General features: G+C 42.7%; 1 protein-coding gene and 1 pseudogene across 1 annotated transcript; one reads left to right on the top strand and one right to left on the bottom strand.

The window, feature by feature from the left end:
• Positions 1-26,283: 26,283 nt before the first annotated feature.
• On the bottom strand, positions 26,284-26,694 carry LOC139572517 (E3 ubiquitin-protein ligase RBX1-like; annotated as a pseudogene).
• A 1,189-nt stretch (positions 26,695-27,883) lies between these two features.
• gask1b (golgi associated kinase 1B) lies at positions 27,884-38,482 on the top strand. Its single transcript, XM_071399036.1, has 4 exons — positions 27,884-28,954; positions 34,507-34,724; positions 34,886-35,112; positions 37,600-38,482. The coding sequence occupies exons 1-4, from the start codon at positions 28,018-28,020 to the stop codon at positions 37,805-37,807; spliced, it is 1,590 nt and encodes a 529-aa protein (XP_071255137.1). The 5' UTR covers positions 27,884-28,017; the 3' UTR covers positions 37,808-38,482.
• The last annotated feature ends 33,607 nt before the right edge of the window (positions 38,483-72,089 follow it).

Raw genomic sequence — 72,089 nt, 5'->3', positions numbered from 1 at the left:
GTTGACACTCTATATGACATGAGTTTTATGATATGGAAATGTGTAGTGCACGTTTCGATTCACGGATGTTTGGCTTGCTTGTATGGCACCAAAGCGGTATTTATTATAATCCTCAACGTCTCATCTTTCAAAATACAGAGTCCTCTTAATTCACAGCATTTCCCTCACTCAGACAACAAAACAAATGCAAAAGTTGACAAATAGTGGGAGGGATGAGGACAACTTCTTGTCGCGCGCACTGCTCGAGTTTAGAATGTCTGTCAATCAAAACCCATACAGAACTGTGAAGCACAAAGCCCGAGCTCTGACATTTATATCATGTTACTGTACAGCCACTGTATTCCAGTTTAAACATTTATCATTGCCCAAATCTGCCATTTTCAACCTGTATACGGTTACGAGTGTAAAGGGTTACCATTTTGGATAGTAGTACAATAGCAGTATGTTATAATGTAATTGTTGTGTAGTAGTACAGTCCTACCATGTCTTGACAACGAAAATATATATTGTAACATCCTTTAAAGTGTAAAGCTTTTTGTTTATTGTCAGAACCAGCCTTCTGTATATGTCTAGTATGTAAAACATCAGTGTCTCCCTGTTTCAGCACGGGGTCTTTTTTTCAACAGTTTGATTATAAACAACATCTATTTTGAGTATAAACATGTGAAATGGGGATGCTAAGATAACCAATGTATTGTCATGTCATACCCATCAAAAACCAAGGGTGGGTCAAAATGATTGCCAAGATATGGTATGGAAAACCTTTAGTATTAAGACACTGGGGGGGGGGTATGTTTGAATGTTTATATAAAACAACTTGGCCATTATGAAGTTTCAGTAGATTAGGAACTGCTTCAATTGTTAAGTAATGCCACACAATTAAATTACTTCTTATTGAAATTCAAATCAAATTCAAATCAAATCACATGTATTTATATAGCCCTTCTTACATCAGCTGATATATCAAAGTGCTGTACAGAAACCCAGCCTAAAACCCCAAACAGCAAGCAATGCAGGTGTAGAAGCATGGTGGCTAGGAAAAACTCCCTAGAAAGGTCAAAACCTAGGAAGAAACCTAGAGAGGAACCAGGCTATGACGGGTGGCCAGTCCTCTTCTGGCTGTGCCAGGTGGAGATTATAACAGAACATGGCCAAGATGTTCAAATGTTTATAAATGACCAGCATGGTCAAATAATAATAATCACAGTAGTTGTCGAGGGTGCAACAAGTCAGCACCTCAGGAGTAAATGTCAGTTGGCTTTTCATAGCCGATCATTGAGAGTATCTCTACTGCTCCTGCTGTCTCTAGAGAGTTGAAAACAGCAGGTCTGGGACAGGTAGCACGTCCGGTAAACAGGTCAGGGTTCCATAGCCGCAGGCAGAACAGTTGAAACTGGAGCAGCAGCACGGCCAGGTGGACTGGGGACAGCAAGGAGTCATCATGCCAGGTAGTCCTGAGGCATGGTCCTAGGGCTCAGGTCCTCTGAGAGAGAGAAAGAAAGAGAGAAAGAGAGAATTAGAGAGAGCATACTTAAATTCACACAGGACACCGGATAAGACAGGAGAAATACTACAGATAAAACAGACTGACCCCACTCAACACATAAACTACTGCAGCATAAATACTGGAGGCTGAGACAGGAGGGGTCAGGAGACACTGTGGCCCCATCCGATGATACACCCGGACAGGGCCAAACAGGCAGGATATAACCCCACCCACTTTGCCAAAGCACAGCCCCCACACCACTAGAGGGATATCTTCAACCACCAACTTACCATCCTGAGACAAGACCGAGTATAGCCCACAAAGATCTCCGCCACGGCACAACCCAAGGGGGGGGGGGGGGGGGGGGGGTGCCAACCCAGACAGGAAGACCACGTCAGTGACTCAACCCACTCAAGTGACGCACCCCTCCTAGGGACGGCATGGAAGAGCACCATTAAGCCAGTGACTCAGCCCCTGTAATAGGGTTAGTGTCAGGTTTTGGCCAGGACTGTTCTGTTTTTTTGTCACTAGATGTCCCCATTGCACCTTTTTTGTACCTTTTGTTTTTCCCTTGCTCTATTATTGTTTGCACCTGTATGTCGTTCCCTTGTTAGTATTTAATCCCTGTGTGTTCCTTAGTTCCTTGCTCAGTGTTTGTATGTTAGCACCCAGCCCCAGCCCAAGCCTTGTTGTGAACATATATTTTTCTCTTGTTGGATTTTCCAGAGGTTCTCTGGTTTTGTTCTTTTGTATTTTGGATTAGTCTTTTAGGTTTGTTTTTTCCCTTGCTGTTTTTACCACTTTGTGGATTTTCTTTGTATTTTGGAAGTTATCTATTTTTTATTAAACCACCATCTCTAGTACTGCTGTGTCTGCCTCATCTTCTGGGTTCTGCCGATTTAGTGACTGTTTCTCGCACCGGGTCCTGACAGAAACACTGAGCCCTTAAAATGAACCCAGAGGCAGCCAGTACCCAGGACTTTTTTCCCATGCTGTCCCACCACGAGGGGACTGTCCAACGTCACGAAGCTGCTCTGGTTCAGCAAGAGGCCTTAATGGCTGGACATTCTCAACTTCTGTCGGAGATGATGACTTCCATAAAGCAGATTTCTGATCAACTTTCTCCTGCAACCGCTTCTGCTCCAGTTCATCAGATTCAAGTGCCCGTGTCAGTTAACCCCCTGGCTGAACCTCGTCTGCCGCCTCCCCAACGGTTCTCAGGTGATCCGAGTGGTTGTAAGGGGTTTTTCACCCAATGTTCTCTCTCCTTCGAGCTGCAACCCTCGTCATTTCCCACCGACCGGTCCAAGATAGCATATATCATCACCCTGCTGTCGGAAAAAGCCCTAGCCTGGGCTACTGCTGTGTGGGATGCCCAAAGTCCCTGCTGTGCCAGCTACTCTACCTTTGCTGATGAATTCAAGCGAGTGTTTCAAGGTCCTACCAGCGGTCCTGACTCAGCCAAACAGCTCCTGACTCTCCGCCAAGGTCGGCGCAGCGTGACGGACTATGCCATCCAGTTCCGCACGGTGGCAGCAGCGAGTGGCTGGAATGACGAGGCGCTCACAGTGTGCTTTTTGAAGGGTCTTTCCGACACCATCCAAGATGAACTGGCCACTCGGGAACCACCGGACAACCTCGAGTCCCTGATCAAGTTGGCTTCACGCATAGACCAGCGTCTGAGAGAGAGAGAGCTCAACCGTAGATCTCTCACCCTAGCTCCTATCGGTCCCAGCTCCGAGTCTCCACCTTTATCCCCGCTGACTCCACCGGAACCCATGCAGGTTGGACGCATCTCCCAGGCTGAGAGAGACCGCCGGATGAGGGAGCGATGCTGTCTATATTGCGGCAAACCGGGCCATTTCCTCTCCACGTGTCCCGGGCTCCAGGGAAAACGCACTCTCCCGTGCAGGCCTGGGAGGACTGTAACGGGAAACATAACCTCCTCCCATCCATCCAAATCCCGCCTGCTCATTCCAGTTACCCTTTCCTGGGACAACCACGAGCTTCCCCTTCAAGCCTTGGTAGACTCTGGAGCCGCAGGTAACTTCATGGATGGTGTCTGGGCGAAGGAGAATGGCGTTCCCTCTGAACCTCTAAGTGACCCCATAAGGGTTACTACGTTGGATGGAAGCCCTTTGGGATCTGGACTTGTCACTCGTGTCACTACGCCCTTGCGTCTTTCAGTTTCCCAACACCAGGAAGTGATGAACTTTCATCTGACCTCGTGTTCCGAGTTCCCTCTCGTCCTTGGATACCCCTGGCTTCACAGCCATAACCCTCACATCGACTGGTCTGTGGGCACTATCAAGCAGTGGGGTCCTACGTGCCAAGCCACTTGTATCTTCCCAAGTTCCCCGAGTTCCCCTCCCGAGTCTCTAGAATCCATCGACCTGTCCCGAGTTCCCGAGTGTTACCATGACCTCAAACCGGTATTTAGCAAACAGAGGGCCACCAAACTACCACCCCATAGACCTTACGATTGCCCCATCGACCTGTTTCCGGGCACCTGCCCCCCCAGGGGTCGGATCTTTTCCCTATCTCCTCCCGAACGAGCTGCTATGGATACCTACATCAAGGACGCTCTGGCAGCAGGCCTCATGCGTCCATCCACCTCGCCGGCGGGAGCAGGGTTTTTCTTTGTGGCCAAAAAAGACGGGGGATTACGTCCTTGCATCGACTACCGGGGACTTAATGCCATAACCGTCCGTAACCGCTACCCGCTACCCCTTATGGCCACAGCCTTTGAGCTGCTCCAGGAAGCAGTGGTCTTCACTAAGCTTGACCTGCGGAACGCATACCATCTTGTGCGGATCAAACCCGGTGACGAGTGGAAGACCGCTTTCAACACGCCTACTGGTCACTACGAATACTTGGTGATGCCCTTCGGCCTGACCAACGCCCCGGCTGTGTTCCAAGCGCTCATAAACGATGTGCTTAGGGATATGCTTAACATTTTCGTGTTTGTTTACTTGGATGACATCCTCATCTTTTCGAGCTCCCTTCAAGAACACACTAAGCATGTCAGACAAGTGCTCAAACGCCTCCTAGACAGCCATTTGTACGTTAAGCCGGAAAAGTGTGAATTCCATTCCTCTCGAGTACAGTTCCTGGGATTTGTAGTGGAACCCGGTCGAGTCCAGATGGACCCCAAGAAGGTAGGGGCGGTAGCAGATTGGCCCACCCCCAAGTCCGTTAAGGAAGTTCAGCGTTTCCTGGGCTTCACTAACTTCTACCGCAAGTTCATCAAGAACTTCAGCTCGGTGGCAGCCCCTCTCTCAGCTGTAACCAAGGGTGGCAACACAAGGTTTCTGTGGGGAAGAGAAGCTGAGACGGCCTTCCAAGGACTCAAGCAGCGCATCCTCTCTGCTCCCATCCTGACACTACCGACGGCGGATGAACCTTTTGTGGTGGAGGTAGACGCATCAGAGGTTGGTGTTGGAGCTGTCCTGTCTCAGAGGGGTGAAGACAAGAGGCTTCATCCTTGCGCCTTCTTCTCTCACCGGCTTACCCCGGCCGAGAGGAATTACGATGTGGGGGATCGTGAACTCCTAGCGGTTAAGATGGCATTGAAGGAATGGAGACACTGGCTCGAGGGGGCTTCTCAACCATTTCAAGTGCTTACGGACCACAAAAATCTGGAGTATATCCAGCAGGCGAAGCGGTTGAACTCCAGACAAGCTCGATGGTCTCTTTTCTTCAGCCGATTCCAGTTTATTCTCACCTATAGACCCGGGTCGAAGAATCTCAAACCGGATGCCTTGTCACGAGTCTACTCTCCTGCCATTCGAGAAGATACTGACATGACTGTTCTTCCTGCCGCTAAGATCGTGGCTCCGATCTCGTGGCAAGTGGAGGATACCGTGAAACAAGCTCAAGCCATCGAACCGGGCCCTGGAGGAGGTCCTGCTAATCGGTTGTTTGTTCCCAAGGCAGCAAGGTCCCAAGTCCTTCTGTGGGGGCACTCCTCTCGCCTCACCTGTCACCCGGGCGTAGGTCGCACCTTGGAGTTCATCCAGCGTAAGTTCTGGTGGCCCACCATAAAAGAAGACGTTGCCACTTTCGTCAAGGCCTGTTCCGTGTGCTGCCAGGGCAAATCTTCTCACCTCCGCCCTCAAGGACTCCTTCACCCTTTATCTATTCCCCACCGACCCTGGTCCCATATCTCGCTGGACTTTATTACTGGCCTTCCTCCGTCCCATGGTAATACTACGATCCTAGTCATCATCGACAGGTTTTCTAAGGCGGCCAGGTTTGTTCCCTTGACCAAATTACCTTCTGCCAAGGAAACAGCTGAGTTGGTGATTAACCATGTGTTCCGAGTCTTTGGCATCCCGCAAGATATGGTTTCCGACAGAGTTCCCCAGTTCGCCTCAAGGTTTTGGAAGGCCTTCTGCCAACTCATAGGGGCCACGGCCAGTTTATCTTCAGGGTACCATCCGGAGTCCAACGGCCAAACTGAGAGGATGAATCAGGAGCTGGAAACCACCCTCAGATGTATGGTTTCCAACAACCCATCCACATGGTCATCCTTCATTGTTTGGGCTGAGTACGCGCACAACACCTTGTGCTCCTCCTCCACTGGTATATCCCCGCACGAGTGTCAGTTTGGCTATGCTCCTCTATTGTTCCCGGACCAGGAGGCAGAAGTCAGAGTGCCTTCAGCCTCGAGGTTCATCAGACGCTGTCGGCTTACGTGGAAGAAGGCCCGTCTTAATCTTCTGCGTTCCTCTCAGCAGTACCAACGACAAGCCAACAGACGTCGCCGTCCCGGTCCTACCCTGTACCCCGGCCAGAGAGTATGGCTCTCAACAAAAAACTTACCGCTACGGGTGGAGTCTCGCAAGCTGTCCCAGAGATTCATCGGACCCTTTAAGATTGCCAGGAGAGTCAATCCCGTTACTTTTCGCCTGCACTTACCCAGATCCCTTAAAATCAATCCCACATTTCACATTTCTTTATTAAAACCTGTTGTTTTTTCTCCCCTTATTCCGGCAGGCAGACCTCCCCCTCTGCCCCGTGTCATCGGAGGCCAGTCGGCTTATACCGTCCACCGGATACTGGACTCCCGCCGGGTGCAGCGGTCCTGGCAGTATCTGGTGGACTGGGAAGGCTACGGTCCCGAGGAGCGCTCCTGGGTTCCTGCCAAGGACATACTGGACCCTGACCTCATTCGTCAGTTCAGGGCCCTCCACCCTGAGAAGGCTGGTAGGAACGTCAGGAGCCGTTCCTAGGAGGGGGATTCTGTCAGGTTTTGGCCAGGACTGTTCTGGTTTTTTGTCACTAGATGTCCCCATTGCACCTTTTTTGTACCTTTTGTTTTTCCCTTGCTCTATTATTGTTTGCACCTGTATGTCGTTCCCTTGTTAGTATTTAATCCCTGTGTTCCTTAGTTCCTTGCTCAGTGTTTGTATGTTAGCACCCAGCCCCAGCCCAAGCCTTGTTGTGAACATATATTTTTCTCTTGTTGGATTTTCCAGAGGTTCTCTGGTTTTGTTCTTTTGTATTTTGTATTAGTCTTTTAGGTTTGTTTTTTCCCTTGCTGTTTTTACCACTTTGTGGATTTTCTTTGTATTTTGGAAGTTATCTATTTTTTATTAAACCACCATCTCTAGTACTGCTGTGTCTGCCTCATCTTCTGGGTTCTGCCGATTTAGTGACTGTTTCTCGCACCGGGTCCTGACAGTTAGAGGCAGGGAATCCCAGTGGAGAGAGGGGAACCGGCCAGGCAGAGACAGCAAGGGCGGTTCGTTGCTCCAGAGCCTTTCCGTTCACCTTCACACTCCTGGGCCAGACTACACTCAATCATATGACCTACTGAAGAGATGAGTCTTCAGTAAAGACTTAAAGGTTGAGACCGAGTCTGCGTCTCTCACATGGGTAGGCAGACCATTCCATAAAAATGGAGCTCTACCCTTTATTCGACCCTTGAATGAATAAGAAAAAGACATGAAAGCATGCTTTAAACAAATCTTTTAGGTTTATGGAACTGTAAAACAAAATCGATATATACACTGAGACTTAATGATTATGAAAAACACTAATAAATATAATCAAATCAGCAACAGCTAAATCTTTCAGAAAAGTGACCATGCCTGTTATCTGTATGGAGTAATGTTAATACAGATTGTATTATAATGTTTGTGTTTTGTCTGAATGATTGTTCAACAGTAAATAGGACATTCAGCAGTGTGGTAAAGTGTCTGAAAATACACCAACTAGATAGTTGTATCATATTTGTGCGGACCTTGAAATTTACTTGTGATGGGGATAGATATGGAAAATCCATCAAATACAGTATATAAGATAATGAATGATAGGCTCACCATTTAGTATTTTTAACTACCATTTCATTCAATAGTAATAACACAAGATACACATTTCAAAACTGTTCTTTCTGAAGTGCTGAATAGAAAGAATAATAGGTGGTAAATATAATTGTTCATACAGTATTTGACTATAACTTGACATGCACAAGTTCTTTTCAATAATTTGTATCCAATGGCAGGTTGTGAGCATGTTGAGAAATGTTTTAGTTGTATTATCCTTATATAGTATATATGTTGGACAAATCATCAGAAATAGTGGTATTGTAAAACAGTTGGCTACTTCCCCCCCATGCAACACTGTAAAAGATCACCTTTGTTTTTTTGTGACTTGTCAACTGATACAGTATCGCCTGTTTCTCTGCTTACAGTGTATCATTGAAATTCAGATCATTATTATATATAACCCAGGTATTTCAGCAGTGCATTGTACACTACACTATAATCCCAAACGGTAACACATAGAGTGACTTTTTACACTTTGTCCTACTGGAGCACTTTGTCCAACTGGAGCACTTTGTCCTACTGGAGCACCTTGTCCTACTGAAGCACTTTGTCCTACTGGAGCACTTTGTCCTACTGGAGCACTTTGTCCTACTGAAGCACTTTGTCCTACTGAAGCACTTTGTCCTACTGAAGCACCGATGGAGAATGATAATTCAGCCACAGGCACTTTAACCTAATTGCTTCTGTTAGTCGCTCTGGATAAGAGCGACTAAAATGTAATTGTAAAATGTAAACATATATTGGTGTTATTTTGATACATTTATGGATTATAAAATATAGAAATGTAGTGTTCTTCAGTTATCAAACTATGCACGTTAACTAGGCACTACATAATTATGGTTCAATTGTTATCAGTTTTGAGTAGTTTGATTAAGTGATAGTTAATTGTACTGTTAACATGACAAGTGTCACGCCCTGACCATAGTTTGCTTTGTATATTTATATGTTTTGTTTGGTCAGGGTGTGATCTGAGTGGGAATTCTATGTTGTATGTCTAGTTTGTCTGTTTCTGTGTTTGGCCTGATATGGTTCTCAATCAGAGGCAGGTGTTAGTCGTTGTCTCTGATTGGGAACCATATTTAGGTAGCCTGTTTTGTCATTGTGGGTTGTGGGTGATTGTCTATGTGTAGTGTTTTGTATCAGCACTTTTATTCGATAGCTTCACGTTCGTTGTTTGTTATTTTTGTATAGATCGTTCAGTGTTCTCTTTTGAAATAAATATCAAGATGAATACTTACCACACTTCCAACTACTCCTTCTCAGAAGAGGAGGAAGATGAGCGTGACAACAAGAAAATCAAAAGTAAAGTGAACATTGCATTTTGAAAAGCAGTTTTGAAACATGATCCATTTTGATGATCTCTTCTGAAAACGTACCACATACTTGTGAAAATTGCAACAAATTGATTGAAAAAGAAAACTAACTTGAAGACTTTGTGAAGTCCGGACAACTGCTTGTTGACTCCCTATTGGGACAGGTGTGAATTCTCTGGAGGTTTACCAGTGTGAATACAATGAAGAGCCCATCAACCATAAGTTGAGAGCCTTCATGAAGGTTTGTGAGAGAGATTTGTGCCTACAGGAACAGTTATGAAATATATATAGTGTCGTTTAAAAGAAATTATAAACTGATATCACAATAAGCCTTGCTCATATCGATATGAAAAAAATATCAACAACATATTTAAATAGCGAAATCGGTGCCTAAAATTTACATATTGAGAAGTAATTGTATTGATCGTAACATGCTTGTATGCTTAGCGTTGTTTTGCTTGAGTGCTATTTTTTTTTTAAAACAACAGTCTGAATGGGGAATTGTAGCAAATACATATAATTGTATGTTTGAATTACCGATGATATATAGAGGTCAGAGAAATTAAATATCACGATATGCCTCGCACGATATGCCTCACGATATCAAAAACATATTAAAATAGCGATATTAGTGCCCACTAATATCTAGGATGTAAAATATCATCCTTAATCCTAGAAAACTAATGTCTGTAGCATCAGTGAATATAATATTTGTGTGTGTGTGTGTGAGAGATCGTTCTTGATCTTAAGTATATAAGCTACCATTCAAAAGTTTGGGGTCACTTAGAAATGTCCTTGTTTTTGAAAGAAAAGCAACATTTTTGTCCATTAAAATAACATAGCATATATCAGAAATACAGTGTAGAAATTGTTAATGTTGTAAATGACTATTGTAGCTGGAAACGACAGATTTTTAATGGAATACCTACATAGGCGTACAGAGGCAAACTGGCTCTAACCAGAATAGAAAGAGGAGTGGGAGGCCCCAGTGCACAACTGAGCAAGAGAACAAGTACATTAGAGTGTCTACTTTGAGAAACAGACGCCTCACAAGTCCTCAACTGGCAGCTTCATTAAATAGTACCCGCAAAACACCAGTCTCAACGTCAACATTGAAGAGGCAACTCCAGGATGTTGGCCTTCTAGGCAGAGTTGCAAAGAAAAAGACGTATCTCAGACTGGCCAATAAAATGAAAAGATTAAGATGGGCAAAAGAACACAGACACTGAACAGAGGAACTCTGTCACCAGCACAAGTATTTATACTCTACTATTAGGCAGATGTCTCCTCCCTTCACATTTCGACAGCCAATACATCGTTGTTGCGAGTCAGGAAGTTAAGTGATGTGTGTAATATAACTGTTCCTTCTCTGTACCTGACCTACCTCAGCCCACATTCCCCACTAATCCACAGCTATCCAACCTGATCAGTGACCCCACAATATACATTCCTCATACATGTAATCATTAACTTCTAGTATAGCAAGTATTTCAAACTAGAACCCCAAAATAGAATGTATAAGCTGGAAGTAAAAGCCTAAGAGTTCTTGTCCATTAGTATACTCCAATTATGGGAAGATGGTAGGGTTAGGGGAAAATAATATAAATAGAAAGTACTCAGACCGCTTCACTTTTTCCACATTTTGTTACGTTACAGACTTATTTTAAAATGGATTAAATCGTTTCCCCCCCTCATTAATCTACAGACAGTACCCCATAATGACAAAGCAAAAACAGGTTCATAGAAATTCTAGCAATTTAAATAAATATTACATTTACATAAGTATTCAGACCCTTAGTACTTCGTTGAAGCACCTTTGGCAGCGATTACAGCCTTGAGTCTTCTTGGGTATGACGCTACAAGCTTGACACAACTGTATTTGGGGAGTTTCTCCTATTCTTCTCTGCAGATAATCTCAAGCTCTGTCAGGTTGGATGGGGAGCGTCGCTGCACAGCTATTTTCAGGTCTCTCCGGAGATGTTCGATTGGGTTCAAGTCCGGGCTCTGGCTGGGCCACTCAAGGACATTCAGAGACTTGTCCCAAAGCCACTCCTGCGTTGTCTTGGCTGTGTGCTTAGGGTCGTTGTCCTGCTGGAAGGTGAACCTTCACCCCAGTCTGAGCACTCTGGAGCAAGGTTTTCATTAAGGACCTCTCTGTACTTTGCTCCATTCATCTTTCCCTCAATCCTGACTAGTCTCCCAGTCCCTGCCGCTGAAAAACATCTCAAAGCTCTACGGACAATTCCTTCAACCTCATTTTTTACCTTTATTTAACTAGGCAAGTCAGTTAAGAACAAATTCTTATTTTCAATAACGGCCTAGGAACAGTGGGTTAACTGCCTTGTTCAGGGGCAGAATGACTGATTTTTACCTTGTCAGCTCGGTGATTCGATCTTGCAAACTTTCGGAAAACACATGGCTTGGTTTATGCTCTGACATGCACTTTCAACTGTGGGACCTTGTATAGACAGGTGTGTGCCTTTCCAAATCATGTCCATTCAATGTAATTTACCACAGATGGACTCCAATCAAGTTATAGAAATATCTCAAGGATGATCAATGAAAACAGATGTCTCATAGCAAAGGGTCTGAATACTTATGTAAATAAGGTATCTGTTTTTGCAAATTTCAAAAATGTCTAAAAATGTTGCTTTATCATTATGGGGTATTGTGTGTAGATTGATGAGGGAAAAAAGTATGCAATATATTTTAGAATAAGGCTGTAACATAGCATAATGTGGAAAACATGTAGGGGTCTGAATACTTTCCGAATGCACTGTATTTTATATACAATATATAAATATATTTACAAAAAAATGTATGGGGGATTGGAAATAATGCAGAAAATTACATTGATGGAAGCCACAATCTATCTGCAATATTAAAGCTGATCTACCCTGCTAAAAAATATATTATGCAGATTCAACCTGTGTAATGGCTTCTGGGGGTGATCTACTGTATCCCGTCCAAATGTGCACTTCACATTTCCATATCATAAAACTCATGTCATACAGTGTCAGTATGTTTGATATACTCAGCCAATTGAAAATGTGATTAGTTTTGAAACATGAGCCATTTTGATGATCTGATTGGATATTTGTGCTAAGACTTGAAATAATTTTCCAGACTTGTAAAAAAAGCACCACAGTTATTGGGGAAGAAAACCTTTAACTTCCAAGGCTCTGTGAAGTCCAAACAACTAGTAGTGAATTCCCCACTGAGCCAGGTGTGAATGCTCTGGGAGGCCTACATTGTAACGGGTGTTCTCCTCCTCTTCGCTTGAAGAGGAGGAGTAGGGATTGGACCAAAGCGCAGCGTTGTTATAGGACATAACGATGTTTATTAAAGATAAAGACGAACACGAAAAAACACTTGAGAATTTACAAAATAATAAACGAAGTCAACAGACCTGAACAAACGAACTTACATAACACGAAGACCCACGAACAGGAAAATAGACTACACAAAACGAACGAACAAACGAAACAGTCCCGTGTGGTGCAAACATACACAGACACGGAAGACAACCACCCACAACAAACAATGTGAAACAACCTACCTTAATATGGTTCTCAATCAGAGGAAACGTAAAACACCTGCCTCTAATTGAGAACCATATCAGGCAACCCATTAACCAACATAGAAACACATAACATAGAATGCCCACCCCAACTCACGCCCTGACCAACTAAACACATACAAAAACAACAGAAAACAGGTCAGGAACGTGACATACATCTACCCCCAACCAGTTTGATTACAATGTTGGATTACAACCCAGACCCCCAAAACACACCCCATTAAAAAGAGTTTCAGCAAGCTCCCCAACAAAAACCCTACCCTCCACACCAAAACTGTGTGATATTCACATCATAGTGTGAAGTCCCGTCCCCTCACAAATCACAGTATTTGATTGACAGTTTGACAGTTTAAGCCTGATACTAACTACTTATGTGAAATCAACAGAGAGGTATATTTTCTGGATGACCTAAATATTGTCTGGCTTTCATCAAGCTGTCCACTCAAGAAAAAAGTGCCTGCAACCTTGTTCACTTTATTGGTCAACCTACCAGGGTATTTACAAACATAACAAGAATGAAATCATCCACATGTATCAATCACATCATTACTAATGCTGCAGAAATCTGCTCTAAATCAGTATCCACATCCATCGGATGTAGTATTCACAAACTGTCAGACACCGTCTCAGGGAAGCTCTTCTCATCGTCCTCACCAGGGTCTTGACTTGACTGCAGTTTGGCGTCGAAAACGACTTCAGTGAGAAAATTCTCACCTTCGTTGGCCGCTGGCACGCTGGAGAAGTGTGCTCTTCATGGATGAATTCTGGTTTCAACTGTACCGGGCAGATGGCAGACAACGTGTATGGTGTTGTGTGGGCGAGCGGTTTGCTGATGTCAACATTGTGAACAAAGTGGTGGTGGTGGGGTTATGGTATGGGCACGCATAAGCTACAGACAACGAACACAATTGCATTTTATCGATGGCAATTTGAATGTATAGAGATACCGTGATACAATCTTGAGGCCCATTGTCGTGCGATTCATCCGCTGGCATCACCTTATGTTTCATCATGATAATACACAATTTCTGGAAGCTGAAAATATTGTAGTTGTAATATTATTGTAATATTATATATTGTAATATTGTAGTTCTTCCATGGCCTGTATACTCACCAGACATGGATACGTCAGGCATACCCATGTTGTCGCATTGAATAGATGTTTCGGTGGTTGTCGGTATTCTTGTTCAAGGCTTCGTACATTTCTGGGTGCAGACTATTAGATCGACGGCCCAGTATTTCTTACTTCTGTAGTGAATCGATAGACTCAGAGTTGAACCATTTCCAGCCGTGTGGCCAATGCTCCACGCTGTATTGTCTTGTCCTTTGGTAGAGTTGAAGTGCCAACCGTTTCAACATGTAACTACTGCTTCATATTTTCTTTTTGCAACCTTAGCTTACACCGTCGTTTGCGTGTTCTGGTGTGAATTGCGTCAAGGGGACTTTTATACTTGGGTAGAAAAGAGCCGTCTCATCATGTTTGTGCCCACCTGGGAATGGCTACTAACTGTGCATAAGTTACCATAAAACATAGTTACCATGTAAATACACCCGTGTTGTGAAAAGCATCTAGTTGCACAGATCAGATGAGAGGTTATTTTTCCAGTTAAATGATATTTATTACTCATTATTCCAATTGATATCAATGGCAAAAAGGTACAAAAAATGGTATGACATAAAACAATTTAAACGGTAGAAAACTGTAACTACATGGCATCTTCCAACTCCTCAGGCTCCAACACCTGTCCTAATTATTGCTACTGACACCATCTTTACCAATAAGCCTTAATGCTCTATTCTTACAGGTAAACCATATGAGAACACCAGGTGTCACAATAGCATCCATAAAAGTTGTATATTATACATATTTACCATAATGAATAGTTTCCATACATTCCTCTACAATAATACGCATTTTCTATGCATCTTTCATAAATCAACCAAAATAAGTTCAATACATGTTCTTTCTTACATCAAAATGTCTCTAACAATCTCATTAGACTACACGATAACAAGTGTGGGCTCAGTTTTAATCCGCTTAATGGATTTATGTTGATTTACCGCAGTATTTTTTAAATCCTGGTCCTTGGGATGCAGTTTTTGCCCAAGCACTACACACCAGATTCCACTAACCAAAGGTTTGATAATGAGTTGATTAGTGGCATCATGTGTGTTAATGCTAGGGCAAAAACTGTGTATCCTTTTGGATCCCAGGACCAGGATTAAGAACACTGATTTATGCCATTAAAGATCTTGGACAGTTCACCTTCCAACAGGACAACGACCCCAAGCACACTGCCGTACAAGTCTCTGAATGTCCTTAAGTAGCCCAGCCAGAGCCGGACTTGAACCCGATCGAACATCTCTGGAGAGACCTGAAAATAGCTGTGCAGCGACTCGCCCCGTCCAACCTGACAGAGCTTGAGAGGATCTGCAGAAATGAATGTGAGAAACTCTCCAAATACAGGTGTGCCAAGCTTGTAGCGTCATACCCAAGAAGAATCAAGTATGTAATTGCTGCCAAAGGTGCTTCAACAAAGTACTAAGTAAAGGGTCTGAATATGTATGTAAATGTATATATATATATTTTTTTAAAGATATATATTTCTAACAACCAGTTTTTACTTTGTCACTATGGGGTATTGTGTGTAGATTGAAAAAACAATTTAATCAATTTTAGAATAAGGCTGTAACGTAACAAAATGTGGGGAAAAAAATCAAGGGATCTGAATATGGGATCCGAATGCACTGTATGTGCAGGGACACCATGTCACGCCCTGGCCTTAGTATTCTTTGTTTTCTTTATTATTTTAGTTAGGTCAGGGTGTGACATGGGTATTTATGTGGGTTTTGTAGTGTCCAGGGTGATTGTAAGGTTTAGGGGGTTTATTTAGAGTAGTTGGCTTTATGTTTAGTATAGTTGTCTAGCTGTGTCTATGTTGTGTGTAGTTGTCTAGGAAAGTCTATGGTTGCCTGAATGGGTTCCCAATTAGAGACAGCTGGTTTCTGTTGTCTCTGATTGGGAGCCATATTTAAGGTAGCCATAGGCTTTAGTTTGTGGTGGGGAATTGTCTATGTAGAACGTTTGTAGCCTGTATGTATGTGCACAACGTTTGTAGCTTCACGGTCGTTTTGTTGTTTTGTTAGTTTGTATAGTGTTTTGTGTCGTGTTCATCTTCGTGGTGTTATTAAAAGAAGATGGCTTATTTTCCAAATGCTGCGTTTTGGTCCGAATCTCTTCCACACGATCGTGACACACCAAATGCAAATTCTGAGCAATTAGAATGTCCCAAAGAACTTGAGCCAACATTGTCCTTCCCTTTCATATAAAAAAAAAAAGATAAATACAGTCAATAATAAGCCATCAATGTGGGGTGCGTATATCTGCAAATAAAGTTCATTCATTCGATATCTCAACACTTCTGTTTGGACTCCACTAAGTACATGGCCACTATACTGTAATGTATTGTACATTATTCTATATCCTGACACCCCACTATACAGTAGCCACAGGTTATTTCAGGATCTACTCTTTTGTCCCAGTGGTAAAGCAGCAAACAATGTCTGTTGTCCTGATGTACACATCTCACAATTATCCGGGAGGTTTTGAAAGTAGAGGGTCATGCAAGTTCTTTTCAAACTCATTACTAATAAGTTCTAATTTACATAATGAGGGGACTTTAATCCTAGGATTAAAGCTGAGGAACAATAAGCTGTCCCTGGGGTCCTAGTCAAAAGTAGCCTGGGGATGGCTGCTATAGCTACACAGATTCTGAAGTGTGTTATTCCCTGATTCATCACAGTCTAACAAAAGTACAAAAAATATCCATTGTCATATACCCCAAAAAGTCATTAGTATTCATCAAGTACTGGTCTTTTACATTTGAATAAAAAGCCCATTGTAGATTCAGAAGCAAAGAGCGGAATAAAAGCACGTTTCACCTTCTATTCAAGGGTAACTTTAACTAAATATTTTTAGGTTAGTTCCCATCTCCATGCATTAACATAGAAATAATCAGATTCAGTCCCCCAAGTTCCACTTCAAAATACACTGAACTAAAATACAACATTTGACAGTTACAGAGTTACAGTTCATAGAAGGAAATCCGTCAGTTGAAATAAATTAATTTGGCCCTCGTTTATGGATTTCACATGACTGAACAGGGGTACAGCCATTGTTGGGCCTATGAGGTCACAGGCCCACCCACTTGAGAGCCAACGACCAGCCAATCAGAATGAGTTTTTCCCCCTCAGATGTTCCCGCAGGTGAAGAAGCTGAATGTGGAGGTCCTGGGCTGCGGTTGTGAGGCCGGTTGGACTTACTGCCAAATTCTCTAAAACGATGTTAGAGGTGGTTTGTGGTAGAGAAATGAACAAATTATCTGGCAATAGCTCTGTTGGACATTCCTGCCGTCAGCATGCCAATTGATATGCTCCCTCAAAACTTGAGACATCTATTTTGTTGTGTGACAAACTGCACATTTTAGAGTGTCCTTTTATTGTCACCAGCACAAAGTGGCACCTGTGTAATGATCATGCTTTTTAATCAGCTTCTTGATATGCCACACCTGTCATGTGGTTGGATTATCTTGGCACAGAAGAAATGCTCACTAATAGGGATATAAACAAATGTGAACAAAATGAGAGAAATAAGCTTTTTGTGTGTATGGAAAGCAGTCTTTTTGAACTTTTCAGGAACTAATTATAATGTAGATTAGCATACCAATTAGGGTTACTGCTTTCTCCACCAGTTTCCCTTAAAAAGTGAAGTGCTCAAAAACCTGTGTGTTCCAATATTAGGATTTTAATATTTTAAGTTCATAGATTTTCACATTTCATAAAAATGTTTCACTCAAATTCAGAGAAAAGTGCCACAGACAACACCACAAATTGATATCAGCACTGTATAAACATTGTGGAAGTTATATATACATCTTCCCTGTCAACATATTCTGAATGCAATTGAATTAATCTATTGAGAGTTATTTAAAACATGACAACAGAAGAGCGAGTAGCAGCAACAGCTGAACCCTAATTGAACAGGTGCTCCATTAGACGCACGTACAAAACTGAAGGACTATCACAGACATACTTCACCATCCAGGAATCTGTTCAGAGGGTGTATTATTATTATTAATTTAACCTGCCAAGTCAGTTAAGAACAAATTCTTATTTACAATGATTGCCTACCAGAAGGCAAAAGGCCTCTTGCGAGGACGGAGGCTGGGTTTAAAAATGCAAAATAAATAAAAATATAGGACAAAACACACATCATGACAAGAGAGACATCACAACACTACATAAAGAGACCTAAGACGACAACATAGCATGGCAGCAAAACATGAAAACAGCATATATTTCAGATAGAAATATATGTTCTCGAACAGATATGATTGTCTGAGGTAGATGAATAGGGGACTGTGAATTGGTTCTGTCCTTTCAAATCTGTAACATTCAGAACATTTCACCTCATTACACCCCAGGCCTCCTCCAGGAGGGCCATTGATGTATAATGTTGCCACCTAGTGGTGTATTGAGTGTTCCACTACACCTTGGAGAAGGCCATCAGCAGTGATCCAGTCAGGACAACACAGGACGCTACTATGAAGATGAAGCAGTTTACCAGGCCCTGAAAAGACACAAGCATTAGTTAACACCACAAATATCTGATGGCATGTCACACAGAAAACAGTGTCAAATTGGGCTGGCTCACTTTAGGGCAGAGTTATCCCAAACTCGCCCCCCCCCCCCCTCCCACGACTGCACATTTTGTTTTTTTCCCTAGTACTACACTGCCGATTCAAATAACCAACACATCATCAAGATTTGATTATTTCAATCAGCTGTGTAGTGCTAGGGCAAAAACCAAAACGTGCAACCAGGGGGACCCCAGAACCAAGTTTGCGAAACCCTGCTTAAGGTATCGATGAGCTAGCGGAATTGTGTTGAAAACGAAAGTGTAATCACAGAGAAGTGATGCAAAATATCTGGCCTGGAGCGAGCTAATCAGAACGGAATTAGATGATAGTATTCTGAATCAGCTGGTGTCAAAACGGATGGGATAGGCCGATAGTACATTTGCAAAATCAGCACAGCGAAATCAGGGCAAGTCTGGTTTCAGTATTCTGAATCAGCTGGTGTCAAAACGGATGGGATAGGCCGATAGTACATTTGCAAAATCAGCACAGCGAAATCAGGGCAGAAAATCAAAGGGGAGCTTGAGTTTGTCCGTCTGCAAAAGTTCATACTTAAATTTCAGCAATTGTCAAGTGTGCCTTGTTCCCAGGAGCTGAGTCAGTTTCTTAGACTAATCGATTCCAAAAAATTGAGATACTTACCTTGACTTCTTTGAAAACCAGACTTCCCCACAGAGCTGCGACTAGACCATAACCCTAAGAACTGAGGAAAACCTTTTGAATTATGTTGATTGAATGACAGGATGACATACACCTTAGGTTTTTCCGAAGGACCGTTGTTAGGTTCTCCACTTTGTGTTACCATTCCTGGTAATGCTTTCTCAAAAAAATGGGCGAATAGCACAAATTCTATTCTGTAAGAGGACAAGACGGAATCTCAATGTCAAAACCTAAACACAGACACAAGCTGTGTGCTACGCCAAGTATGAGTCATCTAACGATGATATGTCAAGGGGCATCCTTGCAGAGACAATGGGAAAGGTGACCACGGCATTAAGGTAGTGGTTAGCCAGTAACCAGTCCTTGGCCAATGTCCACATCAGACCTGACAAAATGCCTGAACACAGGAGAAAGAGATTCAGAAACACCTTCCTTTACAAAATAAAATCATATTGTACATTACGTTATCAAACCCGGCCCAAGTCTCTAACCCAGCACAATTCTCTAACCCAGCCCTTGACCCACTCCCCTCATGGATAAAAAACAAATTTGACTGGTGGTGTGAAATAATTATGATAGAAACCCCCATGATTGCATCAATCCAATACTTAAAAATACAGGAGGGTGAGTGAGCAATTTAGGGCACAGTTCAGGAAGAAGGGGAGAAAATTTGAATGCCTGGGGGGGTATCATTTTGAGTGGAGAGACTGAGCACCAGGCAGGATGGCTCTGGACAACACCCCATGTCTGTTCCTCATGGCTGCACAGTAGATGGAGAAATACGCTGTGCTGGTTAGGAAAATGCCACAGCACATTGCAAACACATAGTCAAGATCCAGGAAAATAAAAGCACATTGGGTTCATGATAAAGTATTTGTTAACTTAGCACATTGTTGTCGAGACCTATCCCTCTTCAGCATTACACATAGGCTACGGAGTTCAATGTGCGGCTGGCTACTGTCCCACTCTCCTAGTACCTCCTCACCGTGTAGACTGGCTCCATAGAAGATGCTGTCATGGACCGAGGCATGGCTTTTGATGTAGAGGATTGGAACAAAGGACATCCCATAAAACAGCCCTGAAACAATGGCCAATAAGCAGCCTCTACAGAAGTAAAAAAAGGAAGATGTGAGTTTCTATGACCGCATGGGAAATTGCAAGACGAGTAACTAAGTTTGCTGCAAATGTCCATGTCTTCTTGATTAAGCCCAATGTCAGTCCCTTGTCAAGTCAAAAGGAAGAAAAAAAGATCTGTCCAAATCAATTGACTTTAATCATGACCTCATGACCTTGTATAGGCCTGCTTCAGTCCCAGCGTATGATAGCAGGAGTGTTTTAGGAGCATATTCACACACAGTGTTTCGTCTTTGGTCGCATGACATCCACCCAGGACACTGAAAACCCATAGCTACCAGAGTTCCCCCTCTCAAGTACAGATACAATTGTCAGTACAGTACATAAGAAAATCACCACAGCAGTCACCCACTGTCATCTCAACGCAAACTTTAAAATACATCTCTGGAGTTTTGACAAGTCTGTTCTGTGGTGGCAGGTGCATTGATCATTCAACTCACCGAACAGTGCTGTTTGTGCAGCACTGATATTTCTAGAGATCAGTTAAAATCATGTCATGACATACTTTTTAGATACACCGGTCATTAGCTGCTAATGTATGTGTGGTAATGTATTGGGCATTATATCCGGCGTTATCTTGCTGTGAAGTTGCTGTGTATGGCATGTAATTTGTGGTATGCTGTCATATCGTCGTTGCTGCGGTCTGACGTGTCCAAAGAAATTGCCCACTGGGATAAATCATTTAAAAAAATTTAACTGAATTGATACTTCTTTACTCGCTTTGAGGACAACATAGTGCCACTGACACGGCCCGCTACCAAAACCTGCGGGCTCTCCTTCACTGCAGCCAACGTAAAACATTTTAACGTGTTAACCCTCGCAAGGCTGCAGGCCCAGACGGCATCCCCAGCCGCGTCCTCAGAGCATGCTCAGACCAGCTGGCTGGTGTGTTTACAGACATATTCAATCAATCCTTATCCCAGTCTGCTGTTCCCACATGCTTCAAGAGGGCCACCATTGTTCCTGTTCCCAAGAAAGCGAAGGTAACTGAGCTAAATGACTATCGCCCCGTAGCATTCACTTCCGTCATCATGAAGTGCTTTGAGAGACTAGTCAAGGACCATATCACCTCCACTCTACCTGACACCCTAGACCCACTCCAATTTGCTTACCGCCCCAATAGGTCCACAGACGACGCAATCGCAATCACACTACACACTGCCCTAACCCATCTGGACAAAAGGAATACCTATGTGAGAATGCTGTTCATCGACTACAGCTCAGCATTTAACACCATAGTACCCTCCAAACTCGTCATCAAGCTCGAGACCCTGGGTCTCGACCCCACCCTGTGCAACTGGGTCCTGGACTTCCTGACAGGCCGCCCCCAGGTGGGGAGGGTAGGTAACAACATCTCCACCCCGCTGATCCTCAACACTGGGGCCCCACAAGGGTGCGTTCTCAGCCATCTCCTGTACTCTCTGTTCACCCATGACTGCGTGGCCATGTACGCATCCAACTCAATCATCAAGTTTGCAGACAACACTACAGTGGTAAGCTTGATTACCAACAATGACGAGACGGCCTACAGGGAGGAGGTGAGAGCCCTCGGAGTGTGGTGTCAGGAAAATAACCTCACACTCAATGTCAACAAAACAAAGGAGATGATCGTGGACTTCAGGAAACAGCAGAGGGAGCAGCCCCCTATCCACATTGACGGGACAGTAGTGGAGAGGGTGGAAAGTTTTAAGTTCCTCGGCGTACACATCACGGACAAACTGAAATGGTCCACCCACACAGACAGCGTGGTGAAGAAGGCGCAGCAGCGCCTCTTCAACCTCAGGAGCCTGAAGAAATTCGGCTTGTCACCAAAAACACTCAAACTTCTACAGATGCACAATCGAGAGCATCCTGTCGGGCTGTATCACCGCCTGGTACGGCAACTGCTCCACCCACAACCGTAAGGCTCTCCAGAGGGTAGTGAGGTCTGCACAACGCATCACCGGGGGCAAACTACCTGCCCTCCAGGACACCTACACCACCCGAAGTCACAGGAAGGCCAAAAAGATCATCAAGGACAACAACCACCCGAGCCACTGCCTGTTCATCCCGTTATCATCCAGAAGGCGAGGTCAGTACAGGTGCATCAAAGCGGGGACCGAGAGACTGAAAAACAGCTTCTATCTCAAGGCCATCAGACTGTTAAACAGCCATCACTAACATTGAGTGGCTGCTGCCAACATACTGACTCATCTCTAGCCACTTTAATAATGAAAAATGTATGTAATAAATGTATCACTAGCCACTTTAACAATGCCACTTTATATAATGTTTACATACCCTACATTACTCATCTCATATGTATATACTGTACTCTATATCATCTACTGCATCTTGCCTATGCCGTTCGGCCATCGCTCATTCATATATTTTTATTTACATATTCTTATTCATTCCCTTACACTTGTGTGTATAAGGTAGTTGTTGTGAAATTGTTAGGTTAGATTACTTGTTAGATATTACTGCATGGTCGGAACTAGAAGCACAAGCATTCCGCTACACTCGCATTAACATCTGCTAACCATGTGTATGTGACAAATAACATTTTATTTGATTTACTGCATGGCTATTACTGAGCAAAAGTATTTAGACTTCCCAAATGTCAAGCAGACTTACCCTGTGAAATCAGTACGGGGGTTGATTCCGAATGTTTTCCAAAATCAGTCTTCACAAACGAAAATATGATTCCACTGGAAACTAAACAAGACTTTGTATATGCCATATGATTGTCATGAGAGCTTCAAAGTATTTAAGTGATGCTCCAGAGCTTTTGTATAATTTTCCCAGTAGTTTTGAATGTGGTGCTCACGAGCCAAAACCGATCCCAGTTTGTGTACTAAGTCATCCAATTGAGTACTACGTCATCCATGTTCTATGACAGGGTTCCCCAACTGGTGGCCCACGGCTTTGGCCCGCAGGTGGTTTTATTTGTCCCCTCAAAAAAAAAAAAAAGGAAATCAGCTCGAAGTGATTTTAATTTAGGAAATATGTTCCCATGTATTCCCACGCATAATAGCGAGACATGAAATGCCTTGAGAAAGTATTCACACCCCTTGACTTTTTCCATGTTGTGTTACACAACACCTCATAATGTCAAAGTGGAATCATGTAAAAAAAAAAAAATTAAAACATTAAGAGCTGAAATGTCTTGAGTCAATAAGAATTTAACCCCTTTGTTATGGCAAGCCTAAATAAGTTCAGGAGTAAAAATGTGCTTAACAAGTCACATAATAAATTGCATGTTTGCAATAGTGTTTAACATGACTTTTAAATGCAGGGCCGGTCCTGGCCGTTCTGCCACCCTAGGTGAGACAAAAAAAAAAATTCTCCAAAAGAAGTGGGTCGGTGCTAACTGGGGTGTAGCCTACCATGTCGGCCCCACAGTGGAATTTTAGGAATTCTCATCCATGTGGTAGACCCACCGTTTGTAAAACAGGCCGTTCCATTGGCTTTATTAGTCCTGATTCCTGTGACTAATCAATTTGGCTATTTAAACTCTAAATATCAGCTACTCAACATCTGGAGAGGTTATCCTGAGCCTATTTGCAATGTGTTTACACAGTGGTAAATGCAGAAGTATTTTATTTTTTCGCTATGAACAGCTTGTAAAACATTGACTAATACCAACTTGAAACCACAATTTAGCCCACATGGGATGAAACTCCTGGACAGCAGTTGTTAGTAGCTTGATTGTCCATTCCATATTGTCCATTTTACTTTGAGATTTGGATATATTGTTTGTTAATATGTCAGCGTTTCATTTGATTGTGCGCCATTTAGGTTAGGCTATTTGATCAGAGAAATCTGCATGATGTAGCCTAAAAGTTTCCGTCTCATTATATTGTCATACATTTTATCTCCAACCTTTAGGCTGCAGAAAAGACCACATACTTGTTCTACCATATCCTATATCTGCTTCATGGTTTATGTTAATTATTGTTTTGATGGAGTGCTGGTAGAGCGGCAAAGCGATGCGTCTCTCCAACAGCACCCTGGAGAGTCGCACTGGGAATGGACAAGAAATATTGTGTGACCCTACCTTTGACAAAGTGGGCACTGCTTATCATAGGGCGGCATCAGCGCTAACCTAAAAAGTCCATATGCCACTGGTTTAGAGAAATTGTCATTATTTTTGGCCAAAATTATGTGACATTTATGTGTTATTGGAGGTGTGTCTTGGTCAGTTTAGCTCAGAAAAAGCTGTAGGAGTGCGCCTAATCCTACCTAATGAGGGGGCCGACCCTGTTTGAATGACTGCCTTATCTCTGTACCCCACACATACGATTATCTGAAGGTCCCTCAGTAGAGCAGTGAATTTAAAACACAGATTCAACAACAAAGACCAGGGAGGTTTTCCAATGCCTCGCAAAGAAGGACAAAAAAAGAAGTAGACATAGGATATTCCTTTGAGCATGGTGAAGTTATTAATTACACTTTGGATGGTGTATCAATACACCCAGTCACTACAAAAATACAGGCATCCTTCCTAACCCAGTTGCCGGAGAGGAAGGAAACCACCCACGGATTTAACCATGAGTTCAGTGGTGACTTTAAAACAGTTACAGAGTTTAATGGCTGTGATAGAAAACTGAGGATGGATCAACTACTTTGTAGCTACTCCACAATTTTAACCTAAATGACAGAGTGAAAAGAAGGAAGCGTGCATCCTGTCGGGCTGTATCACCGCCTGGTACGGCAACTGCCGCAGCCACCACTAACATTGAGTGGCTGCTGCCAACATACTGACTCAACTCCAGCCACTTTAATAATATAAACATTTATGAAAAATGTATCACTAGCCACTTTAAACAATGCCACTTCATATAATGTTAACAAACCCTACATTACTCATCTCATATGTATATACTGTACTCTATACCATCTACTGCATCTTCCCATCTTGATGTAATACATGTATCACTAGCCACTTTAAACAATGCCACTTTTATATGTTTACATACCCTACATTACTCATCTCATATGTATATACTGTACTCGATACCATCTACTGCATCTTGCCTATGCCGTTCTGTACCATCACTCATTCATATATTTTTATGTACATATTCTTCATTCCTTTACACTTGTGTGTATAAGGTAGTTGTGGTGAAATTGTTAGGTTAGATTACTCGTTGGTTATTACTGCATTGTCGGAACTAGAAGCACAAGCATTTTGCTACACTCGCATTAACATCTGCTAACCATGTGTATGTGACAAATACAATTTGATTTGATTTGTTTGTAACAAGGCACTAAAGTAATACTTCAATAAATGTGGCAAAGCAATTCACTTTTTGTTCTGAATACAAAGTGTTATGTTTCCGGCAAATCCAATACAACACATTACTAAGTACCACATTACTGGGGATTTGTTCAGGATAAAAAAGAAAACGGAATGGAGCTAAGCACAGGCAAAATCCTAGAGGAAAACGTGGTTCAGTCTGCTTTCCACCAGACACTGGGAGATGAATTGAGCTTTCAGCGGGACAATAACCTGAAACAAGGCCAAATCTACACAGGAGTTGCTTACCAAGAAGACACTGAATATTCCTGAGTGGCCAAGTTAGTTTTGATTTAAATCTGCTTGGAAATCTATGGCAAGACCTGAAAATGGTTGTCTAGCAATGATCAACCACCAATTTGACAGAGCTAACAATTTTGAAAATAATTACAATTGGAAAATGTTGCACAATCCAGGTGTGGAAAGCACTAAAGACTCACAGCTGTAATCTCTGCCAAAGGGGCTTCTACAAAGTATTGACTCAGGGGTGTGAATACTTAGGTATATTAGATTTCTGTATTTCATTTTCAATAGATTTGCAAAAGTTTCAAAAAACCTGTTTTCACTTTGTCATTATGGGGTATTGTGTGTAGATCAGTGAGAAAAAAAAGTAATTTAATCAATTTTGAATTCAGGCTGTAACAACAAAATGTGGAATAAGTCAAGGGGTATGAATGCTTTCTGAAGGCACTGTATGTGATCGTATACAAGGTTTGAAATGATTATTTTTAGGTCAAATATTACATCTGTTTGGGCTTCTTGCGGTCATTTTGCAATCTAAAATGTATTTGTAATTATATTCCGACCCCCCGACCATCCGCTCAAGAAAAAAAGAAAAAAAAGAGAAAGCAACAGAAAGCATGAAACTTGCAGAAGCCCAAGTAATGGTCCAGAGTCTTGCACCTAGTGTCCATATTTCTGAAACTCCCACTCCCTGTTGTCTAGGGGGCACACCTACCTGGTCTTCAACCAACGGGAGATACAGTGGAAATGGAATGCATGATTGCAGAGGCCTGGTTAGCCTGGCACTCTATGCAGAGATCCCTCATGTGATTGCTACAGATGGCACAGTTGTCCACCACAATGTCCCAGGGCCAAAGTACCACTTCATTCCACTTCTTCACTTCAAAACGTTTCTTGCTTGCTCCACTATTCATGGCGCTTGGGGTATCAACATCCATTACTGCCGCCATTCTATCCATGCTGGCTTTCGTGGGCTACCTGAAACATGAAATATACAGGCTGTCGCCAATTTATTGTTGGGCAATTTGCCTAAATGGGTAATGGAACACTTCAACCACTACATTTATGTTCAACACTGTAGTTTTTTGTTGTTAGTGTGACATCACTACATCCAGCTGTTTCCTTCGACATAAGAGTCAAATTTTGAATGAAAACGCACCCTAGCAGGCAATTGTCGCATCTATTTTCTATATGTTGACAGAATAATAACAAAATCACTGGACAAGTGAATGGAAACATAGCTAGTGATAATTTCAATGGATATCAAGCAATATGCATTGTTGATTTTAGGACTGCAGATCTAGGATTGGACTTTTAGATAATAAAGAATATAATTACATGGACAGGAGGGGACCTGAGCCTAGATCAGCACTCTTACTCTTTATGAATACAGGGTCTGGCTCCCTCGTGTGCTTAGGGTCAGAAAAATTCAGTCAGAGATATTTTGCATATTTTATCAAGATGATTGATATACCTTTTAACACTTACAAACGCTCGACTACAGGAAATCCTGCATGGTCACAGAGATTGTTGCTAGTGCTAGTCTACATCATTTAAGTATATCTAATCTGCTCAAACCAACACTTCCTGGCAGGTGTGATGATGCTGATGGACTGTTTCCTGTTTTTACATTCTGCCCTACCTTGCACATCCCAAGGAATGTTTCCTTTTCCCTTCTGTCTTATTGTTCTGCAGCGCTGACATCACAATAGAGAAGGTATTTCTGACCTTCTATTTTGTTATCCTAGTACCACTGACCAGGTTCAACAGTTTTTCCACATACTAGACAATAGGCTAGACCAGACAAACAGGCACACACACACACACTTTATCACATCGCTGTGTGAAACTACACCAGCAGATGTCGCCTGAGGGATGTTACTTTTACACAGATTCAAACCACTGACCAATGTAATATTATATGCTGTTAATATAGGTGAAAATAGGTGATATGGATTGTTTGGGCTATTATTGGCATACATGTATGATAGATGGGGCTATGTCATTCATTTATTCATGTCCTGACATGATTATGCTATCTGTTTTGACAGTTGTCCCTACTAATTCTCTATAGCAACAAAGCCACCCTTCCTCTGTTGCGATGACACATATACCTAAACAAGGGTTACCACAGCCCCTCTCATCGCGTTCTGATTTTGGACATCACTTTTTTTCAGTTGAAAAGTACTTTCGGGAAGTTATGCGCCGGCAGCGCCGCCGCTGTCCTTATCCTTATTTGAGCTCCGGGCAAAGACAAACAGAAAACCTAACCATGTCGGATCACAAGTTCTAATGGAGACGTTAATACGTCCTGGAGACATCAAAAAGTCTCTCATTCTTTGGTCGTGTTCGTCTTTTCTGAGGATATCTAACTGCGTTCGGAGGTATCCCCCGTCGAAAAGGAATTTGATCATCGTGGGTGCATGTTGTGTGTACCTGTTTTTCGTGGTTTCCCAGGTTGGACATTCGTTGCTGCACCAGGATAGACGGTTGGGCAGACACGGGTACAAGAAGAGTCTGGGACTATACACTCTGAAGTTCGATGATGATAGCCCGTCGGAAACAGCCGACTCACCAACCGGTGCTAACGACGACTCTTTATTACCCTCAGTGGTTCCAACGCGGTCCAATGTGGTGTACATAACACTAAAGTCAAGGCGCATTAAACCATCTATTATGAGGGGAACAGTGAGACCGAAACTAAGGAGAAAAGCGAGGAGAACCAAACCCAATGAGGGATTTACGCAAAATAAAATTGGCACATTGAAGAGGGAGGAATGGAGACAAAAGCGCACTAACCGAATCGACATAACTTGGAAACAAATTAACACCATAAATCATGCAACAGGAGATGTAAGCTCGAATTTAAAGATGCAAACAGAACCTCGCGTCAGTTCTATCCGAATATACAGTGAGAGGGCACCGCCGTGGTTCAGCAAAGAGGACATTAGTGCCATGCGCTTTCTTGCTGATGGTAAAGTTTCGCATATTCATGAAGTGTCCCATAAGGAATTTATCCCCCTTTTGCTGTTTGAAAGCACATCATATTTGTCATTGATCCATTCTGACAAACAGAACGATTTCAAGGCACATAAAGTGTGTATAGGACAATGTGGAGTTATCAAAAGTCCAGTGGACACGAGCGAGGTTTTCGCTTTCCATTTGGATAGGGTCTTGGGACTGAACCGGAGCGTTGCCGCTGTCAGCAGGAAGTTTCCGTTTGTACAAGGTAGGCCCATTGCCCACCGACTAGGGTTGAAAAGCTACCGGAAATTTTCCAAAGTAACCGTGACCTTCAGTAATTTTGGTTATTAACAGAATCTATGGCAACCTATGGTACTTTTGGTAATTTATACTTGAATAACAAAAATTATAAATGTATGGTATTAATGTATTATATATTTGTCCTTATTGTCCATGGATTTGTTGTAGATAGACCATATGGTTCAAGAGAAAATACTTTAATTAATGAAAAAAGCATCTAATCAACAATGGCATTATTTTCCAATTAACTGTGCAACTCTTCCAACTATTGACTGTGTTCACAACTGCCACTAGTTTGAAGTCAAAACATGACGACAAATACATATTGACATAGTAAAATAAATATAAGTATAAAAGGAAATTTCATGCTAAAACCCTCATATAAAACACCAATTGTTTTCACTAAATTTATGGTTTATATTTAGGATAATGTTTTACAGATTTGTCATTCTATTTTTTTTTTTAATCATATTTATTTATTTCATATTTTACATGTGATAAGGCTAATGAGAGGGCCAGAGATTAGACACCTGTAATAATCTGAAGTACTCAAAAGGGCCACTAGATGTCTTGTGATAGATTATTTTACATTCTGTCCCTGCAGCAGTGAAGCATCACTTACCCCTGTTTAAAGATTTTGCAAATGAGCTAAAGGCGACCTGGGATTCCCCTCATTCAGCCAGGCCGGTGCTGCCATGAATGTAGACAGTATGGAGAAAGTGGGGCTCGATTGCACACTGCCGATGGATGGAAAGCTAGCAAGTTATTTATCTCCAGAGCCTAATAAGGGGGCAAATCCGAGCCTGGAGCTTCTGAATAAACAGTGCCGATTTTTTTGGTGGATCAGCAGAACAAAGTGTACCAGGTTGGGGGTGTGGTGGCTCAGTTGTTGAATGTGGTCATGATACTGCAGATGTATCATATTGATTTGCTGCAGGATCTAAATAAAACCGGTTTCAGAGCTTCTCTACGAAATCTGCATTGCGGCTCATTTTGTGCTGCGTCTGTCCTGGCTGTATGGAAAGGTACGGGGGCAATGGTGGTGGCTCAGCGCCACCTCTGCTTGACGTTGTCCCAGATTCCTGAGAGGGACAGGTGGATGTACTTGGAGGAGCCAGTTTCGCCAACAAGGTTGTTTGGCTCGGCTATGGAGTCTTTCCAGGCCCGTTTCGAGAAGAAACAAAAACAGGACTTCGCATCTACGGGTCCTTTTCCCCCGAAAATACTTTGTCGGGGGTGGCTTGGCAGTTCCCGAGGCATGAAGGAAAAGGTCCAGGCCAGAGGCTGATTGCTCCAGGCCAGGGGTGGCTTCGAGGTCCGTTTCTGAACGTCTTGGTTCTTTTGGGTAGTGGTGGATGTCTTGGCACAGTCACCGCGTTGGGTTTAAGGATAGCGGGGTGAAAGCAGACTTTTCTGCGGCGCAGGGGAAGAAGCAGCCCTCGCGACCCTAGCTGGATGCTGGGGGAGGGGGCATGTTCTCGAGGCCCTCCTCCCCAAGCGTTTACTGTGGCAATACTGCTCCCAATGGGGGCAAGTTACTTTTTGCCGAAATCCCCGATCCCGGTGTGGGGCAGGTATTAGAACAGCGGTACCACATTGCTTCTACCCAAGGTTTCTCTGTGTTCATGGGTATAGAGAGTGTGGTATTGTCCAAGTGTGGGCATAATAAACACAGTTCCTTCCCCACATTCAGACTCACGGTTGTTAAGGGTGGTGGATATGGAAACAAGTGTGACAGAAAAAACGAATTATCCCAGTCCTCAGGGTGGCGCTCTGCCAATTCAGAAGATAATGTGGGGAGACTGTCAGCATGCTCCGTCCAGTGGCAAGTATGTACAGTTTCACCATGGGTGATGAGGACTGTGACGAGGGGGTACGGTCTGTAATTTGCTGTGCGTCCTCCTCCTTTTGGTGGCGTCATTACATCAATGGTCCTCGAGGTGCTAGCGCTTGTCTTGAGAGAGGAGATTTACTCTTTCCTTCAAAAGCAGGCTATTCGGGTAGTTCCCGTGTCAGAAGTACACAGGGGCCACCCGTGTACTAGTACTTCTTAGTTCCCAAGAGGGATGGAACGTTGCATCCCATCCTGAACTTGCATGTTTTAAACAAGCACCTCAAAGTTTGCAAGTTCAAAATGCTCAGACTTCGCCGGCTATTGCAGTCCCAGCGATTGGTTTAGGTCCATGGATCTGAAGGAATGCGTATTTTCATGTGCTATACATCCTCCCCACTGAAAGTTTTGGATGTTTCATTTAGATGGTGTGGCCTATGAGTTTCTGGTGCGGCCTTTCGGGCTCTCCCCATTACCCACAGCTTTTCTATGGTGGTGGAAGCGGCTTTGGCACTTGTGCGGTGCAGGGGATCAGAGTATTGGTCTATCTGGACAATTGGCTGGTCATATTGGAGTCGAGGGAACAGCTGGAGCTCCACACTGCCATGCTGGTTTCCCATATTCAGTCTCTAGAGTTCATAGTGGATCACAAGAAAAGTTGTTTCGCTCAAGCTCTGCGCATCCTCCTATCTCTACGGAGTGGAGACTGCACCCCTCGGCGGTTGCCCCAGATATGGGACCGGTTCAGCAGGGCTGATGTAGGTCTTTACGAATCGTGAGAAAACATGCATTGTCGTCTTTTCTTCTTAATGGGGGATCTGGGCACTCCATTGGGAACGAATGCTTTGATGTGTCAGTGGCCTCAGACCCTGCTTTATGCGTTTCCTCCGATGGACCTGATTAAGGCCACCTTGGAGTGGCTCCACATTGGCCCAGACAACTCTGGTTTCTGGATGTCATGTACCTGTTGGGCGGGAATCTGTGGAGGAATCCATTTCATTGGGATCTATTGTCCTAGGCGCACGGGAGAGTTTGGCACCCATGACTAAAGATATAGGATCTATGGGTTTGGCTCCCGAAAGGTTGAATTCGATGGCTAGGGATTATAGGGCGCATGCGCCAACGATACAGTCGGCACATGCTCCCTCTACGAAAGGGTTGTGTACGTATAAGGGGTGCTTGTTTGAGGGTTGGTGTCAGGTTGAAGGAATGTCTCCTTTTCAGAGCTCTTTGATGGAATGAACTTATCACTCTTTGATTATTTGAATCAGCTGTGTAGTGCTAGGGCAAAAACAAAAGCATGCACCCCTTGGGGTCCCCAGGACCGATTTTGGGAAAGGCTGGTCTAAGCCTATGGCACTGACCTGGGACCAACTTGTGTGAGCCTCCTTTTGAACCATTGGAGTCTGTCGACCTGAAGGTCCTTTCCTACAAGACTGCTCTGCTCATGGCCTTGGCCAAGCACGTTGGAGATCACCACACGCTGTCAGTACACCCTTCCTGTTTGGAGTTCACGCCTGGCTACTCCAAAATTATGTTACGTCCTAATGCAGCTTTTCCTCCCAAGGTTATGCCTATTGTATGTCTTACAGGTCCCTGGCTTTCGAGCTGTTCGCTTTCTCACCTCTTCCATTTGTTTGGCCTGTGTCCAGTGCGAGGTTTACACACATATACAGATAGGACCAAGGAAATCCACGTTTGTGACCAGCTTTTTGTCTGTTTAGCCAATACAGATAGGGGTAGGGCGCTTTCGAAGCAGCATCTTTCTCATCGGATTGTAGAGGCCATCGGATTGTAGAGACCATCTCCTTGGCATATCACAGCAAAGGACAAGTGTTGCCTAGAGGTGTGTGTGCTCACTCCAGTAGGGGTGTGGCCGCTTCTTGGGCATTGTTCAGGGGCATGACATTTGGTGACATCTGTGCTACAGCGAAGTGGGGGTTCCTCACATTCCTTTGTGAGGTTTTATTGCTTGGATGTAACTGCTCCCAGTGTGGCTCATAGTGTTATGGCTGGTTCCTGTAGTGGGTGTTAGGCAGCGTACATGTTGCGCATTTATCCGGCTTGCCACAGTTCCCTGTGGGTTTGAGCCTTGGGCTGCCTTGGGGTGTGGCAGCGTGTAAAGTGTGCATTATCAGGGTTACCACAGTTTCTTGTGGATTTCAGCCTTGGGCTATCGTGACATCGTACAGTTTCCAGGTTCCTGCAGGTTCCTTCCGTGGTTCATCGACTCTATGCAGCATGCATGTGCCAAGTCACAACAGGTGTTCTGTTGTTTTGGACTTGCGGTTCCTTGTCTGAGTTCTGACATTTCAGGCTCGCAAGGTAAGTATTGTTCTTGGAACAGTGGGGTCTATGGATATGGGCTGCGGTGGCAGCGTGTCAGTGTGCTTAGCCAAGTTGCAGCAGGTTATGATTCCCTATATAAGGCTCTGGCAGTTCAGGCCTCATGAGGCTCTGACTGTTCAGGCTTCTCGGGTAAGTATTAAGGAAAAAGGTGGCTTCTGTAACCCATTTTTGGAGCTGGTGGAACCTTTGTGCTTGGGTAAGTGTTGGCCTTCCAGTTTGGTACTCTCTGACCCAGGTTGGGGCATGATTGTATGTCCCCATAGTATGTTATACCGAGTGTCCGATTGAAAGGTAACATACAGTTATGAAAATAACTACTGTTCCCTGAAGGAGGGAACCCGGTATAATATATTTTGGCCTCGCGCCATCAGGGCTCGTTGAAGAGCAGTACTGAATTGAGGAAATTCATGTGGCCCCAGGAAGGCGGAGCTTCGCCATCCATTGGCCCTTTGGGTGTGATTCTTCAGGTGAATATGATTGGTGATTGACTTCCCATATTATGTTATACCTCATTCCCTCCTTCATGGAACAGTAGTTTTATTCATCACTGTACGTTTTATTTGTCACATGCAGTGAAATGTTTAACTTGCAAGTCCTACCCAACAGTGCAGTATTCAATATTAAAATATAATGAATGTATTTGTATTTAGCTTTACGACTAGACTAATTTACATGTCAATGTTAAGGTGACAATTTAATAGCATATAGGCTACGTCACGTCTATCTCTTCCCAAATCAGCATTCCAGGAATGTTGTAGCCAATGTAATATTATAAGGCCAAGCATATTTGTGAGCAGAAGTATCAGCCCTGGAGCTGCGAGTGCTCGCTCCTTTAGCCAGCAGAGCATGCAGCTGTCTGAGTCCTCATAAGTCTGTGGGAGAGATTGAGAAACAGAGGTGCAAATGCATAACGCCATGATATCAATCCTCAAAGTGTAAGATCTTTAATCATAGCTTTGCACTGGCTATGTTTGGGCGTCAGTTGACGTTCTTTATACGGCCGCCCTTGACCCGAATTATATCTGTAGCCCTCATACGTATATTTGTTTCCCTGTTGCATTTTCGTGGTGTCTGGTCCTCCTCAACAGGAATACACTCATGAGCCTTCGTCTTCCTCCTCCTCAGTGTTGTATGCTAATGCTAGTTTAGCAGTGGTAAATTAGTGAACTATACATGTGTGATGACTAACCTTGTCTGGGACGTGAAGATGCTCTTTAGCTTAATGGACTGAATCTAGAGTTAACTCAAAGAGCCAACACAGACATTGCAGATATGGCCCATGTTCAAAGCCTGGTCGGTCACACTAACATTACCTCTGGATCCCCATCATCCCACAGATGGCCAGCCCTGCCCCGTGGTGCTGTGGGATGGTTATCTCTCTCCAGGCGACAATGCAGAGGGCCAGTCCACTGTGAGGATGACATGGGGGGAGTACCAGAGCTCCCTCAAACAGAGGTGCTGGAACAGGAACGTCACGCCCAAGCCTAACTCTGGCTGCTCCAGCATTCACCATTATGAGTGGAGCAAACTAGCCCTGTTTGATTTCCTGTTGCAGGTATTGTACGATCACACGTGTTTGGTCTTTCAAATGAACTACAGTGTTAAATGTCTTCAGAAGGAAGCTTGTCAAACTAGGACGCTGTTGGGTTGAGATAATTGGCAATGGCATCACTCTTTTGAGGTAATAGCTTAGGTGAATAATGTTTGTCTCTTCAGATATACAGCCGATTGGACCGGAACTGCTGTGGGTTCAGGCCTCGTCAGGAGGACGTGTGTGTGGAGCAGGGCCACCATCTGGAATGTGGGGACATGGACAGTTTGACGCTGGCCAACATCATCCACAGGGATCACGACCCCAGGCACTTGGTCTTCACTGAAAACAAGGGCTTTTTCGACCGCGACGAGGACAACTTGGACTACAGACTACTGGAGGGAATCAAGGAGTGAGTCCACGTCGAAATACAGTACCAGTCAAAAGTTTGGGTACACCTACTCATTCAAGGGTTTTTCTTTATTTTTACTATTTTCAACATTGTAAAAATAATAGTGAAGACATCAAAACTATGAAATAACAGATATGGAATCATGTAGTAACCAAAGAAAAGTGTTAAACAAATCAAAATATTTAGATTCTTCAAAGTAGCCACCATTGTCTTGATGACAGCTTTGCACACTCCTGCCATTCTCTCAACCAGCTTCAGTTGGAATGCTTTTCCAACAGTCTTGAAGGAGTTCCCACATATGCTGAGCACTTGTTGGTTGCATTTCCTTCACTCTGCGGTCCAACTCATCATAAACCATCTAAATTGGGTTGAGGTCGGGTGATTTTGGAGGCCAGGTCATCTATTGCAGCACTCCATTACTCTCCTTCTTGGTCAAATAGCCCTTACACAGCCTAACGGTGTGTCAGGACATTGTCCTTTTGAAAAACAAATGATAGTCTCACTAAGCGCAAACCAAATGGGATGGCATATCACTGCAGAATGCTGTGGTAGCCATGCTGGTTAAGTGTTTCTAGAATTCTAAATAAATCACTGACAGTGTCACCAGAAAAGCACCATCACACCACCTCCTCCATGTTTCACAGTGGGAACCACATATGCAGAGGTCATCCGTTCACCTACACAGCGGTTTGAACCAAAAATCTCAAATTTGGACTCATCAGACCAAAGGACAGATTTCCAATAATGTCCATTGCTCGTGTCTCTTGGCCTAAGCAAGTCTTCTTATTATTGGTGTCCTTTTAATAGTGAGGCACCAGATGCATCACCACAGTCCCTGGTTTGATTCCAGACTGTGTCCATGATTGGGAGTCCCATAGGGCGGCGCACAATTGGCCCAGCGTCGTCCGGGTTTGGCTGGGGTAGGCCATCATTGTAAATGAAAATGAGTTCTTAACTGACTTGCCTAGTTAAATAAGGTTCATGCAGTCTCTACTGAACAGTTTATGTTGAGATGTGTCTGTAACTTGAATTCTGTGAAGTATTTGTTAGGCCTGCAATTTCTGAGGCTGGTAAATCTAATGAACGTATCCTCTGCAGCAGAGGTAACACTGGGTCATCCTTTCCTGTTGTGGTCCTCATGAGAGCCAGTTTTATCATAGTGCTTGATGGTTTTTGCGACTGCACTTGAAGAAATGTTCAAAGTTCTTGACATTTTCTGGATTGACCTACCTTCATGTCTTAAAGTAATGATGGACTGTCGTTTCTCTTTGCTTATTTGAGCTGTTCTTGACATAATATGGACTTGGTATTTTACCAAATAGGGCTATCTTCTGTATACCACCCCTACCTTGTCACAACACAACTGATTGGCTCAAAAGCATTAAGAAGGAAAGAAATTCCACAAATGTTATTTTAACAAGGCACACCTGTTAATTGAAATGCATTCCAGGTGACTACCTCATGAAGCTGGTTGAGAGAATGCCAAGAGTGTGCAAAGCTGTCATCAAGGCAAAGGGTGGCTATTTGAAGAATCTCAAATTTGTTTAACACTTCTTTGGTTACTACATGATTCCATATATGTTATTTCATAGTTTTGATGTCTTCGCTATTATTCTACAATGTAGAAAATAGTAAAAATAAAGAAAAACCCTTGAATGAGTAGGTTTGTCCAAACTTTTGACTGGAACTGTATATAGACAGCATAGTGAATTGATAATTAGTCGGATAATACAGTGATTCTTCTGAATAGTACTATGGTCTTTGCAATATGACTGTATTATCTTACAGCAATATTACTGTACAGTGTGCAGAATTTTTTTATTCTCAACTTTCAAATCAGCAACTATCTACAATGTACCCCCTGCATACAATTTGTGGTTGATTCAGCTCTTAGTCTAGAGATTCCTCCCTGTTGACTTAAAACTGTGGGAAAATACTGCATTCTAACACGTAATCGCCAAGTGCATGCCTTTGTTAGGAAGTCTATTATACCCACCCATAGGCATGGTGACACACCCAGGGACATTCCCTGTGTTTCATCTTCATTTTGTGATTAATAAATCAGTGGAACAAACCACTGGGAGGACCTAGCGGAGGGACTTTCTGGCACTGACAGGTGTCACCTCTCCTCTTACATGGCTTGTAGTGATCTTCTTCAAAGCAGAGGCTTTCAACTGGATTTCACATTAGTTAAAGATTAGAAGGCTCCGGCCTGGATAATGTACTCTAGGCATGGGCAGAATTAGATTATATTACCTTGAATTACATTATGCCATTGTAGAATTTATAAATTTTGGGAGTACATCTTTGTTAATTAAGGAATATATTATTTCTTTGCATTTGCATATAAATGTACAGTATATGCATATGGATCAAACAGTTGTGGTCATAGTTTGTTAAACAGTTACTGACTATCCAAATAGATCTAACCAAATAGTGTTGCCAACTGTCCAAGTAAATTAAATTACCAACCTCTTCTCCACCCAGGCTTCCAGAACAGGCAGTGGCTGTGTTGATGAGCCAGAAGCTGAGGGAGAAGCTCCTCCAGTCACTGTTCCTGGATCAGCTGTACTGGGAGAGCCAGGGAGGACGGCAGGGCATCGAGAAGCTCATCGACGTCATTGAGAGACGGGCCCAGGTTCTCCTAACATACATCAATGCCCACGGTATCAAAGTGGTGCCCATGAATGTATGACGTCACAGGGTTTGGAAAAGGAGAGAAAATGGAGAGTAGATATAGACATGGAATTTGATCTTCCACAAAGACCAAGCCATTTGTAATTTTTTTAAGTTCCCTTTCCGAAAGCCAGAAAAACAACTTCCATTCCTCGAATCAAAATATTTGCCAGTGAAAGAACTACCAGGGTCTCGAGGGTTTTCACTCCAACAGGACATACTGTATTGGTTGATTTGGTATCAAGCCAGAATCTCACAGCTCTGAATTGTCAAGATGAAACATTACTCTTAGTATTCATTATACAAAGTGGCTACAGTTCTGTATTCAATAACCCACCAGTCTTACTGTAGTCTTTTGCTTTGTTATTATAATATTTAACGTTACTCATCTCTAGTATAACTGTAATACAGTAAACAATTATTTTTAGCATTTCTTTGGGCCTTATTCATGTACCATAGTGCTCCTCCGACTTCACCTTACAGTAGCCTACAACTCTTTGATGGTTTAACATCTGTCTAACTTGCCATAAGAAAAGGACATTAGTTAGAAATTATGTTTCATTTGTACCGCTTAAGATGTTAGTCCTCCAACATTACCAATTTCATTGTTTATATTTATTTTAATATTATTTCAAATGTTGATCAAAAAATACATGTAAATGAAAATAAATGTACTTTTACTTGAAATACATCAGACTTTGACCCAGAAACAAATTAGCATAACATATACAGTAGGCTGCACCCTCTCTGGTCTTTCAACCATTACATCATCAGCCTTAGTGTCAGACAAATCAAGGACAGAAATAGTTGGTGCCTATGAAACATGAGCCAAAGCACTGTGTCTGTTTTGCAAGGCTGTTATAAACAGGGTCTTGCGATTGAGGCTATATAGACTATGAAGCTTTGTGGGGTCATTTTCCATGTCAGTGCCGGGAGTAAGAGCGGTTGTTGTTTTAACTCCTTTGAACCCTCATTAACACAGCCCTCAGTGTGTGTTTTTCATGGAGGGCCCCACTCTTTCCCAGTTAGTTTCAATGAGTCTAAGCCAGTGCTTCCAGGCTCACACGCATACATATCTATACCTCCATTGACAGTTTTCCCCTGCCTCTTTCTGCATATGGGTGGCAAGTAGCCTAGTGGTTAGAGTGTTGGGCCAGTAACCGAAAGGTTGCTAGATCGAATCTCCAAGCTGACAAGGAAAAATCTGTTGTTTTGCCCCTGAACAAAGCAGTTAACCCACTGTTCCTAGGCCGTCATTGTAAATAAGAATTTGTTCTTAACTGACTTGCCTAGTTAAATAATAATTTTTAAAAATTGAACGTTTTGGGGATCTTTTATTTTCTGCTCATGAAACATGTGACCAACAATTTACATGTTGCGTTTATATTTTTGTTCAGTATATTGTTTTTTAGGCCAAAACATTCGGACGCTACAGACGTTTTCGTGAGAAGACCGATTTTCGGGATGTCTCATGGTCAGACAAACATCGCTGTAGCTCGGCCACCTTCCACCGCAGATGCGGAAGGATTGAGACACAGCCCATGCAAAAATATCTTGAGCTTTAACTGACAGATTTTGATGAGGATTTTTTTTATGTTACTTGGGGTCACTTAGAAATGTCCTTGTTTAATGTTGTAAATGCCTATTGTAGCTGGAAACGGCCGATTTTTTGGGGAATATCTATATCGACGTACAGAGGCCCATTATCAGCAATCCAAATTGATCATTTTAAAGGCTAATTGATCATTAGAAAACCCGTTTGCAATTGTTAGCACAGCTGAAAACTGTTGTTCTGATTAAAGAAACAATTAAACTGGCCTTCATTAGACTAGTTGAGTATCTGGAGCATCAGCATTCATGGGTTCGATTACAGGCTCAAAATGGCCAGAAACAAAGACTTTCTTCTGAAACTCAAGTCTATTCTTGTTCTGAGAAATGAAGGCTATTCCATGCGAGAAATTGGCAAGAAACTGAAGATCTCGTACAACGCTGTGTACTACTGTCTTCACAGAACAGCGCAAACTGGCTCTAACCAGAATAGAAAGAGGAGTGGGAGGCCCCGGTGCACAACTGAGCAAGAGGACAAGTACAAATAATTATCAAATCAGCTACAAGCAGCCGATCTAAACCAAGTGTGGAGCATTTCTGAATAAGTAAGATGTGATCCATGGTGTCAAAAGCCTTGGACAGGTCATTGAAGGGGGCAGCACAGCGTTTCTTCATATCAAACAATTTATGACATTTAAAACCATAGAAGTAGCAGAGATGTTACTATGACCTGGTCTGAAATCCTGACTGTTGTCTGGTATTTCTAATTCAGGCTATAGGGCAATGATAACCAAGGTCACTTGCAAACACACCAAAAGACTTGTACTTATGAGGGTTATTTGTGGGAATGACATCTAATAATGAGGATCTATCTAGATTTTTCACATTTAACCGAGTGGGTTTTGTGATTAGCTGGGTTAAATTAAGATCAAGACAAATGTTCTTAAAGTTATCTGAGATAGGTATCAGCCAGTCCAGGTTAAAGTCACCTAAGACCACCAGTTCAGATGATAGCTGAGCATTTAAAATATTTTCTATGATTCTAATTGCATCAACTAAAGCAGCAGGAGGCTCATGCACTCCAGCAACAAATACATGCACGTTTTGTCTTATGGTCACATCTAAAACCAGGATTTCACATTTCTGGGGTATAGTGATATTAAGAGCACAAGATGCTACAAAAGCGGATTTCACATCGCCACCCTCAACCTTTTCTCTGCCTATCACATCAAAAATGTTGAAATTAGAAATGTCAATGTCCTTATCCATGATAGAATCATTTAACCACGTCTCTGATAAAACAAGAATGTCTGTGTTCGTGTCATGCATCCAGATATCGATAAAGTCCATATTTGACATCATACTTCGCACATTTAAATGTAACAAACCCAGCCCTTTACGAGACCTAAAAACAGCAGGGGTGTCCATATTTACCCTAACCAGGTCGTTATAAACTTGATCATTAGGTAAGTCAGAAGATTTCATAGGAATAGAAATTAAGTTATCAAAGCTTGCCCCGATGGGCCTGCGGCTGCATCTATTTGGTGGCTGTTTAAAACCTATTGAAATTAAGACGGGTAATGTAGATTTCCTTGACTTGACTAGAGTATTTAACGTCAGAAACAGTTTGATGTGTGAGGGTGGTTGGGATAACATGGGTAGAGTGCGGGTTATATCCCAGTCAGTTTCTCAGAGCAGCCTAAAAATAAGCCCCGGGATAGTTTGGGTGAATTCCATTCCTTTGTTATCAATAAAGACAACATTGACAGAGTTACAGCAACTTTTTAGCCAGATCTGAAGTGATAGCAACCAACTGAATCTACTGTATCCATGTCTCATCGTGAGTATGGGACCCGATATAATGGGACGCTTGTTTAGGTATTGCAGTTTTGCAATTAGTTCCGGTGTCCATACGACCTGAGGAAGACAGCAGGGACAGTGGCTCAAAACAATTTGAGAGTTTGTCACGACTCTACCAGAAAATGGAACCCTGGGGTGCAGGTCTCTTCCTCATCCTGGATCCAATCACACTCCATTCACGCCCGTCAGGGGTAGAGTTGATAGTATCCGACTTTTGGCTAGGTTCAGAAGCCTGTAAGGTGGGGAAATGCTAAAGATCCATAAAAGTTCCATTACAGTCGTGTCTCTGAAAAGAGGCATCAACAAATGCGGTTAAATGTGAGGCGTCCTTATTCAAACTTAGACGCTTGTCTAGATGTTTAATTTCCTCAAGTAAAGTAATGATCCTCTTCTTGGCAGCATTTAGTTCGTGGCATTTGACACTGGTGAAGTTTTCAGAAACATCCTTAAATCAAATAAAATGTCACATGCACCGAATACAACTGGTGTAGACCTTACAGTGAAATGCTTACTTACAAGCCCTTAACCAACAATGCAGTTTAAAAAATACCTACAAAAATAAGAATAACAAATAAAAGTAATAAAAAGAGAAGCAGTAAAATAAAAATTGCGAGGCTATATACATGGGGTACCGGTGCAGAGTCAATGTGCGGGGGCACAGGTTAGTTGAGGTAATTGAGGTAATATGTACATGTAGGTAGAGTTAAAGTGACCATGCATAGATAATAACAGAGAGTAGCAGCAGCGTAAAAGAGGGGGGCAATGCAAATAGTCTGGTTAGCCATTTGATTAGATGTTCAGGTGTCTTATGGCTTCGGGGTAGAAGCTGTTTAGAAGCCTCTTGGACCTAGACTTGGCGCTCCGGTACCACTTGTCGTGTGGAGCAGAGAGAATAGTCTATAACTAGGGTGGCTGGAGTATTTGACTGTGATTTAATGGCCTTATGGTCGGCAATAGAGTCAAAGGAGTTTTCACTGATTTCTGGAGAAGCAAGAGAACACCCTTTCCTCAATTCAGCCATTTGCTTGCTAGCCAAATAGGCTACTAATTAATAACTTCACCATGCTCAAAGGGATATTCAATGTCTGCTTTTTTCACTTTTACTCATCTATCAGTAGGTGCCCTTCTTTGCGAGGCATTGGAAATCCTCCCTGGTCTTTGTGGTTGAATCTGTGGTTGAAATTCACAGCTCAACTGAGGGACCTTAACAAATAATTGTATGTGTGGGGTACAGAGATGAGGTAGTCATTCAAAAATCAAGATAAACACTATTATTGCACCATGCTACTTATTATGTGACTTGTGAAGCTATTTCTACTCCTGAAGTTATTTAGGCATGCCATAACAAAGGGGTTGAATACTTCTCAATACATTTCAGCTTTTCGTTTTTAATCAATTTGTAAAAACGTTGAAAAACATAATTCCACGTTGATTTTATGGGTGTTGTGTAGGCCAGTGACACAAAATGTAAATGAAATGCATTTTAAATTCAGGCTGTAACACAACAACATTTTAAAGAAGTTAAAGGGTGTGAGTACTTTCTGAAGGTCCACTTTTTCATACTAAAATGACGCAGAAACACATACATACAGACATAGATAGATACATAGATAGACAGATAGGCCCATGCGCACATGCACAGGCTGTGTCGAGTTAATACAGGGAGGAGGAAATACCTGCATATTTAATCATGCCCCTTCATGTGAGTAACTCTAATGGCCTACAGCTAGTGGTCTAAGGCACTGCATCTCAGTGCAAGAGGCGTCATTACAGCCCCTGGTTCGAATCCAGACTGGTAGCAGGATTAATAATAAACAATATAGCAGTTGGCCCCATTACTGACTTGTCTTTCTTGCCTCTCTATATCCCCCTTGCCTCAAGTTCACACTCAAATGTGCTGAATTGGCATGACTGTTAAGGGTCCAATAGGGTTGCCAATTATTTCTCTCTCTCTCTCCCTGTGTGTGTGTGAGAACAGTATTTGGGAGGGCACAGTTCATGTGAGTTCCAGACAGCTGGGCTCACCCAGCACAGACTTTACATCCAAACAGAGAGGTTCTTTCTTCTCTCTGTATTCAGCCCAGTACTGATAATCACTGCATTAAACCATGATGTCAATTTTCCCCATTCACAGCTCTCTCTGCTCAGCCAATGACCCTCACTGAACCCACAGGGGGAAAAAATATAATCTTGTGTTTCAGTGTAAGCCCGATGGATAGTTTTGTCCTATACTTTAATAGATTGGGATTGTTTTTCAAAACCAGCATCGTCCTTAGCTAAATGTTGTTAAGTTATCATAATTGTGCAGAATATGAACCTGCAATGTATGCTTGTGTGGAGTATAATTATCCTCATGATTATGATCAATTGAACCATGGTGTTGTGTGTATTCAGCTTATTTTTGTATTGAGATATACCATGGGAAACTGCATCTTATTAACGCCAAAGGTGTAACTTCCAAAGTTAGTGACACTGCATTTGTTTCAGGAGTTAAATGACTATACCATAAAAGACAAAATATGCACCAATTGTCCCATCCCTGTGGTTAGGAACACTAGCGGCCTACTCAGGCAGTGACCTAGTTAATTCTTCAACCATGTGGAATCATAGTGCTAGCTGGAATTTTGCACCGCCTTGACTTTCCTTCCAACGGCAAAATGGTTTTGAGTGCCTTGACAACATCACACCTGGGTGGCAGACAGCACATGGAAAGTGGGGCGACCTCAACGAAGAGATGGAGAGATAAAAGGCCAACATAGATGGGACTCTCGTTCTTCTTCAAAATACAGAAAGGTAGACACAACAGAATGTCCTCCCAAGTTGCTTCCCATTAGCTAGAGGAAGCGGTGTTCTTGATAAGGACACATCCCCTTGTGAGGGAAATAATAAGAAGGTCAACAAGTGTCAAAGAAAATGTTGCATTCAATTCCTGCTCATTCCAGAGGCCTTTACTTTTGAAATAATATATAGACCTGGAATTTGAATCCTCGATAATGTATCTTTGTGATGTTATACTCTGTTATGCTCTATTTCGTGGAGTTTGGCGTGAAGATATGGTTTCTGCATGTACACACAGCTCTGGCTCTGGGCATACAGCCAGGTTATTTTCGTTTATTTTTTCACTTTGTCAAGGCCACAGCTGTCTTGTCTGAAAGGGATGTGTCCTCCTAACATTTAACTCTTCCCTCACTGCTCTGGCCAGATAGTCCATCTTCAGTGTAGGGGAGAGTGGGGTAAGTTGAGATATTTTTACATTCAGCATCACTCTGTCAAGGTAAATATAATATTAATTCTAACAAATATATCTACATATATTTCAGGATGTTGTGTATCCCTGGAAATAATCAGAATGAATGTAAACACTACAGTTTTGGAAACATAGCTTATACAAAAAATGCGGTCTCTTGGCACAACTTACCCTGGGTATGGCGTAAATTTTGCGGAGGGACAGGGTAAGTTGATCCACCAACACATTTCTGTACTGAATATAATTTTTATTTCTCAAACACAATAACTTGGTCTTTTAATAATTGTAAGAATATTTGAACACAGGCTTAACAACTAAACAAACACTTTGTTCTTTTAACAACCCTTTTAACATAGGCCAGGCCCTGGTGTTACCTCATATCCCAGCAATAATGCCTTGCATTACGCCTGGGAAGAAACACTTAAATTTGCTCAATTTGCCATTGGCTCAACTTACTCCAAGGCAAACTTTTTAGCCCACACAGCTACAAGAAGGGACTTTCATGCTAGGTTTAGGACCTCATATTGGAGCTTATAGAGACACAAATGGATGTATAGAACAATCTTAAAATTACATATTTGGGTTTAGATACAAACATCATGAAACCTCTAACACAATAAATACATTTTACTTTGTGACCTAACTTGCTTACCACTTTTTTTCCATGTGGTTTCTTCCTTCACAGACTCCATGAAATGATGACCTCTTCCAAAATATTTGGTCAAATTATTAATTTTGTGTATGGCTCCCTAGAAACAAGGGGTGGCTCAACTTACCCCATTCTCCCCTACCATAGCATAAAGTGAAATTAAGAAGAGACAGTCATGTTCACTTTGTGACTGAACTTGACCCATAATTACATTTCCAATTGTAGACACAAAGAGGAATGCGTATAGGCCTAAGGTTTTCTGTCAGGTTAGAATGCAAGCAAATGAAAAGGTTTAGCCAGAGGCGTTCTGTGCACAGCCAAAGTCAATAATCTTTTAAAGCCGATTTAATGAAAGCTTTGGGTCGCTAACTAAACACTTTGCCTGAGAACCTTTCTGAAACAACAAACAGGGATTTCCAGCACAGGATTTAGATGGGAGTGATACAGAAATTTGGCACAGATCTTATGATCACTGGACCCCCGAAAGGCCTGTTGCACCGTACTCGTTCTTCTGTCTTTCTCTCGCGCACACACACAGACATTTACATTTAAGTGACCATGTAACACTTAGTTCCTAGGGTTCACACTCTTTCACATGGAGTGATGAAAGAAGGTAAAAGGCAGTGTGAACCCAGACCTAACACAAGCGGCCCATACGCCCATCCATAAATAAGGGTGTATGGGGTGAGGCACCACCGCCATGCACTGGAATGCCAAACATCTGCCCTGGGGATATCTAGGGCAATATGACAACTGCCCTGGGGATATCTAGGGCAATATGACATCTGCCCTGGGGATATCTAGGGAAATCGGACAGTTGTCTGTCTATTATGTCATCATCTGTAAATATATACCTTGTGATGGGAAAAGGAGACAGAAGAATGCCAGCAAAAAAATCTAATGAGGCCATTGAGAATGAGCGCCCATATGATTGAAGAGACATGTCAACCTATCACGAGGGAAATGTCCAGAAGGGTTTACAGATGTAGGATCTTAATTTGAGCCAGTTTGCTACAGCAGGAAAATAATTCTGCAGCAACAGAAAATGTTAATTATTATGTGGATTATAGTTAATATAGATTTTTGTAGGGGTTGATACATTTTTCATTTAGGGCAAATCAAAGTGGAAATTGCATACTTTAGATTCATTTTTAAAACTCAAATACACTTCAAGTTTAAGCAACAAGATTGATCAAATTAAGATCCTACATCTGTAGTCAGTTGGTTGGTTTTTGTGGCTTTAAACAGCTTTCTCAACAGAGGCAAGGTCAGAAAGAAAGGGACTATTTGAGCTAGCCAGAGTTGAGGTATTTTATTCGTAATTAATTTATATGAGGTTCGTTTTTTGGGGGCCATTCTGAAATGGCAGACTACACCCTAATCTCAAACCACAATTACAGCTCTCATGAGCTGAATGATTGAGGAGAGAAAAAGCTCAGATTGCTCTTTTTCTCTTTGTGTTCGTCTTTTCCTTTTTGACCATTTACTATACTGATACAGTGGATAGATAGATACATTTCAATGGTGCTGTAATAATCCTCCAATGATTTCTCCATGGAAAAATATCTGCTAAAATACTCACCACCAGGAAATCAAATGAATGGGAAGAAAAGGGGCATAATGAGAGCAAAACAAGAGCTCTTGGATCCATTTGGTCTGGCAGTCTGCAGCTTATGACCGGGCCAACGACAGACATTTTGTTAAACTGACAACATACTCTACTATTAGCACTAAGGGGACACACATGCAGAGAAACCACAGGACAAGGCCTAAATAGACTGCTAAAAACAGTGTTAAAAACAGCTTCAGTTCCTCCTGGGTCAAAGGATTCCTACAATCTTAAAAATAAAGGTTCTTAAATGGTTCTTCGTTGATTTGTAAACGTTATTTTTGTGGAAAATATAGTTCTTAAGAATGTGAAGTTTCCTGACCCCTGTATTGGTGTGTTGAGATACGATTCTGACATTTAGCATCAAATATTTTCTGTATTAGGTTACATCATGGTCTGAATTATAATGTTAAGAGGTAGTCCTATAATAGGCTAATGTAATTGATGGCTTCACTTTGGGCAGGCTATTCCATCTGCATGTGTAGCACATGGAGATGTGTGAAACTTACTCCCCAGCCTGAAGTGTCTGTGGCACTTTGGGAGGGCGGTTACATGTGCTAGTAAGGCAGAGGTCCTGGGTTCAAGCCTCATTGGAGGAAGTGATACTTTCTAAGCAAGCAGTGTGATGTCTTTTACACATAAACATATTAACGTTTAGGCCAGGGGTACTCAAATATTATTCGAGAAGGTCCGGTCACACAAATTTGCGAACATGCTAGTGCTTTCTCATTTCACCACAATGGGAACGAGAAAGCATTCTCACACACATATCACTCGAGTCCAACATGTTGCGGATAAAGTTCAGAATTACACAATTTCATGTGCACAACATCTAAATACCTTTATCACTATACTGAGAGCTTTGCCATTTCTAAAAGGACATATTTGGGTGTTTTTGGACAACACAACGAGGATGAGGAAGTCTATTGCGGGTGCGGTACGTTTCTCAAAACCAAATGTTTTTTTTTTTTTTTAAGTGTCTGGACCCTTCTATAACATGCCATTTACATCAACAATAGAGATTTGATTTAAAAAATAGTGAACCAATTATTTAATAAACTAGCAAAATACTGTATAATAAACATCAATCAGATTTTAAGAACAGTGACTGAATAAAAGCCACCACCAACATAAGCATATAATGCCTCTGTTATTTTACAATAATTTGCTTTAAATTATATTTAAAGATTGCGTGAGGTCATACACATCAACCTTTTCTCCATGTCCTCCTCCTCCTCCTCTTCCTCCTTGACTTTCTATATTTGTCCTGCAATATAGTGGAATAGCCTAGCCTGCTAACCTGACTGTCGAGGGGAGTGCAAGCCCACTAGATTTCGGTGGCCATCCTTCCACCAAATCCAGATAATATAATATATTACCACAGAGTTTCTTAACCCAGTAGCCCAACATCGCAATACTTCTGGGAACGCTTCGCAGAGCAGACTGGACAGACAAGACCGGGGTTTGGGAATCCAATGAGATACGTGATTTTTTCCCCTTAATTCTTCCTTAGTACTAATTCTTCAGACTGGCAGACTGGCATTGTATCCCTGTGGAATATTGTAGGGATTTGTGTCCTCTACAACTTTACTAAGAAAGTCATGAATCCACTCCAATGGTAGTGCCCAGGCCTTTTATGGTCTACCCTTTTGTGGGCCCTAAGCTCCATTTTGTAATCTAATTTCATGAAATTCTAAAAATGTTGACATGGGTCAGAGACAAAAGAAAATGTTTTACAGCAAATTTCCTGAAATTCCACACATATTGTCATAGGGTGGAGATCATTTTTTTATAAAAAAAATATATAATTTCCTGCAATTCAACACAATTTTCCATAATAATATGATATCTGAGAGTGACTAACAAATTCTATGTGGGCACCCTGGAGGTGAGGGCCCCTTGACCATGATTACTACAACTTTAGATAGCTGGCTAGACTCATCTAAAAAAATGGGCTGACATGGGCTAATTGAGTGATTATCAGTGACAGACATAGGGACTCCTGAGTGGCGCAGCGGTCTACGGCACTGCATCTCAGTGCTAGAGGTGTCACTACAGAATTCCAGGTTCGATTCCAGTCTGTATCACAACTGGATGTGATTGGGAGTCCCATAGGGCGGTGCACAATTGACCCGTGCGTCATTAGGGTTTGGCTGGGGTAGGCTGTCATTGTAAATAAGAATTTGTTCTTAACTGACTTGCCTAGTTAAATAAATAAGAGAAAAACTGCTGATGTACAACCAAATGTCAAATTTACACCTTACAACTATTCTAACTCTCATCAGTAAGTTGAGACCCGACTGAGTTCAACATCAATAATAATGCATTTTAAAAAATGGGTCGGGGGCCCATTTTATGCCCATGCTCGGCCCTGTTAGTAGCCATTGACGGCAGTAGCTATTTTAGCATGACAGTCCTGAAGTTAAGGGAAAGGTGAGGTCATGTACTGTACATTCAATGTGTCTATTTAGGAGCCTTGACCTTGGCTAGCTCTCTTTGGGAGAGAAATGGACCATATATCAAACTCAAGAGACAGCTGCTAGGCTAGCTAGCTGCCACAGCCTATTAAAATGTGCGAAGGGACTGCTACTGAGTGACAAACGTAGTCAAAATGTCAGTGGGAGAATAAAACAAAGTTGCAGAGGGTGAGCACAGTGAGGCAGACATGAGTATTGAGGGATGGAGATTGAGGGAGACAATGGAGATATTGTTTCCTAAATTACAAGTAGCATGAGTTGAAATGTAAGGAAGCTTGCTATGACATAGATTTTCTTTCCCTTGTGTGTTCACTAGAGCAGATTTCAAGTTTGTCATAAAATTACTTTTATCTTCAGATAGAGTATAGTGTGATTAAGAGCAAATTCCTTTCATGGGTTAATTAGGGATAGGCTGTTACGGGTTACTTTTTAACCCAAATATACAGTGTTGTGTAACTTTTGGCCTTGGAGATATTGACTGTGTAGTATGTCACTATCGGAGCTGGTAAAACAATATTAAGTTTTGTTTCACCAGATATTGTGCTAAAAAAGTTGTTGTTCAAGTGAAGTTGGGGGTGTCCAGGCTCCTCTGTAAAACCATTCCAATCCAGGAATAATTCATATTAAATGAAACCATTGAGAACATACTAAGCAATAGCTACAAAACATACATTATGTTTTTGATTGTGCTTGTCTGGGTAAGAAAGAACACTGTTACATTTGGACCATTTTGTTGATGCCTTAACCATACACACCAACAGTTAATTCCAATGCCCTTCTCAACCTCCTTAACTACTAGCTAATGTCTGGTGGACAAATAGGGAAAGAACCTGGCACCACAGCAAACCAGGGCAGCACTCCAAACAAAATGTTCCATGGCGAATGTAGCTCTTCCTATAACAGGAATCCAAACAGGAACGGCCTGGTCAGGCCCAACATGCAGCCAGAATGGGCAGAGAGGAAATGACTAAAGACAAGAAAGGGCAGGGTGGGTAACTAATGTCCATCCCTGGACACAGGCACCATCTGAGCGACAGGGTTAGCACATTATAATGTGGCATTTTCAGTTTATTTTCTGTTACCCTCATTGACCCCAAAGTGGAGTTTTTGGATCTTAAAAATAGCAGTCTCCTAGTTTCCTATGATGATGTGGCGCCACATTACAGCTGTTGATGAGGCGCTGGACTTTAAATATCTGCTCTTAGCCAACCACAAAGCTTAAATTAGCCTCTTGGCCTCTGGAGATTGATCAATATCGCTCTCTGGTGTCTTGGCATTCCACTGAACATATTGCCAGTTACTAACCCCAATTCCGGCTTCAACTTCAACTCAACTTCCAACCCAATTTTTGGGCTATCCAAGAGGAAATGCAAATGAATACGCAGGAGAGCGGGAGCCCTGGTGAGATTAAGGTGAAGAGAAAACTGGCCACCACTTCCCTTCATTCTATTGGCCAATATACAGTCACTTGATAATAAGATGAATGACCTCCGATCACGGATTTGCAATCAACGGGACTCTCGTAACTGCAATATTCTCTGCTTTTCTGAAACATAGCTTTCAGACAAGATACCCCCCATGGCTATCCAACTCGATAGATTCAATATTCACAGAGCAGACAAGACATTGGATTCAGGGAAATAGAGAGGCGGAGGAGTATGCCTCTTCAGCAACCGCAAATGGTGTGCTGGCTCTAGTTGAATACCTGATGGTCAAATGCCAACCCTTCTACCTCCCAAGAGAGTGTTCAGCTGTTATTGTTACTGCAGTATATATTCCACCTCAGGACAAGAAAAACAACAAGCTGGGACTGAACAAATTGTAAGAGGCTATAAACAAGTAGGAAACCATACACCTGGAGGCTGCTTTCCTTGTTGAGTCATTAAGACAAGTAATGCCCAACTTCCATCAATGCGTTTTCTTTGCCACTAGGGGCGATAAAGTCCTAGACCAGTTTCTCTACCCCAGCGTTTCCCAAACTCGATCCTCGGGACCCAAGGGGTGCACATTTAGGTTTTTCCCTAACACTAAACAGACGATTCAAATTATCAAAGCTTGATGATTAGTTGAATCAGCTGTCTAGTGCCAGGGCAGAAAACAAAACATGCAGCCCTTGGTGTCCCGAGGACCGAGTTCGGGAAACCCTGCTCTACCCACAAGCAAGCATACAAGGCCCTCCCGCACCCCATTTCTCCTGCTTCCTTTCTACGAGCAGAAGATGAAACAGGAAGTACTCATTACGTTCTCCGTTGAGGAATGATCCTACGAATCGGATGCTATGCTACAAGACTGCTTTGCTAGCACTGACTGGAATATGTCCCGAGACTCCACCGATAGCATGGACGAGCTAACCACCTCCGTCATCGGCTTCTTTAGGGAATACATCGCCGACGTTGTCCCCACAATGAAGATTTTCTGCTTCCCCAATCAAAAGCCCTGGATTAACACTGAGGTTTGTGCTAAGCTAAAGGACAGGGCTACTGCACACAGGGCTATTGCAGTCAACCCCGAGGCTACAGCTGAGGACAGGAACAAGTACAAGAAGTCCCGCTATGACCACGACAGAGTCATCAAACGAGCAAAAGGACAGTATAGGAACAAGGTGGAATCCTACTACACAGGCTTACTTCCTCGTGTTCTTCTTATTTCTCAGCTCTTTTTGTTCTACCTGACAATTTTCTTCTACTACAAGCAAGAAAAGCGTTTCACTGTGCTTGTTGACGTGACAATAAAAACTTGAAAGTAATTAGTCCAATGCTAAGAGTACGGGAGGTTTGTGAACTGTTGTTCTCTAATGACCTGTTACTATTATACACCATTAGACATCATGTCAAAATGTAGTATTCTTAGCAGTAAGCATTTGATTTGAACATGGTGAGTTTTGGCTAGAAGGTATACACATGGTCAGAATTGACCAGAATTTACTTTTCGTGGCAGCCAGCAAGAGAGAGAGAAACAGAGAGAAAGAGAGAGAGAGAAAGCGAGCGAGAGAGAGGGTGCGAGAGAGAGAGAACATGATGAAAGAGAGAACTCTGCTGTCATCTTGTGTTCTGTTGGAGGACTCCCATTTACTCTTGTCTATGTCCTCACCAAGACTTTGGCTGCATCTTAAAAGTCTAAAGTGGCTGTCTCTTCTCATCTTTCCCTCACTGATAATTGGAAAATGCCCCGTAGTTGTCTACCACATCGCTTTAACCTATCCTGTGTCTTCACATTAATTCAGAGGGAGAGAAGTCGAAGTTACTGATTTGGATTGAAAGACATTGTTAATTTGACGTGTTCTTGGCCAAACATATCCCCAAGGCAGACATAAAATATTCTGACATAAAATCATTGTCAGTATTTCCCAACAACAGCATGTTATACATAGAGGAAAATCCAAGGACAGCTGTGTGTTGAAAGAGAAAATGCATTTTACATTAAATAAAATGTATTTTTCAGCTAGCTACTCTAATCTGGTCTAAATCATCATAGTGATGGAGCATTTTGCACTTGTGGGATTGTTTCCATGGCGACCACCTAGATGTGGGAAGTCGTGCTTCGATTTGAACACTCACACAGTCGAGACTTTTCCAGCATGGAGAATAACACTCACTATGAATCCACACTGAATATGTTGACACACAACAAAACATATAGCCTATCTCACAGTAAGCCTCCTTTCACACATATTCTAAATACCAAAAATACCCAACAAGACAAAATGAATAGAATTCTACCTCAAACAAAAACTCATTTGTATTGACAAATATGAGAAACAGAGACCTACTCAATGCATGTACAGCACCGTGTACATCAATCATTGAAAAACAGGGGATATGCATTCAATTAATGTCTTAAATCAATGAAGTTCCATCCTATAGTGTAAACCTATGCAGTTTTGTGGCTCTTCATGATTGCTAGCCTATTGGGAGGTGAGGGACTGGCGATGACGTGACAGTGACCTCCACATGTGATACGCTCCAATCTCCCAGGACTGACTCCTTTTGTGCCATAAACTGACAGTGACAAACTGACAAAAACTGAATCCTTCAATTCACGTTTCTAGACCTCGATCTCGGAGCTTTTCTTCATTCTTTCTCTCTGTAGAATTGGGGAGAAAAATGGAAGCATTCAGTCGGTGCACTTTTATATCACCTTTGCTAAGATATGTCTCATTCAAATCATTCCATTGAGTCCTATCATCTCATCTTTTCCATTAAAGTGTTGAGTTCTCGTGGTCTGGGGTGTTTGAGTGGTCTAAGCCACTGTGTTCAGTTCTATATAGGTGCACTGCAATATTGTATGTTTCAGAGCTGCATATTATATTCTCAATAGGTTCTCAAATGTTTGTTTCAGTCCAACGTAGAACTTCCGTCGTGATTTCTTGAAATAAAGGCAACATTTGATACGTAGCATCATCTTCCTTTATGGTTGGATCAGTAGAAATGACAGTCTTTGATGGTAATATGGTGTGACATACAATGGTTGAAGTTGTATGTGGCTACTGTTTTACTCAGTCAAATTTATGCAGAACTTGGTTTTGAATTGATGACCTTGTAGCGTCAGACGGCTGTCTTGAAAAGTGCATCCGTTCACAAGAACTGAATTAATGAGACGGGACAGTCAGCCAGCGCCGTCATTACTGTTCGATTTCAGCCCTGAATTAGCATATTTTGTCATTTTCACAGTAGTACAATGCCAGGCAAAGATTGTATGATTATCTTGGAAAATAACTGATATTGACCATCCTTCATTGGTAGCTTAGCTTGTTATCAGGCTTATATATTAGACAGCCTAATCTTGGTTAATATCATTGTTAGTTAGGAACCTATCGCCTTTTACAAGGACCAAGTCTGAATCTTGATGGACAAATGCATGCGTCAGTTACATTACCTATGGAGAAATTGACAGAAACGTCACCTGTTGAGGGCCACACTTGAAAACAATGCTCCAGACAGCCTTCCATTTTGACCCAATCACCGGGGTGACATTCATGGAAATGTATCTCCCTAATCTCAAAGTTGGCCTCTGAATAAAGAGTAGCCCTCAAAGTAGCACTCTTAAAGTAGCCCTCTGAATAAAATATTATTAACAACTGAATCATCATTGGAGTGCAGATTCAATGGCCCCCAAAATACAAATGATAACAGAGAAAACAAAGATAACAACAAAAAAACAGAGGCTATAGTAACTTTACCCTGTCTATCAAAGCCCCCCCACCATCACCTCCCTCTCCCCTCCAAACCCAGCCAACCTGTTTCCCTTGGTACCTTCCTTAGAGTCAAGTGGCCGAATTCTGATGAACGAGCTGACATTTGGACAGGACAATGCCGATGGCTAAGCCCCTCCCCTCCTTCTAGGGGAGAGTAGAGTATAATAACATTCAGCTCTCTGATAGAAGAGGATCGTTTTTTTGCCACAATGTGGTGTATTGAACATGACACTCAGCATAGCATAGACCCAAGATTTCGGGGTAAGGAACATCCATCAATGAAATGTCAAGCCAAGATTGCTTACTCCCATGGTTCCCTACGCCAGGTGATATCATGTTGTATTTGTATGTTCCAGATTCAGCTGTCGGCTGAGTATGTTGAATGGATCAGGAATTGATTCCATCCATATAGGCACACCATTGCTTCCTTATCAGGGAAAAGAGCATTGCCTCTCTCTTTTTGAAGTATTAAACATCACATAAAAAGTTTTGAAGCTCAAACAGTTACAGATGTTGGATCTTAATTTGACCAGTATTGTCACAGCAAAATAATCCTGTAGCAACAGGATTTGAACGTTTATTCCATAATGTTGCTTGATCGGTGGTTAGGATATTAGATGGCCAAAAGTAAGCTACATGAAAAGTATAACCTGTGTTAGTGTGGGTTTTCAGTGAATTTATGTAAATCACAAAGCTCATCTGCATTTCCTGTGGTGCAGGAAAATTCTCAGCAACAAAATAGTGATCAAATTAAGATCCTGCATCATTTGTAGGAGAAATTGTCACCCATTCTTTTATTGTATGTGAGATATTTTTTTGTTGCTGTCTGCATGATGTCATTATGACATCCATTTGATTCCGTCAAGAAATGCCACCCTGTCATCTTGTGAACAACAGTCAGTTTTAAAAGGATTACATTTGGATAATGACTCATGAAGGATCTAAAAATGTATGTGGAACATTGTGTAAAGCCAGTGGATAAATGATTAATGTATTAAAGAGCTACCACTCATCAACACAGACGGAGGTAGGAAATGAGGAGAGAGCGAGAGGGAGGGTGAGTGAATGAGTGTGTGTGTATGTATGGTGGGCAGAGGCAGAGAGAGGAGAGAGAAGAGAGAGAGAGAGGCAGAGAGAGAGGCAGAGAGAGAGGCAGAGAGAGAGAGAGGCAGAGAGAGAGAGAGAGAGAGAGAGAGAGGCTGGATTCAATCCGTATCGCCAAAGTATCGTGGAAGATCCAATATACATTTAAAAAGGCAATTAAGCCGAAATATGCAGCGTTTACTGTGAATGCAGTCCCTGCAACCGCGGGAACATAGCCCTTAAATGTCAAATTGCAAAAAAGTGAATCTTCAGTGCTACTGATTGAATAGAGCCTCTAGATCAGATCACACCCATAACTTGCTTACTTCATAAAACTTCCAGCCAGCGTTTGATCCACTCTAAACCACTGGAGGACAATGTTGTCCTGTATTTCATACCCTGCAGCTGGTTACTCTGGTAACACATGGGGAGTTGGGGAGCTATCACAATGAACATGTTTTCAAAGATTTACACATGCAATTCATCTGAATATATCACTACAATTAAGAGAGGTAACGAGACACACCTTCAATAAGAAAAAAAAAACACTGAGTCTAGGGTACACCTTGTCAAATACCACAATAACAGAATAATGCAGATTTCATACCATCTATAGGTAAATGTGCAAGACGCTGTGACGATAAAAAAAGTTAAATTAATTTACTATACATAGATGTATTGATGTGTCACACAGTATTACTTTCTAGTGAAGATTTAGAGCTGAGAGCACATAGAGCGTACTAAGCTATGGGTGTTGAAGGGAGTGTGATAAGGTCTAGACATAACTCTCAACTGAACAGCATCCTGAATGTATTTTTTCAGAAACAGGAAAGAAGGGGAGAAAACTGGGCTGTGTATCCTGTTAAAAGTCACGTGTTATCGTTGGAATGAAGGCAGAGGAAATTTGCTTGAAATGAATAATGTCACACAGTGGCTGTTAAAACGCTAAGAGCTGTGGGTCATATCAAAGTTTAATTCCTGCATGCCACGACATTTGTAATGAGACAAGCTCGCCTCGTTTACTAATACATTATACAAAAGAAAAATGCTGCCACTCCCTGGGGAAATGTTTTTTTCAAGATATGAAAAAAGCAGATCTAAACATAGAGATAACAGGAGAACTAACATTGCCACTGAGTATTAAAATAACTTGAAATATGACAGAAAGGGGCAAGCAAATCATATCCCTGTTTCTCAAGGAAAGTGAATCCAACTTTGGTGTGTAGAATCAAGCCCACTTATTGCACCCTGTGATGTGACATAAAAACCTCTTAGCGCTAGGGGTCAGAATTCTTTATTTTCTTAAAATAACGTTCCCAAGGTAAACGGACATTTTCTCTGGCCCAGATCGTAGAATATGCATATAATTTACAGATTAGGATAGAAAACACTCCAAAGTTTCCAAAACTGTCAAAATATTGTCTGTGAGTATAACAAAACGTATTCTGCAGACGAAAACCTGAGAAAATCTAACCCGGAAGTGATATTAAAAAAAAAGAAATCGGTGTTTCCTGGACCGTCTTTCTTCCATTTAAAGGGGTATCAACCAGATTCCGTTTCCAATGGCTTCCTCAGGCTGTGACCAGGCTTTAGACATAGTTTCAGGCTTTTATTTTGAAAAATGAGCGTGATTTTTCAAAAGTAGTCAGGTGTCCTCAGAATAGTTCCTGCGCGCGCGAGAGGAGCTCTCCATTTTCCTTTTGTCTCTTAATAAATAGGTTATGGTCCGGTTGAAATATTATTGATTATGTTTGTTAAAAACAACCTGAGGCTGGATTATAAAAAACATTTGACATGTTTCTACGACCATTACGGATACTTTTTGGAATTTGTCGAACGGAACAAGGCTTTGGTTCTGAACATAACGCGCAACCCAAATGGCGTTTTTTTGTGATAAAAGTAATATTTATCGAACAAAAATAACATTTGTCGTGTAACTGGGAGTCTCGTGAGTGCAAACATCCGAAGACTATCTAAGGTAAGCGATTCATTTTATTGTTTTTCTGACTTTCGTGACCATGCTAATTTGGGGTTAGCTGTTGTAGCATTGATTGCTACACTCACAAAAGCTTGGATTTCTTTCGCTGTAAAGTATATTTTCAAAATCTGACACGATAGGTGGATTAACAACAAGCTAAACTGTGTTTTGGTATATTTCACTTGTGATTGCATGATTATAAATATTTTTAGTAATATGTTTGCATTTGGCTCCCTGCAATTCTAGCGGTTGTTTAGGAAAGTGATCCCTCTAACGAGATTCGTAGCACAAAGAAGGACATTAAGAAGCTCTTCTCTTTTAGCTCTGTTACTCTATGGATGAGTGAAGCAGTTCAGTGTCCCTTTGCTGAAAACTCTATAGCCATTGAAAACCCCTCTTTCCAGACTGGTAAAGTATGTCTATTCCAGACTCTGGCTTAGATGAGGGGAAAAACACTGAGTCATACACAGACAGCAACAAGAATATCTCCTACTTCCACACAAACCCTATAAGCCCACAATAGTGAAGTGGGAAGGATAAAGGAAGCAAGCCATACTGGCAAAACTAGACCTTATAGGCACTAGGACTCCTTAACGCACAAAAAAAGCACATCCTCATCCGGAGAGGTGGCTATCTCCAACCCCCCCTCTGACACTTGTCATTCTGAGTGCATTCCCCACTGGGTGACCAGAGGCATAAATAAACCCAGCAATTATCCATCCGTGGTCCCCATACTTCTCAGTCTCCTTCCACACAGTGGATTAGGGGTGGGTGGTGAATAGAGGCGGAGGTGAGAGGCGTATAGAGGCAGATAGGCTGTTACACAATGGTATCCTGGGTAATTACTGCCACTCTGCTTACAATAGGCGAGGCCCAACAGAGACTCACGACAGTCCATCTTTATTCCTGGCTGTCACCATCATCATCCTCGCCACCGCCTGTGCCATCGGGGCTCAGCTGGCCAGTGCCAGTGCGTTTTCCGATAACCCCCCCGTGGGTGTTCCCAGATACCCAGAGCCTTGGGTGATGAGAGGGGGGAGGGAGGGAGGAGGAAATCTTTCCCTAGGGAGTTATGAGGGGATACAAATCAACTACTGCTGAAAACATCCTGCATCCACATTCACACACGGGTAGTGCACGTGTGCAAGCATGCATACATATACACGCACAAGCACACACACACATGCATGCACACACAGGAATATGTACACACATACCACAGGAGGTCAGTGGCACCTTAATTGGGGAGGACGCGCTCGTGGTAATGCCTGGAGCAGAATCAGTGGAATGGTATCGATGCCATTCCTTTCGCTCCGTTCCAGCCATTATTATGAACTGTCCTCCCGTCAGCAGCCTCCACTGACACACACATCCCCTGTCTATCCCTCATCCACTATAGCAGTGTGTTTGCTGATAAATGGCTGCCTTGCTCATGCATGATGCTGATTCAATTCCACCCTCTCCTCCCCCGCCTCAACACACACACACACACACACACACACACACACACACACACACACACACACACACACACACACACACACACACACACACACACACACACACACACACACACACACACACACACACACACACACACACACACACACACACACACCCTCCCCCTCCAACCCCAGCAAGTCAACTCCCATTGGAGAGAGGAGAGGGAAGGGAGAGGGAGAGAGAGAGAGGCAGAGTAGATGTGAGAAACCAGCTCAAGCCCATGCAAGACTAGAGGGAGAATGTACTCCCCTCCGTAAATTCAGAATCTCCTTCTACTTTGTCAGCAGGAAAGGAAAAAACACCCAACCCAAACATGCTAAAATCTTTAAAATAATGTCGGTAGTAGAAAACAAGGCATCCGGTCCCCAGGTGCATGGAGGGCCACAAATACTTAGGAGTCCCAGTCAGGTTCTCACTTTGGGCACTTCATAGCGTACCACCCAAGTGGACGAGCTGATCAACTGAATCCCTTCCTGTGTCACGCCCTGACCTTAGAGAGCCTTTTTATGTCTCTATTTGGTTTGGTCAGGGTGTGATTTGGGGTGGGCATTCTATGTTTTGATTTTCTATGATTTTGTATTTCTATGTTTTGTTGATTTTGTATTTCTATGTATGGTTCTCAATCAGGGACAGCTGTCTATCGTTGTCTCTGATTGGGAACCATACTTAGGTAGCCCTTTTTCCCTCCTTTCTTTTATGGGAAGTTAACTTTGTTTGTGGCACATAGCCCTTAAGCTTCACGGTTGTTTTGTATTGTTTATTGTTTTTGTCGGCGTCATTTCGAAATAAAAGGAATATGTACGCTCACCACGCTGCGCTTTGGTCTAGTTCTTTCGACGGCCGTGACATCCTGGTTCCCTTCTTCTATGGTATTATGGTGGTCCGCAAACATACATTAGAAGTGCATGCCACCTCCCATTGTACAGGGTAGTATACAATTTAAAAAAATACTTGTATTTAACAAAAGGTAAAGAAACAAAAATCAATGTACTCCTTTAGTCAGATTCAAATATCAACTCCAATCCCTACAGGCTCTGGGGCATCTTCGGACACTACTCCTTGCAATGTTTCAGCCCTGAAGTCCTGTAGACCCAAGAACCTTTCAGTAGCAGATATAGTCCAGTTTCTTAGACTACTTGTTATTTTGTGCAGTACAATTAATCACATGCTTCTTCACAAATCAGCATATCAGTTTCCCTCAACTATGGAACGACACTGAATCTCCACCACCATATCTTCAGCTCCACTCACTCCTTCAACTATTTTGTGTTCCTCCATGTAGTTGACCTGCTGTACAGCCCTGACCCTTGCGACTTCAAACTCCTTTACCCTAACCAGGCACTCTGTGGAATTGGGAATGTGATTTCCAGCAGAATTGCAACACCTTATATCCTCATATTCTTCATCAAAAATTCCTTCGGCACACACTTGATACATGGCCATACATGCCTTTTGCAATTCCAGAAAAACAACTGCTTCGACATGAAAGCTCTCACCGCATATCTCACATATTCCAGCTTCACATACTCTTCAGCATGCGCCAACTACTCCTGGTATGTTCCTGGTAAACCATAAGGCCTCAACATCCAAGGCGACATCAGAGATGACACCTTTTACAGTGCTCTGCTCCAAAAATGTTGATTGTTTGTTAGTAGAGTTTGTATAGTGTAGTTAGTAGAGCCATAATGCCTTTCCTTGGGCTCTTCTGATACACAAGAAATCACAACAAAACCCTTTCTGGTCACTGACTGACTCAACATTTCCTACATCCTTTACCATCCTCAATACTTCAAATGGATTTCCCCAAAAAACATTGTTATTGAATCTTAAATTCTCCTTGAGCAATGTCTTCCATTGTTTTCACTATTTTAGCTCAACACTCCATCAGATTCAAGTTTGTACATCCACCTTCCATATTCCTCCATTTCGGAAACCGTCATCCTTCTTGTCCTCTTGTTGTCTCCTGGTTCACTTATGGGTCCGGCTTACTAAAGCTTACTACAAGCTCTATGCAGACGCAAGATTCCGAATGTTGCAATGTCATTTTTCGTCACAAAAGGGGCAGCTTCTTGTAATACAATATGCTGGAATTTTTTATGTTTGTGCTTCAACTAATTTCTGTGTTCTATTCATGTACTTTTCTAATAACCGTTTTCTGTGTTCATGCAAGTGACTGGCTGAATGAATCCTCATTTTCAGTAGCTGCAATTTGGCAGTATGCCCAGACCTCTGTTTTCAGAACAAAAGACATCTCAGTTTTAAGGTCTCCGCTTAGAGAGAAGAAGCCTTGTGAGGTATAGGTTGGTAATGATGAGTTAACTATGCTAAATCATGCAAATATAAATTATCTGTGCATAGCTATATATAAAAACAACTGCTGGGACTGCCACAGCAGAGCTCCTGATTGACATGTGTACTATGGTGCATTGAGTTGGTTGGAACCTCTCCAGCGTGCTGATAATTAAGGATGATTCATTTAAGATTAACTTCGAGTGTCCCTGTTGGTAATTTCCACGACATGGTAGTGAATTTCCACGACAACACTTTGGCATTCAACATACTTTTTTACTACCTGGAAAATGATGCGCACTGTATCATTCCTTCCTCAGCCGTGGGGGCAGTGTTGTGGATTGGTTCGTTTATCTGATCTATAGACTACAGTATATTAGGCTATTCATCAAAGTAGCCTATTTTGCATTTATAACTAAATATAATCTCAGCAACTGTTCAAACAGTAAACCAAACAACAAGAATTCATCCCAAAATGTATTTTGTTTAGAAGTATTAACTAGTGATTCCAGGCTATTGTGAAATGATAGAACCTGCTGTAGCCATGTGCTTTGTTCTCTGTGACCAAAACATGATGAAGTTCTATTTTTTGCTGATTTGGGGATGAATGCAAGCAGCATAACAAACTGGGAGAATGTTTTAGGTTACACCGGCAAGTAGAACAATATTTGCCAGGACATTTTTTAAATTATAAATCGGGTTATTTCACATAGAGATGTGGGAAGCTAAAAAGGCTAGCTAGCTTGATATCTTTTTAGCCAGACTAAGGCGGCTCGTCCTTGCTTTCAAAAAATGAAAAGACAACAATATAAAACGTTCCTATTGCCCCCTTGTGATTGGGAGTGAGACCAGCGAGGATATCATGTTACGAAAAGGTGTTCACTACTCCACAAATCCCACTCCACCCAGGCAAGTAGATCAACGGAGGGAAGCAGTATGTAACTTTCAGGCTTCATGTACACCGGCAGTCAAATCAGATATTTTTTTGACTAATTGGTCTTTTGACCAATCAGATCAGCTATTAAAAAGATCTGATATGAAAAAATCTGGGAATTTATTGTTGGCTGGTGTTAAGGCCGTGCTTGTTTCAAACGCACAACATTTGGCAATTTCAACATAAAAAGCCAGTGCTCTGCTATTTTCCAACTCTGGCACCAGGGTTGGTAATTTACCTGTCTTTTATCAGCTCGCTTGCTCTGAGGTGGGAGGGGTGGAAACATTTGAGGTGTGTCCTTCACACCTCAAAACACATTTGGCATCCTGACATGCTTGGGCGCCTGGATAACCATCTGTATGTCAAAGCGGAGAAGTGCCTGTTCCGTCAGGTCGCCGTCTCCTTCTTGGGATATCGGATCAGCCCGCAGGGAGTGGTTATGGAGGAAAGGAAGGTAGATGAGGTCAGGTCATGGCCAGTCCCAACCACCATAAAGGGACTACAACGGTTTTTGGGGTTGGCCAACTTTTACTGCCATTTCATCAGGAACTTCAGCTCCATCGCCTCTCCTCAAAAGGTGGTCCTTGTAAGTCGCCATGGAATCCTGCAGCTGATGAGGCCTTACGCCTGCTGAAGGGGCAATTCACCTCAGGCCCGTTGCTGAAATACCCAGACCCTACGCTGACCTTTGTGGTGGGCATGGGGGAATTGTCACGATGTCAAGGAAATCCACAAAAACTGTATCCATGTGCATTCTACTCTAAAAAACTGTCCTATACAGAAAGGAACTATGACGTCCATGATTGGAGCTTCTGGCGGTGAAGTTGGCATTAGAGGACACTGGCTGGAGGGCGCCATGGACCCGTTTCTCATCCTTACCGACCATCGGAACTTGGAGTACATACGGTCAGTGAGGTGACTGAACCCGCACCAAGCAAGGTGGGCCCCTTTTCTCTACTAGATTCAACTTGACCTTGTCATACCGCCTAGGTTCAAAGAACATCAAAGAACAAAGAACAGCCGATGCCCAGTCCCGTCTCCACGATTCGGGGGAGGTCTCTGTCCTGAGTGGTCCCATCATACCGCCCCCCGAATCATTGCCCCCGTACTCTGGGACATAGACGTGGACATCTGCCAGGCTCTGGAGATGGAACGCACACCGGCTACCTATCCTCCGGAGCACACCTACGTTCCCAAATGAGGTAAGGGATCGGCTTTTGACCTGGGCACACACATCCCTTGCTGCTGAACACCCAGGTATGACCTGCACCACTCAATCCATCTCAGTTAAGTACTGATGGCCCACCTTGGCGCAGGACGTCGCCCGCTACGTCAACTCCTGCTCTGAATGTACCCAAACCAAGTCTCCATGGAACGCTCCAGAAGGGAAACTTCTTCGCTTCTGGGCTTCTTTGCTGATCTTCCCCTGTCTGATGGTTTCACCACTGTTATGGTTGTTTTGGACAGATTCTCCAAATCCTGCCGTTTTATCCCTCTCTGGTCTCCCTACCACTCTCCAGGTCACTGAGGCACTGTTCCAGCAGGTCTTCAGGCACTATGGCCTTCTGGAGGATATCGTCTTGGATCGTAGCCCCCAATTCACATCAGGAGGGCTTTCATGGAGAATCTGGGGGTTCATGGTGAGCCTCACTTCTGGGTACCGGCCTCAATCTAACCGGCAGGGGGAGAGGCTGAACCAGGAGCTGGCAAGGTTTCGGATGAGTCACTGCCAGGACCGGCAGGAGGAGTGGACCCGATTTCCTTCCTTGGGCTGAATACACCCAGAATTCATTGCGACACTCCTCCACCGGCCTGACTCCCTTCCAGTGTGTTCTGGGTTATCAGCTGGCCCTTGCTCCGTGAACTCCGAGCCAGACCGAAGCTCCTGCGATGGACGAGTGGTTCAGGCATGCAGAAGAGGTATGGAACAATGCCCACGTGAGACATCGTCAGAAAAAGCAGGTGGATCACCACTTCAGTGAGGCTCCCATGTTCCATCCCGGTGATCGGGTCTGGCTCTCCACCAGGAACCTCCCTCTCCACTTGCTCTGTAAGAAGACGAGACCCCGGTTTGTGGGGCCATTCAATGTCCTCTAGAGGGTCAATGGGGTAACTTACAGATATACATCTCCCCACTAACTACCAGATCTCACCATCTTTTCATGTTTCCCCTCTTCAAGCTGGTGGTTCTTGGTCCCCTGGCTGATGCCGTCCCCCTTGACACTCCTCCGCCTCCCTTGGACATCGAGGGGAGCCCCGCCTGTGCCGTCAGATCATCGTGGGGGGTCGGCTCCAGTACCTGGTGGACTGGGTGGGGTACGGTCCAGAGGAGTGGTGCTGGGTTCCGGTGGACGACATTCTAGCAACATCATCCGAGAAATCCACCTTGGCTGTCCTGACTGGCCCACTCGTCGCCATCCTCCCGGCCGACGTTGTTCTGCTTTGATTAAAAACATCACTTATTAGAAAGATTCACCATCTGTGGGTTTTTGGTGAGAACGTACATGGATCAAATGCAATGCTATTTCTGGAGAAGTGCAAATCTGATCTGTAAGATAGATAACCATTGTGGAACTAACATTATATTTACAAGCATTAAAATGGTGAGTGGACATTCCCCCTTTCTCTTTATAGTGGATATTTAAAAGTTTGGTTGTGCGTAAAACCCTCCATAGTCTTAGTTGCCTTGTCTGTATTAATGTATATGCCCACGGGGAGCAGTTATGGTGCCTGTAACTATATTTGGACAGCCTATTTAAAACCAGTTGTTTAGTTTTATTAGAATTATGCACCGTCTTTGTAGGCCTAAGATTCACAATTGCATTTTGTTAGTTCAAATATAGCCCCCGATGTGCTTGATCAAAAGACCAATGAATGTAAACAAATCACATTGGGCTGCCTAAACACACCCAAAGTAGCCTGGCATTACATGAGTGGCTACTGGGTCTAGAGATTCATTGAGTGGGTGTCAACCGAATCAGTTAAAGTTACTTAATGCTGGGATCTAAGTGAATACTTAGAAATGCATTGGAGCTAGAGTCCCTTCCACCATGACACTGGAGCTAGAGTCCCTTCCACCATGACACTGGAGCTAGAGTCCCTTCCACCGTGACACTGGAGCTAGAGTCCCTTCCACCGTGACACTGGAGCTAGAGTCCCTTCCACCGTGACACTGGAGCTAGAGTCCCTTCCACCGTGACACTGGAGCTAGAGTCCCTTCCACCGTGACACTGGAGCTGAAAGAGAAAAATACAGTACAAGTGCCATATTGGATTATGCATAATACGGTGATATCCTTATCTATATTGCAGTGTTTCACTCTAATGCTCTGTTCACTGATGCCGTTTCGCAGAACTCCCTCCCCCTTTCTTCCCAAACACTTTGCTATCTCTTCAATAAAAGCTTCCAAAATTACAAAAGAAGTGGGACAAAAAAAAGTTCAGTCACTGCGAAAACATGAGAATATATGCCAGAACCAGCGCAAAGTAACACAACCCAACCAATTGGCCATTTGAAATGACTGGAAACCCCTTTTGCAGTTAGTGTAATCAAAGCATATTGTATGCTGTGCTGTTTGTAATCTCTTGTGACAGACTCTAGCCAGCAAGCACTCAGGATTTGGTTCTGAGTGCAAAAATTATGCTGTAAGAATGACGTGCATTTTACTCTATAACTGTCATGACACCAGAGAAATTGAAAGCAACTATCCTCATGAAAGGGAATGGAGTGAAAATAAATCTGCTTGTCAAATCACATAATTTAATAGTGCACTTTACATCTACGTCTGCTCTATTTAGTTTCTTGTTCTGTATCCACAATACTGCATTTAATCGAATGATAAATGTCATAGAGTATTTTATCCCAGATTGTACATGCAAAATAAATACTGTATGCATCGATAGCTGTATCGCTGCTTAGGAGCAAGCTTCCTCTCCTCAAAGATGTCATCTCCAAGACTTCCTCTCCTACCGCCTGAGCACTCACAGCTACTTCCCAGCCTTGTAAAATGCACAGTAGAATATACTGAAACAGTTGTAGTGCAGTGGGCTTATCTTCTCTACGTGTTCTTCCTGTTGTCTATTGCTGCAGCACCCCCTGAAAAATGTGAATAATAATAATTTAAAAAGTAGTGCAGTGGGCCTTTACCAGTCCTATATTAGCGGACCGATATATAGACGTTTGTAATGCGGGTAAATCCCCCCTCCCTCCCCAAATTGCAGCACCCCCACCCCCGAATGTCTTCCTGGGGCTATGGCGAATGGGATACGAAAGCAGAGAGTAGACAACCTTACATTTGATTTGTTATTGTCTGATGTTGAAAGACAACACCAAACCGAAGTCATTCTCAAGTTTTAGTAATAACTGTATGGAGCATGAACCATTAATGAAACTATAGGCATTAACTTTCTGACAGCTGCTATTCCAACGGTCCCCTGGCATCCCACCTGTCATGGAGCATAGCCAAGGCAAAGATCACATTTCCACTGTCTCAGGACACTGCCAAAAAGAGAATGAGATTCAATTAGGGCTTGATAGAGGTCCTCTGTGGAGCTCCGACCAGGTGTACGCAGCAGACAAGAGCTCGAGCCAGTTAGTATCACACAACCATAACACGCACACACGACTGTGAAATTAAATACTGTTGGGGATTTGGGACAGCAAAACAATAGACATATGGCAAGGCACAGATCATGAATATATATAGAGAGATATTCCAGGCTTTGTGATGTAAAAGTCATTCCATTGTTCTTGCAGAAGCTGTCGCGCCTTTATGGGTAACTTCTGAACCGAAGCGGCATACACAATGCTGAGCATGAGCTAATCTGACAGTGAAAGTGTTTCTGGGAGTCGTTCCATGTCACCCAGGGCTGATCTTTTTCTCTTTCCTCTTAGTAGAGAAACATAAACGTGTGACTGACAGATTACAACTGAATGGATAGTTGAACGAACAGCCAATTCGCGTCAAGTTTAAATGCCATTCTAGATCACCACCTGTCTGTGTGATGCATACCACACCTATTTCAGATCCCACCTGTCTGTGTAATGCACACCACATCTACAGTATTTCAGATCACCACCTGTCTGTGCAATGCACACCACACCTATTTCAGATCACCACCTGTCTGTGCAATGCACACCACACCTATTTCAAATCACCACCTGTCTGTGTGATGCGTACCACACCTATTTCAGCCATTTCTCAAAACTGTGTCTTTTTGTGTTTGTGCACACACACACACACACACCATACAGTTTGGTAATGCTAATTCATCTGATTGGTAACATTTGTCCCAAGTCAGAGAAAGAAAGACACACACCAGAAAGACACAAATGTTGACCAACTGACAAAAGGAGAAACACAACACCACAAGCAATACATCAGTGTGGTACTTAACCACAGTGCAAATCCTCCCCATGACCTCATCTCCTACCAATAGCTCCAACACAGGGCCGCACATAAACCTGAGCTCCAACCACACAGGGATAATACTGCCTCGCTATTGGACAACCATAATCCCACTTGGCAGAGCAGAGGTGGAATCCAAAAGGATACAGGCAGTCACCGAGGCTGTTGCTGCTATTGTCAAGGTATTAAGTTCTTATGCAGTACCTCAAATGTTGGTTTCTTGAACAGGGGGAGGAGAGTGAAGGTTGTTGGAGCATTTCACTGTCTGAGGAAGTGCTGTGAGGGAAAAGCTCTGGGGATATGGGATCAGTACTGCCAGATGTCTTGGATTGAAATGAGGACGTTTGAGTGTATGATAATAAAATACATGTTGGTAGCACTTCATTTTACAGCCCTGTTTTCCCAGTTTATTTACCTAGTTATACAAATGGGGAATGAAGTGGTAAGTGTTATTTGCTGGTACTTCATACAATTGAACACAATTACCAGGTACGTCATGTGGCCTAGTGGTGCTTGATGGATGAAACCAAATAAATTATTACCAAATCAAGACACTGTAAACGCACCAACATACACCAATATACATGAACATACACCAACACACACTACTATACATGAACATAAACAGCATACAAAACATACACTATATTAACATACATCAACATTCATATATATATATATATATATATATATACACATACATACATACATACATACATACATACATACATACATACATACAGTGGGGAGAACAAGTATTTGATACACTGCCGATTTTGCAGGTTTTCCTACTTACAAAGCATGTAGAGGTCTGTAATTTTTATCATAGGTACACTTCAACTATGAGAGACGGAATCTAAAACAAAAATCCAGAAAATCACATTGTATGATTTTTAAGTAATTAATTTGCATTTTATTGCATGACATAAGTATTTGATACATCAGAAAAGCAGAACTTAATATTTGGTACAGAAACCTTTGTTTGCAATTACAGAGATCATACGTTTCCTGTAGTTATTGACTAGGTTTGCACACACTGCAGCAGGGATTTTGGCCCACTCCTCCCTACAGATCTTCTCCAGATCCTTCAGGTTTCGGGGCTGTCGCTGGGCAATACGGACTTTCAGCTCCCTCCAAAGATTTTCTATTGGGTTCAGGTCTGGAGACTGGCTAGGCCACTCCAGGACCTTGAGATGCTTCTTACGGAGCCACTCCTTAGTTGCCATGGCTGTGTGCTTCGTGTCGTTGTCATGCTGGAAGACCCAGCCACGACCCATCTTCAATGCTCTTACTGAGGGAAGGAGGTTGTTGGCCAAGATCTCGCGATACATGGCCCCATCCATCCTCCCCTCAATACGGTGCAGTCGTCCTGTCCCCTTTGCAGAAAAGCATCCCCAAAGAATGATGTTTCCACCTCCATGCTTCACGGTTGGGATGGTTTTCTTGGGGTTGTACTCATACTTCTTCTTCCTCCAAACACGGCGAGTGGAGTTAGACCAAAAAGCTATATTTTTGTCTCATCAGACCACATGACCTTCTCCCATTCCTCCTCTGGATCATCCAGATGGTCATTGGCAAACTTCAGACAGGCCTGGACATGCACTGGCTTAAGCAGGGGGACCTTGCGTGCGCTGCAGGATTTTAATCCATGACTGCGTAGTGTGTTACTAATGGTTTTCTTTGAGACTGTGGTCCCAGCTCTCTTCAGGTCATTGACCAGGTCCTGCCGTGTAGTTCTGGGCTGATCCCTCACCTTCCTCATGATCATTGATGCCCCACGAGGTGAAATCTTGCATGGAGCCCCAGACCGAGGGTGATTGACCGTCATCTTGAACTTCTTCCATTTTCTAATAATTGCGCCAACAGTTGTTTCCTTCTCACCAAGCTGCTTGCCTATTGTCCTGTAGCCCATCCCAGCCTTGTGCAGGTCTACAATTTTATCCCTGATGTCCTTACACAGCTCTCTGGTCTTGGCCATTGTGGAGAGGTTGGAATCTGTTTGATTGTGTGTGGACAGGTGTCTTTTATACAGGTAACGAGTTCAAACAGGTGCAGTTAATACAGGTAATGAGTGGAGAACAGGAGGGCTTCTTAAAGAAAAACTAACAGGTCTGTGAGAGCCGGAATTCTTACTGGTTGGTAGGTGATCAAATACTTATGTCATGCAATAAAATGCTAATTAATTATTTAAAAATCATACAATGTGATTTTCTGGATTTTTGTTTTAGATTCCGTCTCTCACAGTTGAAGTGTACCTATGATAAAAATTACAGACCTCTACATGCTTTGTAAGTAGGAAAACCTGCAAAATCGGCAGTGTATCAAATACTTGTTCTCCCCACTGTACATACATACATACATACATACATACATACATACATACATACATACATACATACATACATACATACATACATACATACATACATACATACATACCTACATACATACATACATACATACATACACACCAACATTCATTTATATACACCAACATGGACCAAAAAACATTGAAATACACCAACATACATTAACATACACTACCATACATGAACATATACCAGCAAAACAAAAATACACCAACACACATTTACATACATGAACATACACCAATAAAACCAACATACACCAACACACATTAACATACATGAACACACACCAACAAATAACCAACACACACCAACATACACTGAAATACACCAACATACATTAACATATACCAACAAAACCAACATACACCAACATGCATTAACATACACCAACATACAGCACATTAACATACAGCACATTAACATACACCAACAGACAGCACATTAACATACACCCACATACGCCAATATACAATAACATACACCAACATTCACCACATTAACATACACCAACGAATGACCAACAAATAACCAACATGCACCAACATGCATTGACATGCACCAACCCACATGAACATACACCAACAAACACCACCATACCTTAACATTCACCAACATGCATCAACAAACATTAACATACACCAACCCACATAAATAAACATACACCAGCATACATTAACATGCACCAAGTCACATTACCATGCACCAACATGCACCGACATGCATTAACATTCAGCAACCAACATACATTACCCCTATTCAACCACTCTTTCTTATTGTCTGAGATCCCCAAAGATTGGAAAGCTGCCATGGTCATCCCCCTCTTCAAAGGGGGAGACACTCTAGACCCAAAATGTTATAGACCTATATCCATCCCGGCCTGCCTTTCTAAAATCTTCGACCGCCAAGTTAACAAACAGATCACCAACCATTTCAAATCCCACTGTACCTTCTCCACTGTGCAATCTGGTTTCCGAGCTGGTCATGGGTGCACCTCAGCCACGCTCAAGGTCCTAAACGATATCATAACCGCCATCGGTAAAAGACAGCACAGTGCAGCCGCCTTCATCGACCTGGCCAAGGCTTTCGACTCTGTCAATCACCGCATTCTCATCGGCAGACTCAATAGCCTTGGCTTCTCAAATGACTGCCTCGCCTGGTTCACCAACTACTTCTCAGATAGAGTTCAGTGTGTCAAATCGGAGGGCTTGTTGTCCGGACCTCTGGCAGTCTATGGGGTGCCACAGGGTTCAATTCTCAGGCCGACTCTTTTCTCTGTAATAGGTCATCTAGAAGTCTTTGCTAGGTAAAGCCCCGCCTTATCTCAGCTCACTGATCACGATAGCAACACCCACCCGTAGCACACGCTTCAGCAGGCATATTTCACTGGTCATCCCCAAAGCCAACGCTTATTTGACCGCCTTTCCTTCCAGTTCTCTGCTGCCAATGACTGGAATGAATTGCAAAAATCCCTGAAGCTGGAGTCTTACATCTCCCTCTCTAACTTTAAGCATCAGCTGTTAGAGCAGCTTACCGATCACTGTACCTGTACACAGCCAATCTGTAAATAGCACACCAAGCTACCTCATCCCCATATTATTACTTACCCTCTTGCTTTTTTTGCACCCCAGTATCTCTACTTGCACATCATCATCTGCACATCTATCACTCCAATGTTAATGCTAAATTGTAATTATTTTGCCTATATGGCCTATTTATTGCCTACCTCCCTACATTTGCACACAGTCCAAACACAATATATATTGTGTTTGAACTATACGTTTGTTTATGTGTTGCTCTGTGTTGTTGTTTTTGTCACACTGCTTTGCTTTGTCTTGGCCAGGTCGCATTTGTAAATGAGAACTTGTTCTCAACTGGCCTACCTGGTTAAATAAAGGTGAAATAAAAATAATAAAAACATGAACATACACCAACACTACATAAACATTCACCAACTGGCGAGTGTAGAGAGTATAGGGATATTGTTATCCACGTCGGCACCAACGATGTTAGGATGAAACAGTCAGAAGGTCACCAAGCGCAACATAGCTTCAGTGTGTAAATCAGCTAGAAAGATGTGTCGGCATCGAGTAATTGTCTCTGGCCCCCTCCCAGTTAGGGAGAGAGATGAGCTCTACAGCAGAGTCTCATAAC

This window comes from Salvelinus alpinus, chromosome 4 (assembly GCF_045679555.1).
Source record: "Salvelinus alpinus chromosome 4, SLU_Salpinus.1, whole genome shotgun sequence".
In the NCBI taxonomy this organism is placed as follows: domain Eukaryota; kingdom Metazoa; phylum Chordata; class Actinopteri; order Salmoniformes; family Salmonidae; genus Salvelinus; species Salvelinus alpinus.
This window is presented reverse-complemented; position numbering and strand designations above follow the sequence as displayed.

Bases quoted from the DNA above. Each gene is read 5' to 3' on its own strand.
- gask1b (XM_071399036.1), top strand. From the start codon at position 28,018: ATGGAGACGTTAATACGTCCTGGAGACATCAAAAAGTCTCTCATTCTT. The intron at 28,955-34,506 runs GTAGGCCCATTG...ATCATCCCACAG, and splicing joins GAAGTTTCCGTTTGTACAAG to ATGGCCAGCCCTGCCCCGTG. The intron at 34,725-34,885 runs GTATTGTACGAT...TTGTCTCTTCAG, and splicing joins TGTTTGATTTCCTGTTGCAG to ATATACAGCCGATTGGACCG.